Source organism: Pyrus communis, chromosome 10 (genome assembly GCF_963583255.1).
Source record: "Pyrus communis chromosome 10, drPyrComm1.1, whole genome shotgun sequence".
Classification (NCBI taxonomy): domain Eukaryota; kingdom Viridiplantae; phylum Streptophyta; class Magnoliopsida; order Rosales; family Rosaceae; genus Pyrus; species Pyrus communis.
Window position 1 is genome coordinate 20258639 of NC_084812.1, and position 58835 is coordinate 20317473.

The 58835-nt window shown below is 36.2% G+C and overlaps 4 protein-coding genes across 4 annotated transcripts; 3 read left to right on the forward strand and 1 right to left on the reverse strand.

The window, feature by feature from the left end:
• The first annotated feature begins 11552 nt into the window (after nt 1-11552).
• Nucleotides 11553-18052, forward strand: LOC137748653 (MLO-like protein 1). The gene is made up of 13 exons (XM_068488822.1): nt 11553-11733; nt 13180-13707; nt 14587-14703; nt 14816-14876; nt 15126-15217; nt 15553-15627; nt 15734-15822; nt 15973-16022; nt 16165-16205; nt 16514-16723; nt 16820-16887; nt 17008-17068; nt 17494-18052. The coding sequence occupies exons 2-13, from the start codon at nt 13279-13281 to the stop codon at nt 17599-17601; spliced, it is 1401 nt and encodes a 466-aa protein (XP_068344923.1). The 5' UTR covers nt 11553-11733; nt 13180-13278; the 3' UTR covers nt 17602-18052.
• An 11683-nt stretch (nt 18053-29735) lies between these two features.
• Nucleotides 29736-36144, forward strand: LOC137747046 (UTP--glucose-1-phosphate uridylyltransferase-like). Its single transcript, XM_068487047.1, has 20 exons — nt 29736-30472; nt 30578-30666; nt 30758-30848; nt 31004-31064; nt 31176-31253; nt 31331-31381; nt 31507-31562; nt 31958-32030; nt 32209-32266; nt 32393-32439; nt 32525-32587; nt 33745-33777; nt 34008-34045; nt 34127-34202; nt 34278-34334; nt 34425-34508; nt 34622-34720; nt 34805-34909; nt 35318-35389; nt 35480-36144. Exons 1-20 carry the CDS (start codon nt 29844-29846, stop codon nt 35504-35506), a joined length of 1887 nt encoding a protein of 628 aa, XP_068343148.1. The 5' UTR covers nt 29736-29843; the 3' UTR covers nt 35507-36144.
• Nucleotides 36145-44056: 7912 nt separating this feature from the next.
• Nucleotides 44057-45216, forward strand: LOC137748284 (large ribosomal subunit protein uL3c-like). The gene has a single exon (XM_068488412.1). It carries the CDS (start codon nt 44154-44156, stop codon nt 44982-44984), a length of 831 nt encoding a protein of 276 aa, XP_068344513.1. The 5' UTR covers nt 44057-44153; the 3' UTR covers nt 44985-45216.
• A 981-nt stretch (nt 45217-46197) lies between these two features.
• LOC137748436 (flavonoid 3',5'-methyltransferase-like) lies at nt 46198-49402 on the reverse strand. Its single transcript, XM_068488585.1, has 5 exons — nt 49223-49402; nt 48740-48825; nt 47074-47218; nt 46793-46924; nt 46198-46681 (listed from the first exon to the last, which is right to left on the reverse strand). The coding sequence occupies exons 1-5, from the start codon at nt 49274-49276 to the stop codon at nt 46391-46393; spliced, it is 708 nt and encodes a 235-aa protein (XP_068344686.1). The 5' UTR covers nt 49277-49402; the 3' UTR covers nt 46198-46390.
• Nucleotides 49403-58835: the final 9433 nt, after the last annotated feature.

Consider the following 58835-nt stretch of genomic DNA (forward strand, 5'->3'; position numbering starts at 1 on the left):
ATGAATCTTTTTGGGATACTCCAACACAAGTCGGGCCAATAGAGTTTATAATCTAAGAACAAAAACCATCATGGAGTCCATAAATGTCAAGATTGATGACATTGATGTCCCTCCCTCTTTGGCAACTGAAAGTGACGATGTGTTATTTCATTCTTCTAAGAATAATGGTGTTGCTTTTGGTGAGTCAAGTGTGGTGTCAGAAAGTGATAATGAGAGTGAATCAATCACTAATCAAGACTCTTATCGTGATGAGGAAATTGTGGGTCCGATTGACAAAAATGTTAGAACTCGAAGACAAATAGCTAATGAAGTTGCAAATGTTTGCTATGTCTCCTAGATTGAGCCTAAGAATATCAAAGATGCTCTAACTGATGATGAATAGATCTTAGCCATTCATGAAGAGCTAAATTAGTTTGAGATGAATGAAGTTTGGTCCCTTGTTGATCATCCATTGAACACTAATGTTATTGGGACAAAATGAATTTACAAGAACAAGTCTGATGGGTCAAGGATTGTGATCAGAAATAAGGCCAGGCTTGTTGCTTAAGGTACTCTCAACTTGAAGGTGTTGATTTTAATGAAACCTTCGCTCTTGTTGCTCGTCTTGAATTAGTCAAACTTCTATGTGTTATTGCATGCCATTTAAAGTTCAAGTTTTTTCCAATAGATGTCAAAACCGCATTCCTTAATGGATATCTTAATAAGGAGGTCTACGTGGAACAACCAAAAGGCTTTGAGGATCCTCACAAGCTAGATGAAGTGTACAAACTGAGGAAGGCTCTCTACATTCTTAAACAAGCCCCACATTCTTGGTATGATAGGTTGTCGTCTTATCTTCTTACTCATGGTTAAACTTGTGGTTTTGTTGATAAAACCTTGTTTGTTAAGATGGTTAAATCTCATGTTGTGATTGCTCAAGTATATGTGGATGACATACTTGTTGGATCTACTTCTGATTCTATTGTGAAACAATTTATCGATGTGATGACAAGTGAATTTGACATGAGTTTGGTTGGTGAATTAAACTATTTCCTTGGACTTCAAGTGAAACAAGAAAAGGATGGCATCTTCATCTCTCAAACAAAGTATGCCAAGAATTTGGTGAATAAGTTTGGTCTAGATGGGTCAAAAACTGCTAGATCTCCCATGAGCACTTGTGCCAAAATTCACAAGGACTCAAGTGGCAATAATGTTGATCAAACTTTGTATAGAAGCATGATTGGAAGCTTACTCTATCTGACTATTAGTCGACCAGACATCATATTTGTTGTTAAGGTGTGTGCACATTTTCAAAGTTGTTCCAATGAGTCTCACTTACAAGCAGTCAAGAGGGTCATCAAGTATGAGAGTGGGACCACTGATTATGGACTTCAATATACTCATGACACCAACACAAACCTGGTTGGGTACAATGATGCTGATTGGGCTAGGTGATTGGAAGAGTACCTCAAAGGGGGAGCTTTCTATGTTGAGAACAATTTGGTTGCTTGGCACAACAAGAAGCAAAATTATGTCTCTTTATCTATTGCAGAGGCAGAATATATGGTTGTTGGGAGCTGTTGCACTTAATTGATGTGGATGAAACAAATGCTCAGTGACTACGGTATATCTCAATCCACTTTTCCTGTTTATTGTGATAACATAAGTGCAATTGATATCTCTAAGAACCATATCCAACATTTGAGAACCAAACACATTGACATTAGGCATCACTTCATTAAAGATCTAGTGGAAGCTAAGATTCTTACAATAAACTTTGTGCCAACTGAAAAACAATTAGCTGACATATTCACTAAGGCCCTAGATAATCAAAGGTATGAAGATTTTCGACGGTCTACAATGAACTGAATTGTTTGAATAGCTACGCTTAATGTTGTGCTTGTCTTGTCAACATGCCCATCAGATACCTTCGTTTTGTCTCTCTATATGCTTATCTTAACTATCATACATTCATGACATTGTTGGGATTATCCTTGGTTAATTATTCACTGTGATGTCAAAGCTTCTCCCTTTTATCTTGATAGCCTTTGAAAAATCATTTTTACAATCATCCAAATCTAGTGTTGTTCTTGAATTTAATGTTGCTTTGGTCCTAATTAAATGGTAGTGACTTTACTTACTCTATATTCTGGACCATGCGCCAATTCTCTTCTTTTTGTCCTCTCCCCAAACCAAAACAAAAATTCAATTGGGAGAGTGTTTTATGAAAGAGGTGCCTTCAAAAGAAAGTTTATATTATCAAATGGAAAAATCCCTTCATTTTGGCCTTCCATGCAATGTCATAAGTACTGCTTCAAGATCCCCCTCCGTAGGTCATGTATCAAATTCTCTTAAATATCAATGATGATTCATCAATTTTCCACCTTCATTGAAATGATCTTGGCATTTCTCAAATTGATGCCTCACTCAAAGTTCCTCACCAAAGTAGCTTTTCCTTCAAGGCTTATGCCTTGCTTTTTTGCGAGTCTTGTCCATTATCCATATTATGTAGGAAGTGTTGTTTCTTAAGGTCAATGGATTATTTAAAGCTTGATTAACTTTGAAAATGCTTTCAGATTAAATGTTTGGTTTTATGATTTTAAGATGGCTATCCAAAATCCTTTCTCCCATACCTTGACACATCATTGTCGGATTATGAGCTTGTGTAATCTCATTATTAATGTTTGTGTATGCTTTTGAAGATTTGTTGATTGAGAACTGCAATGCATGTCTACTTTTTGTGTTCTTCAAATTGCATATCTCTTGGAAGCATAGATATTCAAGCTACATCATAGTTCATTCTCATCATGTGGTTATGTCATTAGTAGTTTATTGGTGCAAAGTTTCATTTGTTATCTTGATCTCTATCGTCTTAATGAGCTGCCTTCGGTGGCATAGGTACACTTGTCTATGCTTATGCTCAAATTTTTTGCGTCAATGGTCATCTCTTTTGTATGTTGAGTCATTGTCCCTCGTCAGTTCAATGAAGTTATGATTTGGAATTATGAGGGAGTGTGTTTTTATGGAGTTCATTTTCATTGCATGCATTCTCTGGGGGAGTTCAATCACATCGCATACATCTTTTCGTGTTGCTAGTCTATTTGTTGCTTCACTATGAATGGGCATATCCATATGATATATTACAATTTATTTATCTATTGTGCTCTTGTGGTTCTTATCATGTGTTTGTGAAGCAAATTTGACTCTTATATGTGGTTTCCACCATTTCTTTGTCATACCATGACAAAATGGGGGTAAAGTATATTTTTCATTGTGTTTCATACCTTGCAAGCCTTTTACCCATGCTAAATTTCACTTGTTTTGTCAAGAGTTGTTCTTTTGCATAAGTTGTTACTTGGTCTTCTTCTGTTGATTGTTGTTCTCTTGAGTGTGGGTTTTGAGTGAAATTAGTTATAGGCTTGGGGTATTTTGTCAAGGAAAGCTAAAGGGGGATATTGTGAAGTCTAGTCTTAAGTGTTTGGCTTTCCTTGTCAAATATTGAAATTGAACCATTACACATGCTCAATCTAGTTTTAGAATATACTCAGATTATGGGTTGTTGCTACTGGAGTAAATGTTCAAGAAGTGGCACATTTCAACTCAAAGGTTTGTTTATGCATGTGCATTTCATATCTCTTTTTATGTTGCATTCTGTCTAGTTTGATTGTCTAGTAAGTTTTGTGTACTAACTTTCAACTGTCTAGGCACACAGATTAAGACAGCCTACATGAGTTGACTGACACCTTTCTGATGGTAGTCAGTTTATGGCCATTGATCTATCTAGATCTCTTTTGTAGCCGACAAGTGTCCTTAGGATAAATTGGCTAATGGAATATCAAATTTCCTAGGGTATATTCACTGTTCTAAAAATTGCCCTAAGCGGCAGTCTAGGCAACTCCTAGGTGTTCCACGATGGTTGCCCAATGCGATTCTGGGGAAATCGTTACAAAAATAGGTGGGTATCTAGGCAGCCGCCTAGGCACTCGCTAGGTGCTTTAGGCGACGCTAGGTGGCACTCTGGACAGTTTGAAATTCTCACCATAGCTAAGGGTTCTACAACTATTATCGTCTCGAACTCTTATCGTATAGACAACTTCCCTATCAAACTCTTATCAGATTTACAACTCCATCTCTCGTATCAACATCTGCACCTGCATCGCAACTTCTGTATGCATCTTAATCTAGCCTTGCTAGAGGTTTCTAGAAAAACTAGAGAGAGAGGGAAAGAGGGAGATTTTCTGGGTTTGTATGTTATGGGTCACCTACTGATAAGATATTAAAGTGGGAAAAGATGTGTAAAAACAAGGAAACAATGCTTTTCTTTGCCACGTCTGTAGCATTAGAGAATAAATTTATGTTTTTATATAAGAAAACAAGGATGTTATTAACTAAAAGGCAAACCCCAATATTGAATAAATAAATAAAAAAGCAAAGTCCAATAATGAATTAAATATATAGGCTAAGTAGGCGCTAGGCCCTAACTTACCACCCGACTGGCGCCTAGCATTTTTTAGAACCTTGGGTATATTTACTTCTAGGGTTTCAGATCGTTCTTAGGGGTTTAGAACTTAGTTTTAGAGTGAGAGTTGCTTTAAAGGCTTAAAGCTTGCATCTTTTCCATTTATGAACCCTAACTGCCAAACCTTCCTGATGCATTAAACACCCAATCATTGTTTATTAGGGTTGCATTGTTTTAAGGTTTTGCATTTATGTCTTGGCCTAATTTTAAGCTTTAAATTCATTTTTAGACCAAGCTTTTGGATTCAAGTTAGATTCTTCCTTCAACAGTTTGACTGGAGAATCTGACTGGTCATTTAAATCCAAATTTCATGTGCATATCATAAAATCATATCACATCATTGATCGTGTTGATCTCGGTGCCACAAGGTGATGAGCTCAGAAGATGCTGCCACTTCATGAAGATCGAAAGAGTCCATCTTGTGTAAGGCAAGGTTGCACAAAGGTAAAGCAACTCCTTAGATAGGGATCTAGGAATTGAGCTTGTGTGATCTTTGTATGAACCTTTGTTTACACTAGTGGATTTGACTCAGTAGGGAGTCCCCGGTTTTTTAACCCAAAGGTGGGTTTTTCTGACCAAAATATCTTGTGTTTAAGTTACGCTTATTGAGTTCAAGTTATGCTTATTGTGTCATTCATCCCACACACACATACATGGTACATATATATGTTGAACATCTAAATGCTATGTGTTTACTGTTATGTTCACTTGACACATCGATAACGTGCAACGAACTACAACCTTGCTAACTAGAATAGTTTTTGGAAACTGAAATTGGTATTTGAATCTTAGATTTATTGACTAACAAATCTATCTTAGTTGACTAGCGGGCTTGACTAGTCAATCCAAGGGATTATAATTTTTATAAACAGGTTATTTCACCTGGTACCAAATTCACTTACTTTCTAAAATTGTAAACCCTAGGGGTCCTTCCTAAGCTTTATGGAAACTAGAGGTGTAAACAAACTTGTTGTACACTTCTAGGTTATTAAAAAATAAAATGTGTTTAGTTTTACTTTGATTTCAATTATGAAAAAGTATGAGCTATACAAAATTAATGTGAATACAATTTTTTTTTATTTTTTATTTTATTTTATGATTGTTAGTAAACACATGAATGGGAACCATTTTCATTCTTTTCAAATCATTGGTTATTAGTCAACACATAAATTCAAAGAGGAACCTCCTAAAATTGTAAATTCCTTGGTCCCTTCATAATTTTATGAAAACTAGAGGTGTACCATGATATATGCCAAAGTCGATGATTGTTGCACCTATGCAACTATAGGGCATGCTTCCTTAAGTTTCAAGACATCAATCTCATCCATATCCAAATAATCATCACAGTCGAGTATATTACCAACTGTCCAATCATAGTGTCCATCAAATTTAACTTTAATTATTACAAGTCAAAATATTAAAACAAAAATTAAAACTTTCTTAATAAAATAAAGACTAAAACAAAGAAATACAACTTATTTATTTTAGTAGTAAATTTGCCATTCAAAATTTGTTTGTTCTTCTATTGAAATATCCTCTTTAGAAAAAATTTTCTCTCGTCTGGAGAAGCGGTTTAATTTTTATGATATTAATAGCTATATGGCTTGAATGGGCATGATATTAATTTATATATATGTATATATATATATGGACACTTTAAAAGCTTTTTAAAGTGATTGTGACTGTAGAGGTATTTTGTTGTAGTTATATAGCTTAATACTTTTATTGACACTATAGAGGTATTTTGTTGTTGTAGTTATATAGCTTAAAACTTATATGTAGAGTGTAGTTACATATTTACATCTTTGTATTTTGACCAAATTTAAGCAAAAGGAAAGGAAAATGTCTCGAAAACTATATCATCTAAAATTGGCCTTAATGGCACAACTCATTTGACAACTAATGAACAAGCTAACCAATTAAGCAAAATAGGAAAAGAAGTAATCAAACCGACTGTCACTTATCAAACTTGAGACCCTTTTACTTATAAGTGGGAGGTCTCAAGTTTATTTCAGTAAACAGCGAATTCGGTATCTAATTCTCGTTGATATATTATATGATTTAGCCAAAATCCTTAAATTTTATTAAAAATACATAATACAAATTTGATTAATACAAATATTTTTTTTTTAAACATATAAATTACAAAGAAGATCTTTGACAGATCTTTAAATCATACATAACAAAACTGATAAAGGAGGTATGACTTTTGAGGAAAATTACACAACCAAATATAGGAGTGATTATACTTATGCCATAAGTTCGCAAAAGCATCTGCTACCATATTTGCTTATCTAAAAGTATATTGAATTCTGATAGTAGGAATTTGCTTCAATAAATACTAAATATCTTGGATAATGGATTGGATTTGCCAAGGTACTTGTGCTTTCTGTTGAAGAATTTGGATTAAAATTGTGGGACCATGATTTTCTATGGCCGGAGTAAGGCTAATCCGAATACAAATATTCCATAAGTCCCATCATAGACTTATTAGCTCCGGGTTGAGCTGGATCAGATGAAGCAACAGTGCCACCATCATCTTAGTAACTCTATTAGATGACCATGCTTGTTCCGCTAAATATGTGATCTGATCCATATATGGACACAATCAGATCCTTTGAGTCTTAGAGTTCTTACAATCTAAAAATTAGAGTGCACTGGAAGTAAACATAACTCCTATGAGGGAACAATATCTACTTCTAGATATCTTCTAGGATTCTCCTGGTTTATAACTAAGATTCTATCCTAAAAAGGTCTCTCTCCCCATGGTATAAATACAGTCGTCTAGGGTTCATCTCTAGTATCGCAATATAAACACTTAAATTCTCTTGCCCACTACTTAAGTTTAAAAATGTTCACTAACTTGACCATCGGAGAACCTTTGGCCAGCACACCCCCTAGTCCTAGGCCTGCTCACGGCTATTTATTGTATTGTAAATAGTTAAGTTTAAGCACTTCCTCCACACATGGCGGTGATTTTGACACCAACAGTTAGTGTTTTTATTGAGAGTGAACTCTTATTCCTCTCAGCCAGACCACTTAACCCTGTGGAAACTTTACCTAGACGATCACTCTATGGTAAAGCCATAAACCCAGATAATGAAGATACCTCTTTCATGGATCAAGTCTGAGATGACGTGCTGATAGTACGTGCGTCAGTGAAAGATCTTCAGAAAGCTCTGCAAACTAGGGAGCAGGCAAGACTCTCTTAGCTAGATGAGAGGATGAAGAATATCGAAGATGTCGTCGCCCGTTTTGAAAATCCAATCATTTAAGCAACCTCAAATACGATCGGTCAAGGTCCAAGCATGTTGACCCAAGAACTCATCCCTAAAGCATACCATGGAAAGCTGCAAAGAACCTAAGGGTTACCCTCGATCGGTGTTTTGGAAGGAGGTTGTTTCCCAAGTCAACCCCATAGAAGGAAAGCAAGAACGCTTCCAAAAGGCACGTAAGGGAAGAAAGGTGGTGCGTGAAATACACCAACAAAAGATTCACGCGACCTTCATCACGAGACCAGGAACTGCCTATTTTCCCCTTGATGACACTCTTATCATCAAGTTGCAAATCTCTGATGCCATGGTAAGCCGAGTTTGATGCATAATGGATTAGAAGGCAACATCCTCTTCAGGGGCACGACTACGAGGATGGTTTACCAAAGGGCACTGCTGAGAGGATAGTCATCCCCGGTAGGGATAGCTTTAAAAAGGATATTATTCAAACCTTTGATGAGACTCTACTTTACACTATGGAGGACAATATAGCTTATGGTACAAGCAAAATTGTCTGAACATTTGATGACCTTCTATGTCATGGATTACCATCTCCTTACAACGCCATCCTCGGTCGAGAATGGCTGCATCGCATGGGCAAGATACCCTATTTCGACAATCTCTTGTCCCACTGTCCAGCCATAAGGGCAAACAGTAGAAGATCAAATGCTATAGAAACCGAAGAACCAATGCTGGGAGAAATAGCCTATACTGGTAAAGGGCAAGCACCTCATAGACTTCTCCAAGTGGCCTAAGCAAAACAAGCTACCAAATCCAAACTACATGCGGTTCGATTCCCTTTCAAGGATATGTAGGCAGTCTATTCCGAACTCAATCTCAATGCAGTTGTCTAGATGAAGACAAGTCCATGGACGACTCATCTCTTCACGCCCCACCATAAACTTATCATAAAAAATGATCCCTAATGTAATTTTTAAATTATATCATCTTTTTCTTAGAACTACATCAGTGATTTGATTCTCCTTTCCAGAGATATGAGGCAATCCTTCCCTGATTGTCAATCAATCCTACTTTTGCCATGAATAAAGAAACTTTATCTGTCATGATTTCAATGTCTGTTCTTTCTTTTATTTTTGGTGATGCAGGGAATACCTTACTTGTTCCAAACAAAGCATAAACTTTGAAAACTTCGCATTAATGCAAGTCTAAAATTTAAAACAACATTGTTAAAGGAGTTTCTTTTAGTCCATCCGTACTAAATAGTTAGAAGTTTAGGGGACTCAACTCCTAATAAACATGGTGACGATTGGCGTCTACAGGCACAAGCACATGGCTCTCTAACCTGAAAGTTCAATGCACCATTTGGCTTCCAAAAAGTTTATTCAACTAGCAAAGTTGTGGGTTATAACATTTGAACCTATGCTTTATGCCATTCAAGGGAAGTGTGACCCAAAAATCATTTGAAGGTGGCTTTAAACTCTAGCCCCCAGTATGACTACTTTCATATTGGACCAACATACTAAGATAAGTATGTTCTGCAACATTGTATGTTAACAAGTTCAAAAGAAGCATTGAGACTAGGTAATCCCCAAGAGGAATTTTATTCCAATGGAGCTTCGATATGTAGAAATGTTGTGACTAAGCCAGCCAAGGTAGTCCAATAAAAAACTTTCAGGTCCGACGCATAGGGTTTGACAAAAGGGTTCAAAACATATTCCGACCCACATGCCAACAACCAAGTCTCCAAAGAAATTTCGTTTAAGATTCACTGGAAACAAACATACAAGGAAATACTCATTTCCTTAGCACCAAATTGCAAATATTGAAGTCCTTAGCCTAAGAACTAGGGAAAGGCATAGAAGAATCAGCCTTTATCTACAAGTTACTTTTAGGTACAATTTAAAACTCTTAATTCGATAAATATGTTTCAATAAGTGTGGAGCAAAAGTTTTCTAATGGGTTTAATGTTTAATTCCTGGTACTAGGGTAATGTGGTATCCCAGATATCGCGATGAAAATACTTTATGAATGCTAAGTTTGGGAGGTAATGTTTGCCAAGTGAGCTTTTGAGCTTTATCCCGGGCCCACATGATAGTCCGTCACTTATTTCTCCTATAAAGTTCGTTTACTTTAGAGAAGTTTATCGATTAGGACTTTTCTATACACGAAGAAAAACAAAAAAGAAATTGTATTACAATGAAAAACAAAGCTTGAATCATGGAAGAGACATGCCTCCATCCTTACCAAAAAACTTTAAGGCTAGTCTCTTTTTGCAACTTCTTTTCTCTTGCCAGTAGTTGAAGACTCTCCGAGTGCATCAGGCACTGGGCCTCCTGTTGATAAGGGTAGATATCAAGGATTTGTGGGGAGATTAATTTATTTATCTCATACTCATCCTAATATTGCATATGTTGTGAGTGTTATAAGTTAGTTTATGCACTCACTAAGTTAAGATCACATGACTAGGGTAATGCGAATTTGGGAATATCTGAAGTCTGCACCCGATAAAGGTATAATTTATGGAAAACATGGGCATCTAAAGGTTGAGGGGTTTACAGATGCAGATTGAGCTGACTATGTTACAGACAGACGATCTACATCTGGACATTTTACATTTCTTGAAGGTAATTTAGTTAAGTGGCGTAGTAAGAAGCAGAAAGTGGTGTCAAGGTTGTCTGCTTAAGCTGAGTATAGGGGTGTGGGACACGGAATATGTGAACTCCTTTGGTTATGTAGACTTTTGAGATGCCTTATTTTTTAACCAAATGAGGCAATGAAGTATATTGTGACAATAAGTCTGCAAGAGATAACAGATAATTTGGTACAACATGATCAAACAAAGCATATGGAGGCTGATCAACACTTTGTCAAGGAAAATCTTAAAATGAAGATTGTGTCTATACCATTTGTGAATTCAGAAGAGCGATTGGTTGATGTTCTTACACATGTTGAAGACTCAATTATCGAGTTGGGTATGTATGATATCTATGCACCAACTTAAGGGGAAGTGTTAATCTGAGTCTTAATTTGTAAATATTCTGTCTTATTTTAGTTAGGATTAGGATTTATAATTTGATTGTAATCCTTGTAATTATATTTTTTGTAGATTAAGACATATGTGCCTATATATTGTAAACCCTAGAGAGATGGACAAAATAATAGAATATTTTTTTATGTATTTTCTGTGATCTACAAAATATAGTTCAAATATAAAGTATCTCTAGCATCACCCAACGGAAAATGTTAGTTCATACAAAGTTGAAATGTCTCCATTATTTAACTTTTGTTTTTTCTTACCAAATCTGGCCTCTAGGGCTTTCCACACTCACGTGTCTTTATTTGTTTTTTTCTCTTAATTGTGTATCACTTGGACTTATATTGGTAGAAAATTAAACAAACAATTGCTTCAGTTAGATTAGTGTAATTTTGTTGTTGTTGGATATCATTCTCTTCCCCTTGAAACATCTGTAAACTTCTCGACCTAACGACTTAAGCATTTGCATGCGAGAAAAATGGTGAACCAAAGACACTTATCAGTTGGCATATACAAATGCCAAGTAAATTAATATGTTAAGCATTTTTTCTTCTTCTTTGTACCATCATATACGCGTATACAAATGTACATACACGAATGGATGCATATACATATACACATACGTACATATATATATATATGTATATTATATATCACAAATATTCTGAAAAAAAAAATTAATTAGTTTTACGGACAAGATAATTTTCTTAACCCAGTTGGAAACAAGATAATATATCTAAAAATAAAGAGAAAAAGTGGGAATGCATTTTAGTTTTTGGAGTATAAATAGAAGGAAGCGTTCATACCGGATCGAAATTATGTAAAGTTGGTATTGTTCTTAAAGTCGTAAGCGGCCATTGTTAGATTTAGATAGAAGGCGTTTACGGCTTTAGAACAACAACGATCAAGTCACGCCTTGCTCGTAAGCAACTTTGGTACCTCTCTTGGTTTCACAAGCCAGAAGCCAGGTTTCTCTTATCCTTCCTCTTGTTCATAAACTTTCCATTTGATCGTTTTATGTTTTACGCATGTTATAGTTCAAATGGCTATAATTATGTATATGAACATTCAGAATCTTATCCACGATAATATGACCTTCACATACGAATAAGATTTCTTATATTAATTATACAATTTTCCCAGAAAGTATTGTATTATATTTTGGCTTAATTTATAGGAAATTGAGTAAAATGATTAATAAAATCTTTACGTCGTATTGTATGGACACATAATACAATATTTTTTTTTACTTTTGGTTAGATGGAGAATGAGAAATGGGATTTAAGATTACGGGTTCGAATCCACCCAACATAACAAACTAGATAATGATACTGAATTATCCAATTCTCTGCTGATAAATATAGTGCGTTTTAATGATTAAGGAAATACATATTATGGTGATATCAAACAGTTTATTTTGTGTCAAGAATATGTGTAATTTACGACAATATGTGTTCTTTTTTCTATACATTAATGTAGGTCGAGATTCGTAATGGTGGTATTTGTTTTGTTTTCATTAGTACGTACACGTGATCTGACGCGATGGTTTAGGCTTTGAATTTTATAATACGAGGATGAGCAAGCTTTAGACATTAGTCAGATAATGTTAAGCCATGTAAAGCATTCAATAGGAGAGTTGATATTGTTTTACTTTCCTACTTCAATTAAATTACACGAAATCGTGACTTTCCTCCATAAGGATTCAATTTGCTCTCTGCTTCCAATTACACTTTTTATTATATCTAAACATGTGATAAGTCCAAAACGAAACACCAACATACTGCCTACTTTCAAAATACAATTTTGACTTAACTTCAAGACAACATGGGCATACATCACCCGTGTCTTGAATTTCTTTAATTATATATTTTACTCAGTAATTGGCTTAAGTAGGCAATAATGTTAATGTGAACTTATGGAATCTCATTTATTTCTTAACAAGTAGGACTCTAACATGTGTACAGACTCATTATTCGCGAACAAACTTGGTGAAAAAAAAGTTGGTGTTCGTGACTTCACAACCAAAGTCGTAATTAAGATTTTTTTTTTTTTGAAATAATAATATATTTACACTAAAGGGTGGTGCGAATAAAATGGTTTTCAGATTATCACCCATGAAACTTAAATTTAAAACCTTTCACTTACAAGTGAATGTTGTTTAAAACCATTAGAGTTAGCAAGGTGGGTAGAGTGATAGATAGAAATTACTGCAATTTAATCCGATTAAATCATAAAATTTGATATTGTATTCAACAATCTTTTTGCGTACATTTTGAAGTGTGAGAAGGACAAATAAAAAAAATTCACATTTTTGGTGCAATATTACAAATTCAAATTTTCCATGCCGATTCTATTACCATAAAAATGTTTGTCCATACATGCTAACTCACAACAAATTGATTGTGAAAACGCAGGAGAGGAGACTCTCAGAAAATACAGAACAAGAAGAAGAAGAAGAAGAAGAGGAGAAAAGGTCCCAGAAAGAAAAAATAAAATAAAATAAAAGGGTAAAAATGGCTGGTGGTGGAGAAGGTCCAACGCTACAGTTCACGCCAACATGGGTGGTGGCGGCGGTGTGCACGCTGATCGTGGCTATCTCTCTCGCTATGGAGCGTGCACTACACTCCGGCGGCAAGTACTTGAAGAAGAAGAAGCAGAAGCCGCTGTACGAGGCTTTGCTCAAGGTGAAGGAGGAGCTGATGCTGCTGGGGTTCATCTCTCTCCTCCTCACTGTTTTTCAGAAGAGGATCACCAAAATTTGCGTGAGCCCTAGGATTATGGTCAAGTGGCTGCCATGCAAACTCAATCACTATGACGATCATCTGAATGGCGAAAAAACTGCCCATTACTCCGCCAACTGCGTGTTTGGTGGCATTCTTGGACCTACCAGGAGGCTGCTAGCTGCCGGGGGTGAGGCCCAACGAGGTTACTGTGGCAAAAAGGTATCTTCAACATAACCCAAAACCCTATTTATTTATTTATTTATTTATTTTGTGCTCCTATATATGATGATCTTATCAATGTTTAGTGTCGGATGATTGGCTATACCGAGTATCGATCAGTTTATGGTACCTAGTGCATTTTTGTTATTCATCAACATTTGAGCAAATATCAACACGATATTGATAAGAATTTTGGTATCTGGTGTCAAAGAAGTTTGCACTTATTTCAATTTATTTGCTACAGTGGTTGGGATTTTTTTAAGGTTTGCTTTAATTTTTGAATTTTCTGCGTAACTTGTCTGATTTATTCATGTGTTTTGATATTCGTCAAATGGAGACTAATGAACTTGTAGTACTCGTTCAAGAGTGTGCCAAATTGGAACCCATTTGACTGAGTTCGAAGGGGTTTTGGTTGTGAAATTGAAGCCTCTTCGATTTAGATTGAAAGAGTTTAGATTCTAGAATCAAGGAATGGTTCACACCTGAAACACATTTGAGAGCTGCAGTAAAATGAATCCGTTTTTGTTTATCACGATTTAATGAACTGAGTAGTTGAGAACAAATTAACAAATAAATGATCTATTTTATTGAAGCCATGTTGTTTATGATAATCTTCAGGGAGATAAGACCAAATGACAGATAGATAGACATACCCAAAAGAGATACAGCTACAATGCAAGTTGATAGACATAATTTTGGAAGTTCATTTTCCAGAATAGGAATAGAGGACCTCATTGGGCATTCCATGAATGATTTCTTTATGGTTTTATGGATTTCAAAAAAAAAAAAAAATTAATGTTTCATTTTCATTGTATATGCACAGATACATAAAAATTATTTGTTATGACTTTTCATTTTTTTTTTTTTTTTCTCCCACAGAATAAGGTGCCATTGCTATCAGTTGAGGCATTCCATCACTTGCACATCTTTATCTTTGTCCTAGCCATTGTCCATGTGACCTTCTGTGCTCTCACTATTGTCTTCGGAAGTTTAAAGGTGAGCTTAGACCACTGATTATCTTTCTTAAACCTTTACCTTGACATTTTACTGTTGGGGTTTTAAACGCAGTCCTTTTCATAACACCCTTGATTTTGTTACCATGATTCAGATACGTCAATGGAAAAAATGGGAGGATGAAAATGCAAAAGAGATTAGTGAGGTAGATGAAGGTATAAATTCTTGCTGTGTTTTCTTTTGATATTTGTTATTGACTATGGGATTTATGTGATGTCCCAATTGCATGTTTATGTGTTCAACATCACAACTAGTAGGTTTAATTCCATTAGAAAATGCACTGCGAGTCTTCAGATGAGCAGTCTGACTGACTTGCAGAACTACGTTCTCATTTGGAAAGGCGTTGCGTCATTGATCTTCTTGTTGCTTGTGTATTTTCCAATTCGGGATTTGTGTTGGTGCAGCTCAAACAAAGATTACCCATGTTCAGGAGCATGACTTTGTCAAGGATCACTTTTGGGGTATCGGTAAAAATTATGTTTTCATGGGATGGCTGGTAAGTTATTTCTGTTTACAATTCAATCTATCTACATATATAATTCTAACTAAGGCTAGAACTTACGAATGATAAAATAATGGTTGAGTTTAGTGCATTTCTTTTACTTTTACGATAAGAAAAGAAACGATGCTTATTTTTGTTTTCCCAAGTGCCCATGATACCCAACGATTTTGGTGAGTCTTACACATTTATGGGATAAGAACTGTCAAGGCATCTAAGACATTATACTTCAGATTCATTTAAAATTAGAACGATTTTTATTGTTTTTCCAATAGAAATACTATAATGCTAACAAAGCGTTTTGTTTGTTTGTTCTTTCTGCATATGTCCAGCATTCTTTTCTCAACCAACTTTATGGATCAGTGTGCAGATCAGATTACTTGACTTTGCGATTGGGTTTCATCTCAGTAAGTACCTTACAAGAGGTTGATGAGTTCTAATGTAAGTATGTTTACTGTCTCAGTTGGCTCCTAACCTATGATATATTTTTCATCTTCATTATTTCTACTACAGACCCATTGCAGGGGAAACCCTAAGTTCAATTTCTACACATACATGGTACGCGCACTTGAAGATGATTTTAAAAGAGTCGTCGGTATCAGGCAAGTTTTATATGACATATTTTTGCCATATTGAAGTTCCTTGTGTATTAATTTGGTTAATTTTCGAGAAGTTTAATATTTATGACCAATCCATCCTTTAAAATGGTTTTGATTCGTTTTGATTCACCATATGGTTTTCGTTGGCTGCAGTTGGTATTTGTGGATATTTGTCGTCCTCTTCATGCTTCTGAATGTTGATGGTATGATTCTTGTTTCAAACGAAACGACCTCCCTTTGACTTTTTCATGCAGTTTTTGCAGTTGTGGCATAGATTGCATTGCCCGCCTTCAAGTTGAACACCATCGCGATAAATAATGACATTCTTTTCTTTTTCTTGTGCAGGATGGCATGCATACTTCTGGATTGCTTTTGTTCCTTTCTTTGTAAGTAGTCTTGACGTAACCTTGCTCTCAGGTTTTGTGGCTCATTCACATGTGCATCATTTGCATGTAAACTGCTATACTTGCAGATTCAAGCATTTCATCTAGCTTCAATTACATACCAGAGTGACATAATGTAACTTTAGCTATTAGCAGGTAGCTACATAAGCAGACGAACGTTTCCATTACATTTCAGTCACCGCGCCATTTGAGTTGTGCATAATGAAGAAAACTAATTGCTTCTCTTATCATCATTCATCTGACTTCAGTTCCTTGTTATGTACTCAATCTTTTCTTTCCTATTTCTCCAGCTTCTACTTGCTGTCGGAACTAAGCTGCAACACGTAATCACCCAGTTGGCTCACGAGGTTGCTGAAAAACATATCGCCATACCAGGGGAACTAATAGTTCAGCCATCAGACAAGCACTTTTGGTTTGGCAAGCCCAAGTTTGTTCTCTTCTTGATCCATTTCATCCTCTTCCAAAATGCTTTCGAAATGGCATTCTTTTTCTGGATATGGGTAAATGCAGATTCTATGATCCACAACACACCGTATGACTACAACTAAATTTGTAATCGAGATTGAGTTAATCAATCTGCTTATATTCTTTTGCAGGTTCAATATGGTTTTACATCTTGCATAATGGGAAAAGTAAGATACATTGTCCCCAGGCTTGTTATTGGGTAAAAATCCGAAGACCTTTCCCTTCGTTCTTATAAATTTTCATTCGAAAACATTCGAAGAACATTTATTTAACATTTCTTACTGCTAATCTATCGCCTTTTAATTCTCTTTTTCATTAGGGTGTTCATTCAGGTGCTCTGTAGTTATAGTACTCTACCACTTTATGCGATTATCACGCAGGTGTGTCGAGTTTAAAACTAACAACTGTTCCTTCTTTTTTTCTGGAAGATGAGGGTTTGGCAAATTTAGTCAAAATTTGATGTTGATGGACGAAAACTCCCCTTACTCGAAGCTTGCCCGTAAGCCTCTTCAAGGAAGACTCAAAGCGGGTTTGATTACGCTTAGAAGAGTCGATACTCGAAGGGGCTTTAAGATAATACTTAAGGGAGTGTGTTTTATCAACAATCATCAAATTTTGGCAAACCCACCCTAAGAGAAATAGCCATTTTAAACAGATTGTCATGAGTTTTGGCCACTATTCTGAAAATGGCTATTTTTCATCAGGGTGACTAAATTTTGTCTATTTTTCGAGGTGATTGTTAAAGTTCCTCATTCTTTTTCAAAATGTTGATTATATAAAATTCTGTTTCTGCAATGCAATGCAGATGGGAACCAATTTCAAGAAAGCAATGTTCGATGAGAATATACGCTCAGGACTTGTTGGCTGGGCTCAAAAGGCAAAGAGAAGGAAGGCGAGCATCGACGCATCTTAATCTAGCACTGGTTCCGTTGCGGGAGTTTAGCTTGGCAAACTTAATCAAAAAACAACTACGAAGGGCTATACATCTCTTCCTCACATGATATATATTTTTTGTAGAGTCAAATATAGCTATAGTTTTCTCAAAAAAATATCACTATAATTGTTCGATGTATGTGTTCCTCGCACAACTTCCCTTGCGTGAATGATGAACCCTTGTGTTAATTTTGAAAGGTGCCTTAGTTGAGCCTTTGTTAGTCTCTCAAGCTCTCTTGTTAAGTGCTCCTAGCTCTCTTGCAAAGTTAATAGAGTGTCGGGCATGCCACTGTTGGCCAAGACCAACAAATTGTAGATTGATTTGAGTGTTTGTAAGTCATTTGCTTGTGCCACCAGTTAACTGAGCTTCTTGTTCAAAGGATTGTTATGGAGGGGGTTGAAGTCCATAATAAGTCATTTTCTAAGCCCTGAAGATAAAGACTTTTAATTCATGTTAAATGCCAAGTTATTATAAATTAGCCAGCAGTAGTGTAAACTACTTCATAAGTGTTAGCCGGAAGAAATAAGACAGAAGGGAAATATAAACAAACATTGAATAGATATTTAGGATCAAAAGTTTACAGGAATCCATAAAATGTTGATGAAAATAACAGCAACATCCATGAAAAGATGATAACTAAAACATTAGATATCAAATACAAGTATTTAAACATAGTTTAAACCTATTCGGGCAAGATCAGCTGCATGTTGGGGCAAACTCTTTGCAGCCACAAGGTACAAGCTTTAATGAGGGAAAAGGAAAGTAACAAGAAGGAAATTGATACTAAAAATGGGAAACTAGCAGGGTTAAAACTATAAATATAGTGGCTGAAACTACAAAAAAGAATGTAAGGAATGTGATAGAGCTTTTAAGAGCCTTTTCTGAAGGTTGAGTTGAGTGTCATTTTCTTCTTGTTCTTCTGCTGCTTTTATAGAGCTTTCTTCCCTGTAAATTATGCTTTTCTGGATCCGGTACGTCCCCATTTCTGCCAAGTGGCTGATGTAATCGTTGGCAGAGGATGAGTTCCCACTTGAACAACCGTTCTTTGATCTCTTTGAATTTACGAACTTTGCCATCAAAAGGCACTTTCCTGCAAAATTCCCTTTGAGTCTGATCAGGAGTAGGCTTGCCGCCAAAAATTGCCATGTCACAAGTATTTTTTAAATATTGGGCTAATTATTGTTGAAACTAGCAAGACTGCTTGCGCGATGCTGCGACGCTACGTCTTGCTCCTGTACAACCCTATCTACAATACGGAACAATAAGCAGTGTTGAATTTAATTCCATCATCAATGCCTTGAACTTGTAGGATCTAAATTTAAAAAATAAAAAATAAATATTAACATAGACCCTAAAATTTCTATCATGGAGAAAAATATTAACATTGGGAAAAGGCAAAGAGAGGAATTCTGAAAAGGAAACTGAGAGTACGGATCACATTGAATGGAAATCACAAATAGCAACCACATCAAAAATGAAGAATAACAATTGAAAAGGAAAATAATAATCGAACCATAATTGAAAAGGCCATCTGGTTTTGAATATTACAATTATGAAGCAACTCTTATAGGATGAGTGAGTCGAACTTACAACGCAGTTAGGAGTGTTCCATCTCGCTATCAATTTGCTAAACCAAGATCATCTATACCAAATGACAACATTTTAATCCTTCAAACTACTCCTTAAAAAAAAAGTAAATTAAATGCGGGGATCTATACCTTAAGACAATGGAAAAAGTAGATTAAAGCTGGAAGGTATCAAACTTTACAACTTTCTCCAAAAGAATATATCACTACAAAAGTACCAATTTTTCGCATTAATCAGAAACTATGCAATATTATTTCATATTTTCTAATGAATTTGAAACCCTAAAATTGTCATATTTAGACGTTCTTTACCCGAAATTTATTCAAGAAGCAGTTGTCAAATGTTTGACAAAATTTGGGAATTCAAACAAAATCGACACAATGCAGTGATCACAATCGTCGAGACCAACATTTGAAAAATGTAGATAAATTCAAAACCCATTGAGATTGAGATTACATTAAATTGAAAACATTCTCATTAAAATAGCGTAAGTCACAAAATGCACAATCAAAACAACAACAAAGATTACTTTAAACTTGCAGAGACTCCAAAGGAATACCGAACTCATTCGGCTACATGATTTTAAAAATAAAAAAAAATTGAATAATGGTAAAAAAAAGGATCCATCAGGACAAAAAATTCTCACATGAAATTTAATCAATAGATGAAATTCTGAAGTTACCCAATTAGACCAAGCAAGAAGAACTACTTGTTAATCGAGAATTCACCAAATAAAACAATGCAAGAATTGACCAAATAAATGATGAAAAAATGATTGCAACAATTGGAACAAAGTAACAAACAAAGGGTAGGATTTGCGGCCCCACTGCAACAAATCTAGCATTTATGCAAAGGAAATTTGATTACGAATTAAAAAAAAAAAAAAAGTCTGAGAGAGAGAGGGACGAGCCTTCCACTATGTGTAAGCCAATGGAGAACTCCAGCTACATTGTTAATTCCAGGGTATCTACAAAGTTAGCATCTTAATTAAAATTTAATTAGTATTTTATGCATTAATAAAAGCAAAGTCCTTCCATATAAATCAAACCCATCAAATTAAATGTACAATTAAATCCAATCCAGACTTGAAAATCCAAACTTTATATCAAATTGAGAATTTTTTTTAAGCTCACCAGTCGGCAGTTTTTGCATGCCTGGAACCTCAAAAGTGGAAGCTAAATGCATCCCTTTGTACTTCTTTTTGTCTCCTCGTCTTCCTATTTGTAAAGTCCAAAAAGCTGAAATCAGATTTGCTTCAAATAATTTGCCAGATTTTACAATTCGAAGGGACACGTTTTCAAACTAACATACCAAGATATCAGTAGTGGACACAAATGATTAAAATTAGTAATAAAAAACTGAAATCAAAGCAAGAAAAATAAAAATTGAAGATTGATAGGACTTACAAACCATAGTTTGTTTGGAGACTTAAGGAAAAGTAAACAGAGAATGAGCAATAACGGAGTAAAAGAAAATTAAAACCTTTATTTATGCTTCGAGATGGTATGAAGTTATGTCTACCAATTTTATGATAAATGGGTGAAATCGTAGTGATGAAATTTTAATGTTTAGGTTTCAATTTGTTGGTAGAAGCAGGAGAAGCAATGGTGAATGTCTATTCTTGTTATTTGATAACTACAGCAAAGATGAGAAGAGTTAAAATCTCAATCCTCTAGCGAATAAGAGTTAATATATCAATGACTTGGTGAATGGAATGTAATACTTGTAACTCCTAGCTTTTAGCACTAAATCTTCAATAAAATACGAGGTAATAGATCAATGACTTGTTCATTGGAATGAAATACTTTTATAAATGCTTAAAACCAAAATGCTATCAAACTAATTCCAAGTTCGAGAAGGCAGTGGAAAAGGTAATTATCAAAATGAGAAGAGTTAAACTAAATTAGGCATTGTTCTCAACACTATTAGCACACCTATGACTGGTAGGAAAAAGAAGTAGTGCTAACCTAAATAGAAAAAGTTTATCTCAGTGTGTTGTGCCTCTCTGTGTTTTTTTTTTTTTTCCAATAAATATGCAAACAAACCTATGCTATGAACTATTTATCCAACTCACTACACAAAAATCCACTTAAAAACCAAGAAGCATTATCAAAATAGGTAAAATCATAGACATTGTTCATACGTAGAGTAAAGCACAATTTGTTCCACCAACTTCTCCAACACAAAAATACAGATATTTGAGCTTTTACCTCATGGAAATGGAAAGGGGAACAATTTGTAGTAGAATGAATTATGCTCCCACTTATTTCAAAAGGCCACGAAGTTTGAACATCACACTGCAGTTTGGCATTCACTTCAAAGGAAATCTGATCAAAAGACAATTATGCACTTGATAATCACAAATGAGGTCATAAGGTAAAAAAATTCACCCCTCAAATTTCAGTGAGTAAAACTAAGCATTGATGCAGGAAATCATTTAGAAGCTTGAGATAAACAAAAAAAATAAATTAATTGACTAACAAAATCGGAGCCATTCCCCTAATTTTAACAACATCCAAATATCCAAATTTGCATGGAAAATTCATTTCCACATCCGAATTTACAGTTCTAGAAATCAGAATATATTACCAAAAATAACAATGAACTCGTGAAGTAGAGCATGAGTGGGATTTACCTGGACGCTGATGTAGAGGTTTTGGAGGGGCCTTCCTGGTGGTTGCCCATGCGACTTTGTGAGGGTTAGGGATGGTCTGTTGCTTGCTAGTTTGGAGTTGGGTTGTTGACCCATTATTCAAATGTGCAGGAGTACTCTATTACCGTGTGTATTATCTTCACCTGCAGAATCAAAGAACTACCTGTCTGTTTTTATAAAACTTAATTGAAATCCAATATGCAATACTTGAATATTTGTCATGGGAGTAAGAGGAATCGTTTACCGATAGTAGCGAGGTCTAGTTCTCTGGTCATCGGCCGGAATCGCCTTGTTGGAAAATCAGGCATCTGAACACATAAACAAAAGCAACCAAAATTTGAAAAAAAAAAAAAAAGCCAAAATTTAAACAGAAGTTGTATCTATAGACCAAAGGCCACCCAAAAAAAATTTCTTAAACAAAAGACACAAAAGGAAAAACAAAAATTGTATACACTTAGCACAAAGGGCTACCAACGCTACACACAAAAGCTCTAAAATTTTATGACCAGTGTTTCCTGAAAGAAAAGGCCGTCAAATTAAACAACCATATGCAAGATCAAGGCACACAGAGATAACCTCGAAATCACAGGAAAAAAAATCCAAACACAAAATGCACCTGCAAATCGAAAACCACAAAAAATAAATTAAATTAGGCACACTGAAAAAGACCTAAAACTCACCGGAAGACGCTAGATCACGCGAGGAAAAAAATGAATTTCGATGAAATCGAAACGGAAAAAACTTGTAGCCACCCAAGGCTTTCGAACCAAAGAAATTCGCAGGAGCAAAAGACTATTCCAGCAATAAAAACGGCGGTGGATGATTGCACCGAGACAAAGACGGAAACAGTAGACATCAAGAAAAGAGGCAGTGCAAGAGAGGAAGAAAACCAGGTTCGAAACGAAGAAAAATGCTATGGGAGAGACAAATAAACATTGAAGAAAAGGTAAAGAAGAAATCGAAGCAGAGCCTTCAACGATGATCGACGCGTGTAGCCTAAAAGGGAAACGATGAGCAACACGTGTATAAGAGGATAGAACCAAAAAGAAGATGGAACCAAAAAGCACGCAAATGACAGACGCGTGGGCTAGAAAGGCAAGGGCGTCTTTTAACTATGTGAAGCAGCATCATAACGGCTAAGCAAACAAATAATCAGGGGCATTTCCGCCCTTTCACTATTGCTGAACAATGTCAGGCTCAACTGGCTTTTAGTATATATAATGTGTAAGAGTTATATACCCATCAAGCAGTGAGCTGCTTTCGAGGGAATTCGGCCATGGCATTAGATCGGGCAGTTTTTGACATGACACAAAAATAATACAAAAATAACGGGTCTCAGGTCAACACAATAACTAATCGTGTCATTATCGGGTGACCCGTTAATAATAGGTTCTTAACGGGTATATATGTGGGTAACACGTAGGTAACCCATTTCAACCCGTTAAGAAAAAACATTTTTTTGATAATTTTAAAGTTTAATTACTAAAAGATTATAAAATACAATAGTTATATTAATATATACAATATATTCTATATTAAATATATAGTTTTGTATTATTATTCTATATAAGTTATAAAAAAAAGTTTTAGTCATTATTTATTTTTATTATGAGAGTTCCTTATTATCATTACTAGGATAAACTTTACTGAACATGTTTTTGTCCAAACCAGTATAGTATTTCTATAGGCAATAACTAAGAAGACATACATACAAGTATGAAAAATGTGAAAGAATATATAAACACTCCCGATTCATCATTATTCCCCACGAGTAGATAATGGTTACACTTACATTATTGTTTAGATTTTTAAAATCCTCCAAACCCTCATGAATAATGTTTTTTATTTGAGAGAAAAATTAATAAAATTAATAATAATTATTGTACAAGTGTAAAAAATGTAAAAAAAAAAAATATATATATATACAATCACTCATAGTGACAAGCTTTACAACTTTTATGAAGGGGTCAACTTCGAAATCCAACACTATAATCCATAAACTTTAAATTTATATTTAACCGTCGATTGTCACTTACACTTTATTCTTCTTACTGAATTTCATTTTTAAAATTTTCTTTTTTGAAAACATGATCATCTGGCGGATGTAAGAAGATGAATGGTTTAAATCTTTGATATCACATTTCGATATTTACGGTTAACTGAAATATGAGTCAATGTCATATAGTTTGTAGAAACTTTATAAACGTCAAACAATATTTTCACTAACCGTAAAACTCTGAACTTCATTTTTAAAATTTTCTTTTTTGAAAAACATGACCATCTGGCGGATGTAAGAAGATGAACGGTTTAAATCTTTGATATCACATTTCGATATTTACGGTTAACTGAAATATGAGTCAATGTCATATAGTTTGTAGAAACTTTATAAACGTCAAACAATATTTTCACTGTAAAACTCTGAACATAATATCAATGATCTAAACCGTTCATCTTCCTGCATCCTCCAATATATCATGTTTTAAAAAAAAACAAAATCCAAAAAAAAAAAAAATTTGATGAGAAAAATGAAGCGAAAATGTAAATAACAATCAACGGTTAAATGTTGATCTATGATTTATATGATTATAGTGGTGAATTTCGAAATTAAGTTCTTCATGAAAGTTGTAAAGCTTGTTATTATGAGTGTTTATATATATTTTTTACTGACACACCTTGATCTAAATCAGAGCGTGCTGGCCGTCACGTGAGAGTGACGTAACCATGTGCACAATGCAGAAGCAAAATGATATAGGGAAATACAAATAAACAAAAACTAAACTACTAAAAGTCAGTAGTTTGTTAAAAAGAGAGACCCGCATCAGGGTAACCTAAAAGAAAGGAAGCCCGCCCTACGGAGACAGATGAGGATGTGAAAATAGCTCTGCCGGCCCTGGGGGACGGTAAGGCATCAATTCAGTGATCAGATTATGCGCTAGTCTAAAATAAGGTGTTAGTGCGAGATTAAGTGTGAAATACACAATCAAAGCATAAATAGCCTCAGTGCAGTCTAACTGGACAAGTACTAATAAAACAACACCCAAAGGTGATCCTACATTTGTGAAATCTGTCAGAACCACCACTGGAATCCTCGTATGCCACCAACAATAACTCCTACCTAGAACCTGGAGGGGCACAAAGAAGAAAGTGTGAGTGGGCAAAAAAAACTTTTCAAAATCATTTCATTTCTCAAAAGTTCTAACCCCTAGCCGTAAAACCTGTATAATTTCCCAAAAAATAGAATATATATATATATATACACACACACATACACACACCACAACCATGCTCAGAATAGCAAAATTCACCAATATGCCATGTCAAATATCTCAACATAAAAATATATGTAAGCCAGGTGATATAAATCAATGCAAATGATATGTCAGCCAGAGTCACCTAACGTGACATGTACGGCTAAATCTAGAGCTCATCCCTCTAGCCGGAGTCTCCTAACGTGACCTGTACGACTCAAATCCACATCTCAGCAAATATACCTGCACACGAGTGGAAACCACCTAAAGTTGTCTATACGATAGGACTGGGTGTAAATAAATACGCTCAAGTGCTACGATCACGTGAAGACTGTGTGAATAATCGCGGGTCACCTACTAGTCGGAATCACTTATAATGGTCTGTATGACAAGAATGTGCACCTAACTTGGATCCAAGGTGAGCGTATGGTGCGGGAGGTGAACATCACGTGAAAGACTCTGCCCTAAATCTGGGTGGAAGTACTAACACCGGGGTGCAGGTTTATTAGCTCTTACCACATCTCACATAATCATCAATTAACATAAACAATCTACAACTCACCTGGTACTTACCTGAGCGTCCACAGCGTCAAATCACATTCATGCACCTATCATACAAATTCATAGTCTAAGCATAAATCAATAGGCATAGCATTTTAACATAATTTCAGTTAAAACGATTTTTTGGGAAAAATCTCAAGTATATAGGTAAATACGGAAAACCAAAAGCCCACTCACTGATATGTGGAAAGGTCGTAGCCCCTAAGCCTTGATTGACTGCGCTCGTCTTGAGGTTAGGTCACACCTATATGCCAAAACAACTATATAAACGTTAATTTAAAGCACATAAACGAAACTAGCTAATAATTTCTCATACATTACTCAAATGGGGTGTTTGAATATATCAACGTGATCTACTCAACACCACAAACATCCCCATATTTTTAGAAAATTTTTCCGACCACCCACGCTCCGCCATGCGCCGGCCACGCGTAAGCACGTGCTTGGCACACATATGGAAACTCTAACGGCGTTAGGGAATATTCCATCCAAAAATGGAATATACCATTATATATACCTGACGCCGTTAGTATATTCCGTCAAAGTTGACGGAATATTCTCTTTCTTTTTCCTTGGTTCGCCGGAGTACGGCTCCGGTCGTTGATACGTCGACGGTTTCTGGAAAAACTTCAAAGCTTGATAACTTACTCATTTCAACACCAAAAGTCATGAAATTTGTACCAAAATGAAGCTCTCAACTAGGAGAACATGATCTTACCACTATGCAGCCTGAAAACAAATGGAATCTCGTCGGGAAAACCTCGAACACTCCGGCAACCACTGCAACTCGATGAACTCGAGCTTCCCGACGTCCAAAACACTTCAAATTCTTCTCCGAGCTTCGTGAAGATGTTCTAAAGCTCCCTAGAAGCTTAAAACTCTCTGAAAACTTTACGATCACGTTTGCATGAACAGTGCACCAAATCGGGAATTCTGGTTTCAAAGGTTTCCGAGGTTTTCACGTCCAACCACCACCACCTTTCGACTCCTAAGCTTGCAGAGAGTTCAAAAACACCATTCATGACCTTGATCCGTGACGTTTGAAAGGGTTTTGAGGGTTGTTTATACAGGTTGTACGGTAATGGCAAGAAAATCCGAGTGTGGAGGAGAAAAAGATGGTCAACAGGATTGGATGTGTGTGTGTGAGTGTTCCAGATGGCAGCCAACCAAAAACAAATAAAACAAACCTAAGTCTAAGTTCCTAATTGGTTCCAAAAATATTAGGCACTTAGCATATTGGTCCACAACCAAAACTTAAACCACACAAACGTTCAAGGGTACTTTAGACATTTCATACCATTGATAAATATAATTCGGGATAGGCTATCACATTTACACTTCTGCATTAATTAAAAAACTATTAAAGACTTTACTTAAATAACAGTCGTAAGATAAATGAGAGTAAATCTATACCGTTAGATTCTATTTCACTTATATTATTAGAACTTTTTTGGACAAAAAAATCCCTTCTCTATTCCATTATTTTCCAATTTTACCATTTGATCAGAACAAAAGCCCTAATCCCTTTCTCTTTCCTCACTCCCGTAACCCTCTCTTCCGATCCCGCCGTCTATTTTTCCTAGTCCTTCTCTCCAGCCGTATGCTCAGTTCTTCCGGTAGTCTCTCTCACTCTCTCTTTTCTCCTCCCTCATGCAGTGGACGGAATCATCCTTGTCATCTCTGGTCGTCCCTACATCTCTATATCTCTTCATCTCCATTCTCCAGATTCCACTCTAGGTTCGATTTTGTCTCTACATCTCTGCATCTCCTTTCTCCATCCTTTTAAGTTCTTCATTTTTCCCCATTTGTTATTAATTTTATGTTTTTTGTCTGTGTGTTCTTTGTTCAAAGGTTGGTTGGTTGGTTGTCTTCTTTTTAAACTTTTAAATTTGTTGCTATCATTCTATCTGGCTTTTTTGAATCTCTGATTGTGCATCACCTTAGGGTTGATTTTCATACTTTGTCATTACTTTTTTAGGGATATTAAGTTACTATCGATTTCTGTCAACATTTATTCATATTAATTGTTCTGTGGCAGGCATTTGCAGTTGGATTGAAGAAACTTGGAACTATGGATGTTCAGAGCCTTCCCTTCTTCGACACTGTGAAGGTTAAGGTTCCTGACGCACATGCAATTTCGGATGTTGCTAACAAGCTTGGATTAAATTTGAGAGTAGTAGACTCGAGCACTTTAAGTTTTTTATTTTTATTTTTGTGAGTCTCTTGCATCAGTTATTTCACTAAATGTTCTCTGAGGACGGAGGATGGAGTGCTTTTACTTCATGAGGTTATGGAATGTTAAACTCCCTTTAGATCACTATTTGTTTGACAAAACAACTACCTTAGAGGACATTGACAAGCTTTTCAAAGCTTTTCCTCTGAACAAGCCTGTAAGTGTTTTATATCTTTACCATAAAGTTGATATTTTCAATTTATTATAATGTTTAACTTGCTGTTGTAGGCAGATGATTATAATGTTGTTCCTATTATGCATAAAGTTGTGGTAATAATATTGTAAACATTTGATATTTTGTAATGTTCTTAATTTTGCAAATCTTTTGAACATTTGATATTTTGTAATGTTTTAATGTTTTTTATTATGCTCCTATTTTGGGTATGTAAATATATACTTAAAAGAAAAATGTGTTTTTATGTTTTGGATGTGACAATATGATATGCATATACTTATTTAGTATTATGTTTTTCATTTGATTATTTATTAGTTTAAAATATATTTTCCTTAATGGGTAACGGGTCAGGTCATATTACCTGTTAATATTATCGGGTTGATTTCGAGTCAAGTCATTTTACCGGTTTATTTTAACAGGTGTTACACGACACGACCCGTTAAGATAGCGGGTATGATACGAAAACGAGACGAACATGGAAAACACGACACGAATGTCAGGTCTATATGGCATGAGCCTAATGTTCATTTTTTTTTATCCAAACAATAATTCTCACTAGACCTGACAATTTCTTACACGACACGTAAATAACACGACAATAATGGGTTTCGGATCAACACGATAACTAATCGGGTCATTATCAGGTCACATGATAGCCTGAGGTGAGTTCCGACAGGGACATGTGGGGTGTTGACGAAGTGTTTGATGATGAAATGGGGTAGTGAAGAAGTGTGTCCACGACGGTGGGTGGGAGAGGGAGTACGAAGGTGAGGGTGAGGGAGGAGGTGGGGAGGGTTTAGGGAATGGTGGTGCTGATGAGAGTGAGGGTGAATGCGAGGGTAAAAAAGGTGAAGAAGAAGAGGAGCCATAAGCGGTGGCTTCTGCCATTTGTCGATTGCTTAGGGGTGGAGGAGAATAAGCTTTGTGTTTGTGGTCTTCATTTCAACAAAGAGAGAGAGAGAGTGACAAATGCTGCTTTTGCTTTGTCTTTTTTTAATTATCTTGGTATTATTTTATAAACAAAAAAAATACTAATATTTTATTGCCTATTGCCAGGACTATTGAAGTGCAACTGTGGAGATGCAAAAAACAGTTACTGTTCATTAATGACAGTTACTGTTCACTAGGTGGATAGCACAATGTATTGCTTGGAGGGGGAGCCTTTCCCATAAGGTATCGTTTGGTATGCAGACGGGACGGGACATGACGAAATGGAACAGAGCGGGAGCAAAGATGCCCTCGGATGGAAATAAGGAGGAAGAAGAATGAAACGGAGAGGTTATAATTTTGTGTTCTACGGATGTGGAACGAGTCGTTCCAGGGGGGTGGGGTGGAACGAAAATTCACTCAAAACTCGTCTCGTGGAACAGCTCATTCCACCCGTTTTAGGCGCACCAAACATGGGACGGAACGTCTTGTCCCACTCTGTTCCGTCCCGTTCCACGTACCAAACGGTACCTGATAGAACTGCTCTTAGCAAAGGTTCTTCCTCAACTTGTCTATATATAACATGGTTGTCCTCATTTAACACATTTTTAAAATTCAAGGACCACCTTGATACGTAAAAAAACTTGCAGGAGGACGACTAAAGTGCAAAAGTCACAAAAAAATTGGAGGCAAAAATTGAAAGATAACCCTTACGACCCAAGGATCACGAGTCACCCGATCGACCCGACCCACTTCTTCACCCCCTCCAAATTTCAATGTTTTCGTTTCGCCATTTTCAGCCGGAAAAAGGAACCCAGGTAAACCCTAACAAACGCCATGACTCTCCACTCCATAGTTATACAGAAGCTACTCAGCACCAACGCCCATTTGGGCCGCCGTGTCGCCGCCCACCACTTCAAGCAGTTCACCTACGGAACCCGCAATGGCATGGCCATCATCGACTCCGACCGCACCCTCATCTGCCTCCGCAGCGCCGCCGAGTTCATCGCCGCCCTCGCCCAGCAGAAGGCCCGCTTCATGTTCGTCAACACCAACTCCCTCTGGGACGAAATCATCGAGCAGATGACGAAGAAGATTGGGTGCTACAGCCCCTCCATGAACATGCTCTGGCGCACTGGCGGCTTCCTTACGAACAGCCACAGTCCCAAGAAGTTCAGGTCTCGCCATAAGAAGATTTGCTTCGGCCCCACCCAGCCCCCGGATTGCCTTGTGGTTTTTGACACGGATCGAAAATCTTCGGTGATTCTTGAGGCTGATAGGTTGCAGATTCCAATTGTTTCGCTTGTCGATTCGGCAATGCCATTGGAGTACTATAAGAAGATCACCTATCCGATTCCCGCCAACGATTCGGTTCAGTTCGTGTACTTGGTGTGCAATTTGATTACCAAGACGTTTCTTCTTCAGCAGAAGAGGAATGGTGCTGTTGCAGCGGACGAGGGGACGAGGTGGGTGTCGTGTTGTTTGTGTTTATTGAGTTGCGCTCTAGGTGTTTGATGTTTTGCTCCAGTGAAACTTTGTGGTGAAATTTGATTGTGTGTGTTGTATTGAAGGGAGCAAGTGGAGAGTATAGAGGAGAGTAAGACTACTAACAAGGCTGAGTTGCTTGTGCTTCCTTACAACTTGTTACCCATTTCTCCTGGTAAAATTATAAACGTTATTCCTTTAAGAAATTTCACCAAAAGCAATCAATTATTTAAGGAATTTCATTTTGTGCGTGTATGAGAGCGCAGGTGTTGAAGAAACTGAGGAGCTCTTAGACAAGCTTGTTGTGCTCAAGTTCAATGGAGCTTTGGGTACAAATATGGGATTCGATGGCCCCAAGTATGCATTCATACTCAATTACTACACTTCTTTTTTTTCTTTCTGTTCCCAGTTAATTGCATTCGTAGCCTAAATTGGTATACTTGTTCTGCCAGTATTGTTCTTGATTTGGTTTTGGAGAAAATTTACTGTAATTATATTTATTTCTAATTCAGGTCTGCTATTGAAATCCGTGATGGGTTGACATCATTGGACTTAATTGTTAAGCAAATTGAGGTCAGTTTTAACCACTCTCTCATGTCTCTTTGTGTTGCTTTCAAAATTGCATAATGTATTCTATGATCTGCACTTCAGATATCCTAATATCACTGCTCCAATTTCTTGCAGTCTCTCCGTTCTAAGTACAGATGCAGTGTTCCTTTGCTCCTGATGAACACACCAACGACACACGAAGATACCGTCAAGGTGACCTTGGCATTTATCTGTAAGTTCATACTTTTGGATCCTATGGTTTTTTACTCATATCAGCTTGGGTAATGTAGGTCTTGGAGAAATATTCCAATTCAAACATTGATATCCATTCTCTTAAACAGGTTTTCAACTCTAACTTATATTTTATTTGTATAGTAGTTTATGTTTTTTTTTTCTTTCCCTTTTTGGGTTATTGGAAGCTTGGATTAGGAATTACTTGTGAATGTATGTGTTATAATCAATACAGACCGAACAACCACAGCTGAAGTCACATGGAGTAGGAAGGGGTGGTGAAGATGAACTGTAAGCCATCTTTCTTATGTCTTTTCGACATTTTTAATTTTTTTTTTAACTATAACATAAAAAATCAGTTTGATGTTGATAGCAGACATAACACATTTTCAGATAGATTAAGTGTTATTAGTTCCTGGTGATTTGCAGTGTTTGTCCTGGTGTGAGGATAGGGATATTTTTTTGTTCTTCTACTTCTCTTTTCGTGTTCATTATGTGCACTATCTAGGGATCTATCCATATAGACAACTGTAATATCTAAGTATACCATCTAATACGTCTCTCATGCCCGTACCATCACAAATTGATTTCTTTTGACATTTAATATATATATATATATATATATATATATATATATATATATATATAAACATTATCAATTACACTCCTTTTGTGTATATGTGAAGGTATCCTTCTGGTCATGGAGCATTGTTCCTTTCCCTTGTCAAAAGTGGAACTCTTGATGTCCTATTATCACAGGTATATATAGTAATGCATCAGTTCTGAAGCTCTCTTTGTTTTATTTTTATTTTTATTTATTTACATTTTCATCTTAACTACTGAGAAACATCAATGTGAATCAATGCATAAAGAAGTACCTGGCGAGAGGTGGTATCTAAAGGTAAACTTGACTAACTTCTTCAGCTTTCCTTTTCAGGGTAAGGAGTATATCCTTCTGGTTAACTCAGACAACGTGGCTGCTACAATTGACCCAAGTATCCTTGTCATAGTTTTTTTTTCTTTTATTAGTGTTGTCCTCTGTCATACTTTCATTTATTTTGTGCTTTTGATCTTTTTTGGGCTTAATCGTAGACCCTTGTGTCCCTTAAGTGGATGTGTAGAAATTTTAAACCATTTGATTGAAAACAAAATTGAATATTGTATGGAGGTAACAACAACCCCCTTCTTTTTCTTAAGTTTATTTTCTCATTTGCTGTGGTAATATTGTAAGTGCGAATTTACCCTTCCAACAGGTCACACCTACCTCTTATGATTCAGATTTTAGCAACATTGGCTCACGCCTACAGAAGTTTGAGGTAAGTTGTATATATGGTTCTATACAACCTTCCTCATATCTCAATCCAATAAAATTGTGGTCGGAGTGTTCAATGGTAGTATTTTCAAAGGTGGTTAACTTTTTACTTCTTGTATAAATTAAATTTTGTGATGCAATTTATAAATGGTTGAGCTTTTGAGTGATAGGTTAAACGTGAAATTCTTTAATGAATCCACATCTTGTATGGGTCCTATTTTTCCTTCATTTTAAGTTGGTTGTAAAGAGTTAGATTCAAGTTTAGGGGAAGCCTTGAAAGGAAGCAACTGCTTAGATAAATTTGGAAACCTGTTCATAAAGCTGGAAGTTGTGCCGTAATTGACCAGAACCTGGGGTTCTAGATTGAACTACTGAAAAGTTATTGTCATGACTGAAATTCATATTAATCCAAATGATTGATCATATGATGAAAGCCTTTAAGCTTAATGACGAGAGTGAAAGCTTCCTTCCATTTGTGCTAAGATCCGTCCAGTGTGTAGGGAGTTAGATTGGAGGATATAATCTTTTGATATAACTTTTTCTTCCTTTGCTCTGGATAGGAAATAATTTTGAAGTATTATTTTTTACCAAAAGAACATACAGTTGGATATGTTTATGGTGCAAATTTGCAATCCAACTGGCTGCTGATAGTTGGTTTTAACTACATATTGGTGATGAACATAATTATCTCACCCATACTAACTTTTGAGAAGATGAGTTGTCAATAACTCAAAATCCAAATATGTTCACAATTCAAAAATGCTATATATTTCTTGTGAGCTAAGGCACATTGGATAGCTGATAGCCTTGCTAATTGGAGCTGCAACATGGATTTGGGCTTTTGTTATTTTCATTTTAAGGACCATCCTGAATCCTGATTGGATTGGTCTGCTGGGTTATGGAAGATCTGTTAGGCCCGTTTTATTGCCGAGATAAATTGATTGTTGCTTCCTAGAAGTGAACTTTTTAATCCGAATTTGCTTCTAATCCCAAATGCTCTATGATTTGTTGAAGTAAACTTGTTTTTGTTAACTTGGCTTTGGTCTAAATATTCGTTGTAATCATCTTAATTTGATGTTAACTATTGACGGATAAATTTTATTTTGGTCTTAATATGTTAAATAATAGGAAATTAATATTTCTTCCCCTAATATTATGCAGCTTGCGGAAATAGCTCAGAATTTTGTTAAACATGTAAGTTGTGACTTATTCCTCTTCTTTTTGGTTTCCTCTTTTGGTTTTGTTTTGTGACATATTCCTCTTCTTTTTGGTCTCCTCTTTTGGTTATGTTTTGTTTTATATCTCTCTTTCTAGGTGTGAAATTCTATTTTGTGCTGATAATACTTGGTATGTTTACTTATTAACTTGATTTTATTTAAATGATGACTCACTTTCTGTGTTATGTGCTTGTTGATGCATCCAAGTCAATGGACAAATTCAAACTTCTTGATACTGGCAGCTTGTAAGTTGAAATAGTAGGTCTTTTGCATTGCTTCTGCAACTGAATAATATGTTTAATTCATATTTGTGCTATCTTGAACAGGTGGGTCAATTTGAAAGCCGTTAAAAGGCTTTTGGATACAGATGCAATAAAGATAGAAGATATCTCTGTTTCAAAGGTACTGTTCCCCATAATCTGTAGAACTTCCCTACATTAACTACTAATTACTAAAAATACTACTTCTTTTTAACAGGGAACGGAGAGTGATCAAGTTCCTTTGCAAGAAACGGCAGCTGGTTCAGCAATACGGGTATTTTTCGTCCGATGATCAATACTTGTCATTTCTTTTAGTAGTTATTGTTTCAATGTTCTTGTGTAATTTAAATTTTATGTCTATCAGTTCTTTGATCGTGCTATTGGTGTCAATGTTCCCCATTCTCGATCTCTTTCAATCAATAAAACATCAGACCTACTCCTTTTAAAGGTGACGTTAACACTTCTCTAACCCATATGTTTAATATTAACAAGTGAAATGGTACTCTCTCTGGAGCTTCAAATTTATTGTTTTTGTTTTATCTCATTTATATATTTCTACAGTCAGATATCTTCATCTGCGATGGAGGAGTTCTGGTTCGGAATATAGCTAGAACAAATCCCGAAGATCCTGTTATTGAATTAGGACCCGAATTCGAAAAGGTAAAGATTTGTTTAACTGCAATTTTCATGCGTTTATCTGTTGCCATTTGTCTTTAATAACTTCATTTATTTTATCTCCTTCAGGTCAGTGACCTCCTGAGCCGATTTAAGTCCATACCCGATATTATGGACCTGGATAGATTGAAGGTTACTGGTGATGTGTGGTTTGGAGCTGGTATAACTCTCAAGGTATTGTCAATGTACTCCTGGAATTTGTTTCAAATTTGTATGAACTTTGTGCCCAAACATACTATGAATTGTAACCTTTTAGCTTTGTGGAGGTTATTTTATTTTCTTTATGATATTGGCGGTAAAACACCTCAGATTCTTACTGCTGGAAAACAAATTGCTAGCTCTGGCTATCTATCATTATACGTAGGACTCAGGGCATTGATATCAAAGCAGAACACATGTACCATACACAGGACTCGTATTCATTCAAGTTCATTCATTCATTTATCCATTCATATAAAAATTGATTTTCGTGAACAGCATATTGCCATCAATCTTTCCACTGTTTCTCTCTGTTATTTGTCGATCCAACACCAACACCAACAGTATCTCATTTCTTTTCTTATGGTTGATTTACTTCTCAAGGGGAAAGTAACTATTGTTGCAAAACCCGGGATGAAATTGGAACTTCCTGATGGAATGGTAATAGAGAATAAGGTCAGTCATTTTTATTTATTTATTCTTTGTTTATCGGGCCTCTCTGATTTTCCACGTTTATCTGCTAAACTATTCTGTTACACTGCCCAGGACATCAATGACCCTTCAGACATTTGACAAGGAGACGAGTTGCTTGGAGAATGTTGACGAAAATGAGGTAAACCTGCCGAACATCTTCCTCCAGAGTCCTTATAGGCAGCAGCATGCTTTGACATTGCTACAGATTCCATTGAATATTCCATTATTTGTTTTGAGAAACAGAGAGAAATGCAGAGCGCAGGCGCGGTATTTATTTTGGCTGAGAATTAGAGAGGTCGCGTGACCAAATAAGCTTCGTGTTAAATTGTTTATTGGAAGAGGTGCGGCGAAAGGTTGTAGAATAGTTCCTTTTGGTTAGTTTACTGATTGGTTTTCAGCTGTAATCTGATTTTAGCCGTAAGTGCGGCGTAAGGAGCTTAGCCAAGTTGTTCTTGTTCCAAGTGTTCTTCTAGTATTGTTCATAGTCTACGGGCTTATTTATTTTGGGTGCCAAACGCATTCTTTACGTGCCTTATTGTAAACTTGCGAAGTAAGTGCAAGTTACCTTTGAATTCTAGGAGAATTTTTTAGCATGATCATCAGACCGCTACTTGTTGGACCCATATGGTTTACCAAGGGGGGCACATTTTTCCTATTTACCTTTCCCACTACCCTCTTGCTGTGTAATCCACCTACATTTTGCGTGGTGACCCAAATTAACAAAAGAATCTATTCTATACTCTTATCTAATTAGATGCATTCAAGAAAAAGGAAAATAGGATCCGTAGTTTCAGTTGAGAGACCTTTCAAAAAGGAGGATATTTTTGTAGTCCACAGTGTATTTCAACATCTAACTATTTATCCTTTTTAGGCGTTCCTTCAAAGATCTTTCTCTATCAATATTATTCAAAATTGGAATTCATGTGACGGGTTAAATAACGGTTATTTTAGTGTTTCTTTAAAGCATTGTATTCGTCTGTATCCTTAACTATAATTGAATGTCTAACTGATTTTAGATTTGTTTAATTTTTTTTTTTTTTTTTTTTTTTTTTGTAGTGACTATACATTATCTATTCCAAAATTGAGGAGGGATTTGACTGTAGCTTAGCTACAGTCAAATTTTGGTCACCAAATCTGTGGTTGGGTTGGGGTTTGGGCTGGCCCCTTTTTTTCATCGGCTTCATTGGTTTTCGGTAGAAGCCCAGCCTTCAGTAAATTTAACGACAATTCTGCCCACCAAATCTTAAAATCCAACTGTGGGGATGATGGGTTAGGAAGGGCAATTTTGTCCTCTACTTTTTTAGTGAATTGGGGTAGGTTTGGCTTGGTTGTCATTCGATGAGGTTTCAGGGATGCAGGCTATGCCGCCTTTGAGATAGAGAAAGATATGGGAGGATTTGTTGCGACGGATTTCAGGGATTGCATAAAGAGGGAAATGGGACAAAGGGTGTCCCTTGCAGAGAGAGGGATTTCAGGGATTTGCAAATCCTTCCCCTTCACACAGATGCGCCGTTTCTTTCTCATTTCTCTCCAATTCAAACTTCTCTTCCTCTTTCTTCATTTCTCTCAACCTTTAGCCCCAACGCTACTCACCCCCATTCTTCTTCTTCATCTCTCTTCAATTCCTCTCAACTCTAGTCGCCCCTCATCCAATTTCTCTCAACCATGGCCTCCATTTTAGGCGTCGAGTTCACTAAATCTGGAGAGCTTTCTCTTTCGCCTGCAAACGAATGTGGTCTTGTACGAGAGCCCGTGGTGGACCACCGCCAAAAAACCCTACAAATCCACTATGAGTCAACTCATAGCAGTTGAGAACGACTTGCGTGACGTCGACCGCCACCGCCACCAGCTCATCAGCTCCACGCATTCTCAGGTATTCAAGTTCTTTTTAATTTTCTGGGTTTTTCTTTTTAGTGATTTTTTTCCCTTTTTTTATTATTATTTTTTAATGAGAATGCAGGTTTTGGATTTAGCATTTGATTTTCTCTAATGTGATTTTGAATTTATTATGTGGAAATTGGGTTTCATCTAAAAAATCTGAATGGTTTTTTTTTTTTTTTTTTTTTTTTCCTGATGAGAATGCAGGTTTTGGATTTAGTATGATATGATGCTTATGAATTGTAGTAAGATAATAAGATGTGACTACTCATTTTTGCGTGAAGATAGTGATTTGTGATGCAATCCGTTGACTACTTGTACTACTACCTTCACCAATCCCTTACAAAAAGAATGCTCAAACCTCACACTCACATGGAACTCTTCCTGGTAAGTTTAGTAAGCTTGTGAAAAGGTTATGCTCCTAACATTTCGGTCAGAATCGATATGAATTGGGCGCACACTTCCACTGAATCGATCGATCGTGAATTCTTCATTGATTGAGTGAGAAACCATGTCGAGAAGGCTATAAGAATACTTAAGAATTTGAGAGTCAAAACAAGTCTAAGGATAATTCGTATTTCACAACTCCTATGAGGAATTTCAATTTCCAATGGTCGCAACCCCTTTTTGGCAATCGATGAGAATAGTGTCTGTTACCGAAGAGTCTCCCAAGGAAGTATTAAATCTAAACGAAGTCAACACTCGCTGAATTTGGGGTGAAACTAACAATTGATGGTTAGAGAACTTGACTTCGTCGTTGGAGTAAGCAAGAGGGTTATCGGTAGAACAATTGCCAAAAATTGTTCTAAAGATCCACACGAATTTCCTCAGCAGGAACGAGTCCGAGAACATTGATTCGATCCCACCAATTACCACTTACTAAACTTCATAACAACCATCATTTACTTGCTTTCTCCAGCACGCATTTCGAAAGTTTCAAGTAGTTTCTAAAGAGATATGACTCTGCTTGCCATTCCTGGGGAACGCATGTCATAGAGTACAACACCGCTTCATATCTCCAGTTGGTCTTAACCACCTTGTACCACTAAGATTTTTCCGTTTCCCAACATTCTGATGTAGATCCGACTCTGCCCACAATTCCTAGGGAATGCATGTTGTAGAGCATCAGTTTGATGTTGAAAGTCATCCCACAATCCATTACGTCACCTGTGAGGCACAATCCAGACATGAGATTTCTCCTTCTTCAATAGGATGTGACTATTCATAACGTGGTGAAAGTTGCACAACCTTGCCGAATGACAACCATTCTGGAAGTCGTGACATCCAAATGATGTCAAGACCGACACACTACTAGAGTAAGAGAAGATCCTAAGTATGCTCCGAACAAACCACGCTCTGATACCAAACTGACACGCCTGACCCTGATATTCCCCGAACACCATGGTAGGCACGTGTTGGCCGACACACGAAGGTGACGAAGCCATATTAGGATGCATGAGAACAACGAATATAAATAAGACTTATAAATTTAAATTACAATGAACATATAAATGAGGAACGTGTTCAAAGCATACAATTAATTCTATACACTAGAAAAGAAATGATATACAATTGAATGAACAAAGGAGTGGGTCCTATACTAAGATGACTCGAAGATGCTGATACAGAAATGCCTTGACGCTGGGATTGTATGCCTTGATTATAAAACCTAAGGGGGCACAAAACAAGCATAAGTGGACCGAGTTGATATATATATATATATATAATAATAATAATAATAATAATAATACTGAAACAATTATCAACATACTAAGCCCCAAAGTTTAATGAAAACTTATAGCATAATATGTAATAGGTTTTCGAAACCCTAGCATGCCATAAAACCTTTCATGAAACATATCTCATATATAGTGTGCTAACTAGCGGTATTAGTATCGCCTGAAGGCCTATAAAACTCTTCAAAACACTTCATTTGCCAAACAGGCACCAATCTACGCCCGGCCAAAGCCAATATAAATATCCTTTGCCAGATAAGCACCAACCTACGCCTGACCGAAACCAATATATGTATCATCTTTAGTAGGCAGAACAGTGACCACTAGATACGCACAAAAACATTGAATATAGTCTTTCCAAATATAGGTACATATATCTCAAAACATCTTCATAGCATATAGTCATCCATCATATATACTACAAAGAAGAGTGCAAAAGCATGTTAATAAATAATATATAGTTATCCATCATATATACTGCAAAAAACATCAGTTCGATAAAATATGGTATTCCAAAATATTCTCAGTAAGCATAATATCTCATAAAACATAACCATTAAATCATGATTTTCAGGTATGCATTTATACTATTAAAACATGCATTTTAGAAGGGGTCCACTCACAGATACTTCGTTGTCGTAGAGCCGTACGAACTAGGCGGAACGGAAACGCCACTAATAATTGCACCTAAGCATATAAAGGGTCCAATTAACAAAACTATACTCAAACGATTGAATTTCGAAAAATGGAAGTCATAAACGGATCCAGGACATCGAATTACCCTAAGAAGGGTCCCGGGTAAATTTCGTAAAAGTCAACAAAAAGTCAACAAAAAGTCAACAAGAGAATATTCCACCAGGTTGGGCTAAAGGTTAGGTTTAAGTGGGTTGGGCTTAGGATAATGGGTTAATAGGTTAAGGGTTTCTAATTTAAAATGGGTTATATTGGGTTTGGCTTGAAAGCCCAGCCCAAGTGCTTGGGCTAAGTCCTGATTTGGGTTGGCTTAAAAGGGTTTTGGGTTTGCCAATTGGGCATGTTCTATGGCCCAATGCTCGAGTTAGGGTTTTACAAATATGGGTTTGGGTTTAGATAGGGCCAAAAGCCTTAGGTTTAGTTCTGGGCTGGCCCAAGGATCTTTGGGCTTAACATGTTATGGAGTTGAGTTGCCCAAAAGGGCTAGGTTCCATGGCCGTGGGTCGGCCGGTCTCGCCCAAGAAGAAAGCCGGAGCCTCCAAGCTCCGGTCAACCCACAACTCAACTAAACTCATCAACCCATATACCAAAATGAAGCTACGGAGAAGGGGAAGAATAATATACCGCCAAAGAAGAAAGCCGGAGCCTCCAAGCTCCGGTCAACCCACAACTCAACTAAACTCATAAACCCATATACCAAAATGAAGCTACGGAGGAGGGGAAGAATAATATACCACCAAAGAAGAAAGCCGGAGCCTCCAAGCTCCGATCAACCCACAACTCAACTAAACTCATCAACCCATATACCAAAATGAAGCTACGGAGGAAGGGAAGAATAATATACCTATCACGATACCAGTCGTGGCCGCAAAATGGCCTGCAGCACACGATTCAGTGGCTGAAAAATGGGGAAAGTTTCCCCCGAGCTATTCTACATTTAACCAGTGTACACAACATCAAACCTACCCTAAACTAACCTTAAAACACACCCCACAAGGTTTTAGAGTCTTACCCTTGGCTGTAGACGGCGAAACACGTCAGGGAAGGTTGCATAGCGATGGGAAAAGAGAAGCTTGGGGGAAGGGGCTCCTTCATTGATCCTGGATTTCGTGGGGCTTGCAGATGATGTAGGGAGGGGTGAGGTGATGGTGGTGCAAAGAAGGGGGCTCGAGGAGCTTAGGGAAGACGGAACGAAACGTGGGGAGGGGAGAGTGAGGTCCGAGAGAGAGTTTCGAGGAGAGAGAGAGAGAGAGAGAGAAAAAAGAGAGAGAGAGAGAAGATAGAAGAAGATGGAAAGAGAAAGGACTACCATGTGGCAGCCATAGGGGAAGGGATACCGAGGAACCAAAAAGAGAAAGGGGTCTCACCAGGCTCACCATTTAAGGTCCCAAAAGCAATTCCAAAATAAAAAATATCCCTTTTTTCGTGAAATTACAAAAATGCCCTCTCGATTCAAAATCCGTTTAATTAATTGGGATGGGTTGTTACATTGTTCAACCCAAAATCTGGGATTGTTGTTTTTATGGTTTTAAAAGATGAAGATTGGAGGAATTTAAATGCTTTAGTTGAAGAAGGAAATTGTACATATTCATGTATGACCTATATTGCTTCCTCTCTCTTTCACCTATCTGATCCATTGGGAGTTTGATCTCCACCATCACTAATATCTATATTTGCTGCCATTGTACACACAGACATATACTCACATATATAGTTTCTTATTCTTCTTAATTAATAGTTATTTGAAGTAATAATATTGGTGTGTGTGTGGGTGTGTGTGTGTGTGTGTGTGTGTGTGTGTGGTACTTACAACCTAGAGTGAGAGTGAGCAACTGTTGTGAAATGGCCCAACCCAAAATTCATTCGCAAATCTAGTTTATAGAAAATCCTGGCAGACTGTCCCTATTGCCTTCCCCTGCCTTTCTTCTCTAAAGAAGAAAAGAGTGTTAGACTAAAAGCTAAGCATTTCAATGCTTTTCTGATTGTATCCTAATATAACCAGTACTACTACTTCCCTTCAGCCTTTTCAGTTGTCATTGAATGGCATAGTGTTTTGCGATTTATCTCCGAATCTTGCCAATATCTTAGTTGCTTGGATTTCTCAGAAACCCCTTATGTGATGAACCATATGAAAAGAATCGGTTTAAATCAAATAACTGTGAAATAAAGTTATCGAATATTGACTCTTATCAATCGGTATTTTCTATAGGTGGCATGATGGGACAATCCCATCAGAGTTGCAGCGTGTTTGAAGTGGGCTCCTCCCAAAGCCATGTTCGTTGTATGATATTCAAGGTTTATTTTCTGATGCAATTGCTATAGCCTATACACATTAACCACAAAATTTATTTAAAAATCTTTATTATTGGTTTTTGCATTATTTGTTGGGAAATATCCATTCCCTTCTATGCTTATAATTTTTTATGTAAGGAAAATAAGCAAGTTGGGAAATATTTGTGTTCCTTAAAAAATTATGATTACTAATTTATTTCCCTTATTTCAATGTGAATGCAACTACATAAAATCTTCTTAACTAATGGACATGACCTAGCGTTTGGATGCGCTAAAGTTTTGGTTGGTAAGGTCCTCCTACGACTCATATGTATCAGTTGTAAAGTGATTTTAGTGTTTGAATTTCATCTTTCAAGCATTATCTGAATTGCTTGAGTGCTTGAGTGCTTCAATGTTTGAATTAGAAATTTCAAATTGTATGTGAATTGCAGCCGATTAGGGAAAAATTTATTAAAATGTAATGGATGCCTTTTGGGTAATAATGCATATCAAGACCTTTGAATCTGTTGATTCAGATGTTTGAACACAATTGAAACTCACTATGTTGTTTTTGCAGTTTGATTATGAATTGTTAATTAGAGTTGGCTAATTTTGTTACTAAGAGTTTAGGGCCAATTAACAAATCTATTGAGTGATTTGTAAGAGTCTAGAAGCAAACCTTTTGGAGAAGTTGAACTTATTCGGATAAACTGATAAAATTTGACTATCTTGGCCAACATGTTTTTTTGACTATTGACAACTTCTCAACCATATTTACTGATTGCAAGAACTGATTGCATTTGAAACCCGCAACATCGTGCATACAATTTTTGCTACTTCTAAATTAAAATTATGGACGGTTTGGATGATTAACAAAAGTTGTAGAGTGAGCTACACAAGTGCCAACTTACACAAATGATTCATGGCCGCCGAGACATTCAAATCAAGTATATAATATGTGATGAACCCATCTTATGTTAAGTTGCTCTCCATATTAACAAAAGATTGGTGCTATACCGATCTACTGTCTTATCTCCCCACCTACCTTATATTTTCACTCATCATAAAAAGGTGAAAAATTTTGATAAACTCTTTCCCCACATACCGTTATCCTCAAATAGTTCTTCTTCAAAATTTCCTTAATATAAAAAAATTATTATTATTTAAGAAAAAGAACAATTATCATTAAACAAATTACTCAGCAACTCCAAATATAACCAGGAGAACAGAGATATTTTTACCTCTTTTTTAGTAAACTTTGTAGAAGTAGAATATGATTGAAGTGTACAAGTAATCCTTTAAAGGGATGCGGATAAATAGGTCAATCAAACCATAAACGAAGAATAATAAGTTAATTATCTTGCCTTAAAAAAATAGCGGAATTCATTCGGCCATTCCAAGAGCACTTTCTCATATCCTCATGAGTCGGATAATATTATATTATTTCCGATGATTGTATTAGTTTTATTTATGTTAATCGCTAGAGTCATAGGAATCCATTTCTTCAACCAGGAAGGAATAGATTTGGATATATTATCCAAGTACATTGCCCCCTTGAGTGAACCATAGAACGGCTTTGTATAGAAACCCTCAACCCGTGTTCGTTCTCTACTAGGCTCACCATTATTTCATTCTATTTTTGAATTCAAGCTCATAAGAATATATGTATGGAGCTATGTCAACTTATGTACGTCTTGTTCACCAAAAAATTTCTAGAACCGTCACTACGAACACCCCCAAATTCTCAGCCAACCGCACCACTACCCCACAACACCCAGCGTCTGTCTTCAGTCGCCAACCATCGCAGCGTCACCATGTCTCGAAAACAGCTCTGTATCCAATCTCTATCGTTTCCCAATTTGAATTCAGACTGCACATGAGAGAGTGATTAAATTTGATAAGTAAATAAAGTTCAGTTTGCCACTTAATACTATAATCTAGTAGTATTTCTCTTCACTTGTGAGAGATTTTCTTGAATAAACGATATTATCTACACTAAGAGGAGGAGTTATTAACTTTTTAGCACATATATATCACTATTTGTATCCGTAATGTACCGGTCTCTCGCAAATTGAAATCCTTTCCAAAACCCAATTGGAAAGGATAAGAAACAAGGCCACCCGCCTTCCGGTCCTCTTTCTCACTCAACCCAAAAAGACCAGATAGCCATGTCAATCCTTTCCATTTCATCACCTTCTTCTTCCTCCGCTCTCTTCCCCAATGTCTCCTTCTCCTCCAAATCCTCCTCATTACTCACCCCGCCGCTCCAAATCGCCACCCCATCGCTCGCCGTCGCAAAAAACCATAAAAACCAACTGACGGGAATAACCATGAGTATGGAGGCCGGCATTGGAGTTATGGCCACGAAGCTCGGCATGATGAGCTTCTTCGAGCCCACCGGCAAAGTCGTCCCGGTCACCGTCGTGGGTTTCAAAGAGGGCAACATCGTCACCCAGGTCAAAACCCAGGCCACCGACGGCTACGACGCCGTCCAAATCGGGTACCGGCGGGTCCGTGACCGGAAGCTAACGAAGCCCGAAATGGGTCACCTCCAGAAGGCCGGCTCGATCCCCCTCCGCCACCTCCAGGAGTTCCGGCTTCAAGACGTCCAAGGGTTCGAGCCGAACCAGAAGCTCTTGTTCGATGAGCTTTTCAACGAGGGCGACATTGTCGACGTCTCTGGAACCACAATCGGAAAGGGGTTTCAGGGAGGAATCAAGCGGCACAATTTCAAGCGGGGGCAGATGACCCACGGGTCCAAGAGCCACAGAGCTCTCGGGTCTATCGGTGCCGGAACCACACCGGGGCGGGTTTACAAGGGGAAGAAGATGCCCGGAAGAATGGGAGGAACCAAGACCAAGATTAGGAAGCTGAAGATTGTGAAGATCGATAAGGAGCTCAATGTTGTGATGATCAAAGGCGCTCTGCCTGGTAAGCCCGGAAACCTTCTCCGCATTGCTCCTGCTAAAATTGTGGGGAAGAACATTCCCAAGAGTTAGTTTGATTACCTTTTTTGTTTAAGTGGTTTCGGTTTTGTGAATTTTTGTATCCACATTGACTCGTATGAATGTTAGCTAGTGTTTTGTGAATTTATGGAAGTAGTTCACTTGATAGGAGCAAGAATAACTGGTTTTGGTTGACTTGAATGTTAGATGGTGGAAATATGATGCTAGTCTTTTGTGAAACTATGTTTGAGTTCATGAACGCTGTTCGCGGAATTTGTGATAGAAAGTAACAATTTTTGGCTTTTAGATGAATTGAGTACTCTTCGATAAACTAGGAAATCGACTGAAGAGGTGTTGTCTGTTTTTGTTTTGTTTTGTATCATTTGCGTCAAAGATATGGCTACAATGCTACAATCATATAATTTGACATGTTTGTTTAGAGCTTATTGCAATAACTTCTTTGCTGTCCATATTGAACTGTTAATTCTTCCCATGTTCGTTTCTGGTCGTTGTCCTCCGTAACTTGTTAGTTCTGGTTTGTACTCAATTAGAGCCAATGGAAGTTTGTTTCTGCTTTCTTGTGAAAAAAAGGCATTCATTTATTATTGGTTGCATTGGTGATATGTTCACCCAATTTGGAATGACTTAATCTAAATCATTCGGGGTTGAGGAAGGCTACTCTGTTGGGTGAGTTGGGTGAAATGAGTTGGGTGAAGAGAGGTTAATCTGAACTGGTATAACGAATAGCAAGATTTCAAATCTGTGTAGACTTCTTGGAAACTCGTTATTTGGTTCATAGGTAGTTTCTTGGATAAGACAGCCGTGAAATGATAACCTGCGAAGGTCCCGATAAAATCATGGAACTGAGATAGTCCCCTGAGGTAAAGCTATATGGGTTACAGCTACATATTCTGGTGGATGTGGATGGGTTGTGTGTCCTAATCCGTATCCCATTCTTCACTTTTACTCCTTCATCACCTTATTTAGTCCTAGGGCTAGGGGCTTTCGTGGGTACATATTTTGGAATTGTTCCTCCCGAGGGACAAAAAGCGCACCAGTGAGAGCCTTTGTTGTTCACGTTAAGATTAAATGCATTGGAAGTGTGGATGAGAAATATGTGGGGTGGTGAGCGGTTGGATTCACTCCTGCACACAGTCGCTCACGCTTTGTCATTTGAGCAAAACAACCTATAAGGTGTTCTTTGTGATGTATGACGTGAAATGTAAGATTTTAGTCTCAAACTGTATGCAAATGTTAGGCCAGAAAGGAAACAAAACACGAAAAACTGCAACAACATGCCCAACATCACACAAAGCTCATCTCATCTGGTGAGGAGAAGATGTTTGTCAGTACATCTCCATAGTCTAAACAAAACATGTTTAGCATTTTATTTTAGATAAACAAACTACAGCTTGATTGTTTTGGAGGACTTCAACAGAGTACGCACAAGTTGCGTCTTCCTAACGGAGGCGCCTGCAGAGGGTGAGTCCATCCCCAACGGAAAGATGAACCAATTCGATACGAGAATCAGCAGCTAGAAAGCTGTTCAACTCCAAGATATGTTTTCTGTTTGGTCTAGCTTTTTCATCTAGTTTCTCCTCCGGTTCCACCACTGAGCCGAACCATAACGTGTTATCGTACGCGATCATTCCACCAACCTTAACAAGCTTTAACAGTAGCTCATGATATTCCATGTACTTATCCTTGTTAGCATCCACAAATGCAAAATCAAAGCTCCCTTCTTCCTCCCCCTGCACAAATAGCAGCATTCGTATATTGATCTTGTAGGCTTCAAACTGCGAATCTTGCAACGTTACAAGTAAACAACGAATGTAGCCAATTTTCGTTTGACGGAAACTTACACTGGAAATGAGATCATTTAGGACTGAGAAGGCATCCGAGTGGAAGAATTTAATCTTATGATTCACTCCAGCCTTCTGAATGAACGGCAATCCAAACTCGTAAGCTTCTTTATTTGGATCGATTGCTGTAATCTGAAATTTTGTTTTACAAACACCATAACTAATTATAAGTGTTCATCCAGCTACATCAAATTTTTATACCGACGATATTCTATTTTAAATAAATTTAAACTGCGGAAAGAGCGATATTCGAATTTGGAAGATTGAAGTAAAGAGAATACTTTGCCATCAAGGGGCAGTGCAAGAGCAGTTGTGAGAAGAGAATAGCCAGTAAAAACTCCGAGTTCCAATGTCTTCTTTGCATTCATGAGTTTTAGAAGCATTGAGAGGAAAAGTCCTTCATCAACGGGCGCATTCATTATACTCCTGTGCTCCAAAATGTAACTTTTGAGATTAATTAAGGGTCATTTTGGTTTCGGCTTCTAATCAACTTAATTGTTAGACAAAAATCTTATTTGATTAAATATTTTGATCGGGGTCCTTAACATTATTTAAGATATTTAACTCATGCATTTATGCGTTTAATGTCCCACAAATTATGAAATTTAAACAAATTCAAATACTATTTTTAAAATATAATAAATACTTGAAAATAAATAATAGAATAATATTGTTCTTCACAAAATTATAGCAAAGAAAATAATGTACCCACATAATTATTAACATATTTTAAGAAATAACTATTGATATATTTTAAAACATAAAATAAAAACATATAATTAGCATGGGTACATTCAGTAAAATTAAAAATGGGTACAAATAAATTAAAAAAAATATGGGTACAAATACAAATAAAATTTAAAAATACGGGTACAAAAAGAAATTAATATATGGGTACAAATTAAAAGTGAAATGAAAATTGGTACATATAAAAAAAAAAGGTTGCAAATTAAAAATAGGTACAAAATAAAAATAAAAATATATGATAAAAAATTTAGCCATAAATATAAATATACCAAATGAAATTATCAAATGTAACATTTCTAACACTAAATGAATGTATTTAGAAATAACAAATATTTTATTATTGAAATAATTAATGACGTTTATTAATATATAGGGACCTTGATAAAAAATTAAAAAGAAATAAAGCTTTAATCAATGGAACAGCAAAAAAAGGGATGTAAACCTAATTTCTTCTTAATATAATTTGGTAAAGGCCTCATTTGTGTAAAGGGTGGCTTCATTGTACAAAGGGTGCCTCCCTCATTTTTAGATATATTTTATTAGAGTTGTAACTTTATTGTGCTAAGAAATTAAACTTCTCTACTACTATAAATAAAGGCACAATGAGTTGTGAAAACACACTTAGGAATTCACCCAATTCTCTCTACACTTTGACGCAGCCTCTCTCTCAATCTCTCTGTTATTGTTCAGTCAAGTAAGCCTACAACATGTTATCAACACACTCAGTGGAGTATTGCGTTCTAATCATTATTATTGATTTTTTATTTTATTTTATTGTATGCTCAACATGCTATTAATTCAATTTAATTTTTCTGTGTTGAACGTGATACAACATATTGAAAGTGCAATTTCGACTTTTCGAAAAGGATTTTCTACAAAGGAACCCCTAGTAATCAAGTTTCGTAGTTTTTGAACAGTTCAATAGTAGTGTTGGAGTATTGCTTTTTCAACAATTGAATATAAAATTCCTAATATGCCCTCTCTCGTAGTGTAAATAATATTGTTTGTTCAAAAGAAAATTTTGCTTTTTTGACACTTAAAATTCTTAGTTTGGCATCTTTTGTAGATAATATCGTTTGTTCAAAAAAAAAAAAAATAAAAAAAAATAAATAAAATTCCTAGTATGTACTTTAAAAGTTCTTCGCCCAAACATAAGTCTTCAAAATTATTGTAAATATGTAACATATATATTGAACATACCAGAACTGGTATTTCTCGACAGTGGCTTCCCTTAATTGCTTCAACTGCTCGTGCTCTCTTGGGTAGCAGCTTGTTTCAAGGATGTACTGCAATGATACAAGAAAATATAGCTAATATATTTGTCTTGTGAAGAAAAGTAAATCATGTATATCACAAGATGGAAAACTTAAACCTAAAAATATATAAAATGTAAAACATTTATTTATATTCTAGCCTTTAAACTAGTGTTTGTGTGTGTTGGGGGGAAGAGGGTTTTTGGGTGCAACAGTCTTTTCCCCTTCAAGAGAAGGTTGGTATTTCATACACAACTATTAATAAAAAGCTAATCTCGCATAATCCTTCTTTATAGACCCTAGTCTCCGACCTGAAGGGGCACTATTAGGGATGGAATTCCAGCACTGGATCTACAAAGATACACACACATATGTACGTACACATATATGCACGCTATACACATTGAGGAAAGAGAAAAGAAGAATGAACCTTCAGAAGCGCTGGGGTTTTGAGGATGATCATCTCATCTTTCTCCGGTGCCATGCTCAAGAGTGATGATCTAATCTAGATCTGGAAATAAATAGAACTTTTGGTCTTTATACATAGTTTCTTCAGCATCGAGGAGACTCCACCTGGTACCTACCCCTCCAGAAAGTTAGGGACCATCTGTCATTTCACTTGAATTGACACTGCCAATGTCGACATTTGAATAAAAGCTAACATTTTTATCGTGTTTCTCGTATTTGTATCGTTTTCGTGTTATACTCGATAACTTAATAGATCGTGTCGTGTAATACCCGTTAAAGTAAACGGGTAATATGATCCGACCCGAAATCAACTTGTTAATATTATCAGGTAATATGATCCGACATGTGACAGCCCGTCCCGAATTATTCTTACCGTAGGTGTGAAATGACGATCATTTTGGGGTGATTGTTTTGTGGTTTTGTTGGTTGCATCTGGACCACACACCCTCCCACATCCACATCATCTCCTTCCCCCGTGTATCTCTCTTTGTCTCGAACTCCCTCTCTCTCTCTCTCTCACTTTTGCAAGGGTTTTTGAACCTCGTCCGTACAAGTGAGAAGGGGAGAGAGAGAGAGAGAGAGAGAGAGAGAGAGAGAGAGAGAGAGAGAGAGAGAGAGAGAGAGAGAGAGAGAGAGAGAGAGATAGATACATGGGGGAAAGAGATGATGTGGATGTAGGAGGGTGTGTGGTCCAGATGCAACCAACAAAACCACAAAACAATCACCCCAAAATGACAAATACCCACCAAGGGTCAAATCGTCATTTCACACCTACGATACGAATAATTCGGGATAGGCTGTCACACGACCCATTATCCGTTCAGAAAAATATAGTTTAAATCAATAAAAATGAAAATGAAAAACATAATTTGCCCCAAAAAAAATGTAAAATATAATACTAAATTAGTATATACATACTAAATTTCGGAGTTGACCCCTTCATGAAAGTTGTAAAGCTTTTCATTACGAGTGATTACATTTTTCACACTTCAACAATAATTATTATTAATTTTATTAATTTTACACTCAAATAAAAATAAAAAATACTATTCATGAGATTTGGAGGGTTTTAAAAATCTAAACGACCATGTAACCATCGTCTAAGCGTTGAAGATGCAATTATAAACGTTTGTTATGCTTTCACATTTTTCAGACTTATACACTAATGATTATGAATTTTGTTTATTTTGAACTCCTTTAAAAATACTATTCATGAGAGTTTGTATGGTTTTAAAAATTCAAACAATCATATACTCATCCTCTAAGCATAGATGATGCGACTACGGGCGTTTGCATATTTTTATTGCCTATTGCCAGGGCTATTAAAGTGTAACGGTGGAGAGGCAAATGCTATTGCCAGGGCTATTACTGTTTATTAAGGGTAGTTACTATTCATAAGGTGGATTGAATAGTGCATAGCCTGGGGAGAGGGCTCCAACGCTGAAGTTGCTCTTAGAGTTACAAGCCCTTAGCAAACATTTTTAATTTCTGAAAAGAAAATGAACTAAAATTTCTTGGAGGGAATGGAATACTATTTTTATTCTTTTTCTAGTGTTGTTCAACCATAAATGATTTTCCATATTCAGTAAGGCGTCTGAAGAGATTTTTAACCCAGCACAATTGTTCATTGCAGTGACAGTGAGAAGAGATTTTTCAGTGTGACGGGCACACAGGGTGGTACACCATATGTCACTATATAAATGGTGAGATATATGTGTTAAAAAGTTAATAACTTAAAAATAAAATTTCTTACCACTTACATAAAAGCACGTGATGTACCATCCGTATTCCCGTCAGAATGAAAAATTTCTTGACAGTGAGTTCCATGGCATATGGAGCTTTTGAGAAAGAAGGATTTGGTGAACGATATCACGAATGAAAAAGAAAATTAAAAAATAACAATAAGCAATAAGCAATAACGTATATAAGGACATTTGTACCACCTCTCTAATAGAGGTACTGTCTCTCTAACAGAGTTAGTATCCACCAACATATACGGGTCACATCTTTATAAGAGAGATGAAACAAATATTTGGTAAGAGTAGTATTTTTGCTATTGAAAAAAGAAAATCAAAATCATTATTAAAACATTTTAGATTTTAATTTCCAACATATATTTATTTAGGGAGCTTAAGATATAGTGACAAAAACTTTCACTATATTTCAAGAAACTCCACTAATTTTTAAACATGTTAAGGACAGACAAAAACATAAAAGCAACTAAAGCCTAGCCCAAAAACATGGAAATAATGTTTTAAAATATCTACCGTACCCATAAGGCTTTAAAGCTGTTAATAGAACCCAACCCTCACAACTCTAACAAAATTAATATATGTCATAAGCTCAACACATCCTCGACTATTTCTGCAGAATCAGTTTCAAAATTATATGTAGAATTAGTTTGCATCCCTTATTACTAAAATCAGTTCAACCCGTCCTCGACAATTTTTGCAGAATCAGTTCAACTCATCATTGACTATTTTTGTAGAATTTGTTCAACCTGTCTTCAACCATTTTTACAAAATTAGTTCAATCAGTCATCGATCATTTTTGCCGAATCAATTTAAACCATCCTCAACCTTTTTTGTCAACAAATTCAACAATTAGACAAACAAACAAACAAATTCGTACATACATGCATAAAAAGGAGTATTGAGAACAACGAAGCAGTAGAAAGAATTGAGGAGGAGCAGGAGGAGCAGGAGGAAGACGGCTCCAGGCTTTGATCATGTCTGCGAATTGAAAGTGAATCAGAAAGAGTTTATTTTAATGCTAACCAAGCTCTTTCCTTTTCTTGTCACGAATCAAATCCCTCGCGGCTTGCTTTTTCGAATTCAATTACAGCTTCAAGCTGGGCAAGGTGGGATACAAGTGAACTCCATCAATACCGTTCAGAGAATTGTAGGCCCTTATCAGCAAAGAATGGTAGGCGTTTGGGTCTTCAGAGAACTGTAGACCGCCCCTATGTAGTTATGATGGGGGACACACTCACTGCTTGTAGTTATTATTTGTGTCTCGAGTATACTGTGCAAAAATAAACGTATTCCTTCAGGATTTCAGCCTCTAATTAAGGGACACACTCGTCACATCAGTCTCAAAGCTAAACATAAAATGTAAAACAATGCTATTACCCCATCCGCACCTAATAACATCCCTTTCCGCCCCTATTACTTTTCCTGCCATGTTGGCAGTTAAAGCAATTGATCCATACAATTCTGCCTCTATTGTACAATTTATTTAAATTTAATTATTTAATTTTACTTTCCTCGTAAATTAGATTAATATATACTTACATTTTTTGTCAAATACATATATTCTAGATATTCTTCTTGAATGCATTGATTTACAATGTTTATAGGGAATAAATGAAAGAAGAAGTACAAATCTAGCCCATAATGTAGTACATATAAAATTATAACAAAACTTATATGTAATCAAAGACTCAATTTTCAACCTCCAAAAGCCCAAATGCATACGTCTTTTATTGATCCTTTATCCCTGCAGATATAGTAAAGGGAGATGAAAGAAAATAGATTTCCACAAAATAAAACTTCATTTGAAAATCCCAGATAAAAATGCAATACAAGATAAAGTAATATTTAAATATAAACAGAACTCACAAAATAAGAAGAAACTTGTATTGTCACCCTTCTCAAAAGAATTGTACATTAAATCTGCAAAAGCAAAACAAACAAAAATAACAAAGAAAGCCCAACCCAAATTGAGCCGGTTCATAAGGTAATCTTCTAAAAATAAAACCTAGAAATCTTACACCAAGTTAAAAGTATAAGAAAATCCACAAGTGAAGATTAGCACAAGGCCTTTACCTTAAAATTTCTTGAAATTTTTCAATCAATTCTACTTCGAATTCTTCAAATCTAGGCACTCTCCCCATTCTTAAATTTTGTCACTTAGTTTTTTAATCTCTGGAATATCACAATGAAGAAGGATAAAGACGAAATAGAGAAGAAAAGATTATGAAGAAGGAAGAAATGAGAGAGAACACGAGTTCAAAAGGAAGGAGCTGTGCGCGTGGAAGGTTGGAAATGAGAGAAATAAGGGAAGTCAGTGCATAGGTATCGGAGAATTAGGGTTTTGGGAGTTAATATCTTTTGATTTATCCACTAAACACATCCAAAATAAACGAAAACAAATATGTAAATACCTAACTAAAATTATTAAATTTCATTAAATATATTAGAGGCCCATTTATTCGCCTCTAATATATGAAATTAATAGCAACAATTTTTATTCCGCCCCTATCACTTTAATTAGAGGCAAAATTATATATCCGCCCGTAATGCAAATTAATAGAGATAAATCCTTATTTTCGCCCCTAAGCTACTGCCCCTAATAATCAATATTCTTGTAGTGGGGCCACCCTTTCCTATTTTGGTACATAAGATCATCTTTAATGGTTAGGCTAAAAGCCAAATATTTTAACCCAAAAAAATTTAGATTTTAGCCCAGAAACAGCTTTTTTTCCTCCAACTGTTATAGCTTAAAATTTTAGCCTGAGATCATTAAAGAATGAACATAGACTTTTTTTTTTTGTTAATTTTTTTTAAAAAAAATACATATGTAGACTATCGTAAATTATTTTTATGAACATTTTAATCTAAAAAAATTTAAATTTCGATAAATATTGGGTGGAGTCCACTCCGATTTCTGGGCTAAATTTTGGAGAGAATTTGACCTTGGTTTAGCATTTAGCATTTAGCCCAAATTTTCTCCTTGGGTTGGAGTGGGTTGGGGGATAATTTGGCTTTTAACCCACCATTGAAGTTGATCTAAAGGGCCATCTTTCATTTGTCTGAAGCCGTTTGTTAAAAATCTCTCTCAGTAAGAAGTAAATGTGATGGTCATGAATACCATTTATGAGCTTTATGTGCAGTTCAACTACTATACATCTGTCGTGGAATCTGACTCGGCTAGCTGTTGTTAGCATCCTTAAGTCTCGTTCTCTCCTCCTTGCGTTTTGGTCCGTCGGTCTTTACCTGCTCTTTAATCTTCTTCGCTGTTCGGTTGGAGACTTCGTTTTGTGCCCATTAGTTAGGTTGCTGGAGAGTTTTTCCGGACTTGGTCCCATGCTTATAATCTTCTTCACAGTTAGATGCGGTCGGTTTGGCTCCTCATGTTTTAGGGAAGTTTTTCCGGACTTGGTCCCATGCTTATAATCTTCTTCACAGTTAGATGCGGTCGGTTTGGCTCCTCATGTTTTAGGGTTTTGACATCCGATTAGTGATCATTTCAAACTTATACTTTGGATTTAAGCCTAGTAACCGGTATATAGGCATCAAAGTAACCTACGTCATTTTGTCTAAATCATTCGGCAACTAACGTTACTTTAAACTTGTCTATGTGTGTATGTATGTATATGTATGTAACTGCATCAACTTTCATCTTCTTTTTCGAGCTCCACTTTCCATATTGGTTTATGTATAGCAAGTGGGAGTTGGGGGGTGCAAGTCAACAACTCTCCATGTGTTTTTGCTCACAATCTATTTCATCATTTTATCGTTGATAGTCTTCTATCCGACACCATTGACTTTTTTTTTTATTTGTTATATAAATTTAAAATGCTTTCCTTTTTCTTAGCGGATTAAGAGTGCTATCCGACAGAAAAAGTCTTTCTTGACTCTAGCATTCTTGTCGCTTCTTTTATTTGCCATTACGTTCATTTCCTATCAGATTTTACCTAATATCCTACATGAATTAACTTTTCTTGTCGTTTCTGGTTTTATTCGGAAAGGTGAAAGCTAAGACGAAAAAAAAAGAAAAAAAAAAAAAAAAAGAATCGACCGTTCAAGTATTTAAAATTTAACGCTAAAAACGGTAGAAATAGGGGCATATATAAGTATAATAAATATATATTATAGTAGGATCCTAATGGGTAGTTTCGTAGTAGTGTAGCTTCATTCCCAAAAGCAATATCTTGTGATTTCATAGGTTCCTTATATGTAATAGGATTAGACTCCAAACTTGGTGTAATCAAGACAAAGGGGATCACCCAAGGAGAAAATCATATCCAATCTACTATTTTTTTATGCTGTCTTCTGTGGTCCCTTGTATAATTTGACACTCGACCCCTATTTGCAGATCAAACTCAAAGGACATTTATTTTAAAACTGTTTAGGCCCAAATTAATGGGTATGGGCCGAGTAAATTCTTCGACCGGTTCATGATAGATTATTGCCCCATAGTAGAGTCTTGACCCATAAGGAGATCTAGATTCACAGTGAGATCTCAGCCCAGTTCACAAGGTAACTTGGCTGAGTCCAATTTGGTCAAGGATTCTAGTTTTTTTTTTTTTTTTTGAACAAACAATATTATCTACACTAAGGGGAGGGTCTGCTTAGCCTCACAATGGGCTAGCAATAATGTGATTCAAATTCTCCTTTAGCGAGAATCGAACATAAGACCTCTCACTTACACGTGAAGAGGAATACCACCAAACCGTAGTACCAAGTGGCAAGGAGTCTAGGTTCTTTGGATAAGAGATAAAACTTGTTGGATTACCTTAGCAAATGGGATGATCATAATATGATTTTTGATCTTATCGAGGGTTAAGAATTTACATAAGATCAGAGTTCCGAAGTTAGAAGGAGTACTCAAGGCCCAACCTAGTATGAAGAGTATTATTGTTGAGTTCTAATCCTGATAGGTTTTTACCTTGGTTGTTGCTATAAATAAAAGAGGATTTACAACGTTCAAAGCCCTCTAAACACACAAACAAATCTACCCTACGCAAACCCTCACTCTACACAAAATCTCTCTTGAGAAAACACTAACCATTCTAACCTCGTCGAGCACACCTTCAGTTAGTCTTGACAACATTAGAGCCGTATAATCAGATGACCAAGGAGCACCTTCAGTTAGTCTTAAGAACATTGCTTAAAGTTTGGCTGGTTATTATCCAAGTCTTGGCCAATAAGGAGTCTTTGAGTTCTTATTGAAAGAAGTCACCTCATTAGCCTTTTCTGCAAAGTGAGGTGTTACAAGGCTCGACACCTTGAAAGCCGAGTTTATTTTATGATTAGATATTCGCAAGTACATTTTGGAGTTTGGCATTCGGACTGCGAAAGCACATTTACAATCAAAACACTTATCTCTTTTGAGTATTTATGTGGTATCGATTTGACGTACTTATATTTGCACAAATACAATTACAGAGACCGAACCCGATGCCGACAATTTGTGAACTTTAAAGAAACTAGCAGCCTTGTCTTCTGGCTCTAGAACCTAGAAGGCCGAGACGAGTTTCTTCCTCAGCCACAATTGCAAGACGTAGAAGTCAGCAACACGTTCAACGCCATCACCACCACATTCATTTACTCACCAACCGAGCTCGGTCATCGAGTTGACACGCCCCGCATTCAACCAAATAACGTAGCTAGCTTATTAGTTACTCAGCCTGCGTGTCACGTAGGTTTGGTAGTTTTTAGGGTAAACATATACACACACTAAAATTATATAGTAATAGATGACAGCAGCAAAACTAAAATTTGAAAACCTATTCCCTATCTAAAGTTAGACATAGCAAATCTTCTAACATCATACAAGCTCATCTCATCAAGTGATTAGGAGAAGACGTTTAATATTTCATCGTCGAAACATTTTCTGAAGATAAAATGTTTACCAGTTTTTTACTATAGATTAACAAATCGCATGAACTTCTAACATGGTACAAACGAAGTTTCATATTCCTTCTTCCTATCAGATGCGCCGTCAGTTCAATGGTGAGGCCATCACCCATGGAAAGAACTACCAATTTGATACAGGGGCTAGAAAGTTATTCAGTTCATGAATGAGAATAAGCAAATGGACACACCCAATTTCAAAAGATTGAGATGGCATTCCAAATTATAGTCAAAGGATCTTCCTGAATTGGCACATGAGAAAATCTGTGAACAAAAACTACAATATAACCAATAGGAGGACACTCTTTGAAAATAAGGAGCGTCGACTCTGAAGATGAATTAACAACGAACTAACTAGTATTCATACCAGCACAAATTTTATCCTCAATATCATCAATGAAGTAGACCCCAAACGAGCCAATTACACACAAAATGAAATTACTCAGTAGGGAGAATTCGCAAACAAATCTCACCAAAAGGCACTTAACGATGGAAAGGAAAGTGATGGATTTTCGCCACCTACAGAATTAAAAATAAAAACACTTAAAATACTTGCAAGAGTACAAGGTAATTGTAGTAGAGTCGGCTCTAGCAAGGTTGTTCTCCACAATGATTGAATGAATAATTAAAGTGAGAATCAAATCTTAATTAATTAATTAAATGTGAAAATCAAATCTTAATTAATTAATTAAAACAAAGTTCTAGAAAAAGTTGATAATAAGACCTATAATAAGAGAAATGAATTTAATTAAAAATATTAAAGAAATTGGCAAAGATAAGAAACATAAAAGAAAATAGTTTTTAAAAATAAATTTTTAAAAGCACTAGGGTTCCACCGTCATCTTAACAATCTTAAGTAGTTCTCCCAATTACATATAACTTAAAATGCATATTTTGAAGGTTAGTTTTCCTAAATTATGCTCTACTTGGACCTCCAATATAGAATGTATATCAATCATGTAATCTATCTGTGGTATTCAGATCAAATTTAAATATGCAAAACTCATTAAACTTTCTGAAAACACTTTGAAAAACCATGCAACCCTTAAGAGGTAATATTCATCCTAAGTGAAATTACAATTATTAATCACAAAAAGCCTTTGATTTTAGGGACCGGCCTCCGACCAAAATTGTATCAAATTACTTTTCTAAATAGCCTAATGGTGATCAAGTATTAAGACAAATAGATAGTTTAAAACACGGTGATTAATAATTCAAAACTTGCATGCATATATAATATCATAAGCAAATTGAAAAGAAACTACATATTTTTGCTGAGACTCGTGGCCTCGTCCTAGCAAAATATGCACAATCATATACAAAAAATAATATTATGAACATAGATTGAAAACACTTTGTAAATAAACTTGAGTCATCAAAAGCTCTATAAGCCGGGTTCGCCAAAGGAGTGCGTCCCTTTTTTCTTCCTAATGGCTAAATAGCCTCAGTTATACTACTACAAAATAAAATCTTTACTAGAAAAGGTCTTCTAAAATCTAATAAAGAAAATAGAATAAGATAATTAGGAAATACATTCTTATTATAACTTTGGAAAATCTGCCCAGTCACAAAGAATCTCACGTTTCTGGATCTTCAGGGCTCCAAAATAGGTCTAAAATGTCTTGAATTAAAGCTTGAGATGTCCCAAACATAATTGCAGAAGGCCTTAACATCATCTAGGACCCCAAAAAGGCCAAATAAGCCCAAAACGTCACTTTGTCAGCACTGCACATTGCTCTTTTATTCCATTGCCATTAATTATCAGCTTCGTAGAAAAATCTGAAACTTTGTCAAGAATAAGCTGAGAGACTAACGAACATCCTCTAATTGAAATCACTCCAAAATTCATCCGTTTGATCACCTCTTGCTCAAGAGAAAGTCAAATGTCCTACATTAGAAATATACTTCAATGTATCAAAATTCTCACAAAATAAC

Excerpts from the sequence above, each read along its gene's own strand:
- LOC137748653 (XM_068488822.1), top strand. The coding sequence starts at position 13,279 with ATGGCTGGTGGTGGAGAAGGTCCAACGCTACAGTTCACGCCAACATGG. Across the intron at positions 15,823-15,972 it reads AAAAGAGTCGTCGGTATCAG|TTGGTATTTGTGGATATTTG; the intron begins GCAAGTTTTATA and ends CGTTGGCTGCAG. Across the intron at positions 16,023-16,164 it reads CATGCTTCTGAATGTTGATG|GATGGCATGCATACTTCTGG; the intron begins GTATGATTCTTG and ends TTTCTTGTGCAG.
- LOC137747046 (XM_068487047.1), top strand. The coding sequence starts at position 29,844 with ATGACTCTCCACTCCATAGTTATACAGAAGCTACTCAGCACCAACGCC. Across the intron at positions 31,563-31,957 it reads AGGGGTGGTGAAGATGAACT|GTATCCTTCTGGTCATGGAG; the intron begins GTAAGCCATCTT and ends GTATATGTGAAG. Across the intron at positions 34,203-34,277 it reads AAGATATCTCTGTTTCAAAG|GGAACGGAGAGTGATCAAGT; the intron begins GTACTGTTCCCC and ends TCTTTTTAACAG.
- LOC137748284 (XM_068488412.1), top strand. The coding sequence starts at position 44,154 with ATGTCAATCCTTTCCATTTCATCACCTTCTTCTTCCTCCGCTCTCTTC.
- LOC137748436 (XM_068488585.1), bottom strand. The coding sequence starts at position 49,276 with ATGGCACCGGAGAAAGATGAGATGATCATCCTCAAAACCCCAGCGCTT. Across the intron at positions 47,219-48,739 it reads GTCGAGAAATACCAGTTCTG|GAGTATAATGAATGCGCCCG; the intron begins GTATGTTCAATA and ends TTTGGAGCACAG. Across the intron at positions 46,925-47,073 it reads CACTGCCCCTTGATGGCAAA|ATTACAGCAATCGATCCAAA; the intron begins GTATTCTCTTTA and ends ACAAAATTTCAG.